The following is a 72,089-nucleotide window of genomic DNA, read 5'->3' as shown; positions in this document are numbered from 1 at the left end:
ATTCGTGGTGATTCATTGTCTTATGTTATTAAGAAACAAAAGATTAATCGGCAAAAAATCGAAGCAAACTATAGGAGCATTATGGATTGGGAGAAGAAACTGATAGCAGCAATAGCACTGTCACAGGATACAAGGGACATTGAAAATTATTAAGCTATTCATAAATCACGAGTATATGAATTGTTTGCAACCAAACTAGCGGAACAGATGGCAATCTTTCGCTCTCAGATATATGAATTAGGGGAGAATTCAGGTAGGTTACTGGCTAGAAAAATTAGACAAAGAGAGGTGTATATTACCATAAATTCTTTATGTGATGAGACAGGACTGCTACATAAGAAGTCTGAATCAATCCTGGAAATTTTCTGTCGATTTTATACTAATTGATATCAATATGACTCACTAGCCTATTCGACAGATCTCTTCACGAATTTTGCGAGCACATTTCAGCTTTCTTGTCTTTCTGATGCTCAAAAAGTGGTTTTAGAATTTGATATCTCATGGGAGGAAGTAGAAAAAGCATTATCATCATTGGCGCTAGGGAAAGCAATGGGTCCTGATGGTATTCCGTTGGAATTCTATAAAACATTTAGGAATGTCATAAAACAAGATATTTTGATTACTTTTCTTGAGGCACAGAGAGGGAACCCACCAACCACTTGGAGCGAATCCATAATTATGACATTTCCCAAAAAGGATAAAGATCCCCAGAACCCGGCATCATATAGGCCAATCTCCTTTATAAATGCCGACAGCAAAGTATATTCAAAAAACGTAGCCTATAGAATCTCACAAATAATCCCTACAATTGTGTCGCACTGGCAGCATGGTTTTATCCCGAATAGAGATACATCAGACCATATTCGAAGAGTCATCGCATTGATGGATTGGGCAGAAGGTACTAACACACCAATCGGAATCGCCCTATTGGATGCTGAAAAAGCATTCGATAGGGTAGCCTGGCCCTATCTCTGGGACCTACTCTATATGAAGGGATTTGGACCGGGTATAATTGTAGCTTTGAAGGCTCTTTATCAAAATCCGACATCTTGTGTTAAACTGGGTTCGAATAAATCTCCCTTTTTTTCTATTCAGCGCGGAACACGCCAGGGCTGCCCAACTTCTCCACTTCTTTTTGCCATCTATTTTGACACTTTCCTTAATAAACTAAACCAGGATGATGAGATAAATCCAGTAGAGGTTGCAGGAGTCAGCTACAGAGCATTGGCATCTGCAGACGACGTGGTAGTTGTTACTAAGGATATAGGAAAGGCATTTAATTGGATTGAGGAATTGGCAGTAGAATTTGGGTCCTTCTCAGGATATAAACTAAATCTCTCCAAAACACAAATACTTTTTGTAGGTCAAAACCCTCCACCTCAAATCAATTTAGTTACCGAAGCGACATATCTAGGTATTAAGTTAACCACTCCAATCATTAATATCCCTAAATTAAATTATAACCCAGTACTAAAAAAAGCCAATTCGACGTTAGAACGTATTGACCATTTACATTTATCATTATATGGGAGGAACAATATCTTAAAAATTTTAATTCTGCCAAAATGTATATATCTATTTAGAACAGTACCACTTGAATTCCCGTTAGATTTTTTTTAAACAAACAGAAAAAATGATAGGGAGATTTTTATGGGGTTATAAGGGTAATCAAAGAGCTTACAAAAAAATGATACTTCCAAAGACAAGAGGAGGTTGGGCTACACCACATCTCTTGTTTTATTATTTGGCGGCGGTTCTACAATATATATATCCCCTTTAAATATTGGCAATAAAGCCCCGATATCATCTGCACATACTCCGTCGATTTATGAATTTGTATTAGGAACCGAAGCTAGAGGGCACTTTCTAAGAATAATAGAACCTAGTTATTATAAAAAAATAAAATTTAAGATTGTAACAGCAGCATATAAAGCATGGAAAATTCTCAGAAAACATGTTGGAATTCCAAAACTATCGAGGTACACTCCATTAAATTCAGCACAATGTTTTCCACCTATATTTAGGGATGCTACTATGTATAATTGGCGCAATTACGGTATTATTTATTTGGGTGATTTATGGACAGAGAATCGTATATCTTCATTTGATGAACTCCAAACTAAATTTAATCTTACGAGATTTCATTACTTTAAATACCTGCAAATACATAGTCTTTTGAAATCAGCATTATATTGAGATCGACAAGACTTTAAAAAGATCTCACTGATTGAGAGTCTCTTCTCGAAAAGGAAAATTGGTTATTTTTATGATATTCTTATCACAATTCTTCCGGATAATTTACCCATGATGCAACAAAAATGGGAAGTGAAACTGGGGAAAACCGTATTGTTTGAAGAATCAATTGAATTAGCTAATTCTGTTTTAATTGCCAGTAGATCATGTACACAACATTATATGATACTGTTTGATCTGTATTATACCCCAGCTAAGGTTATGAAATGAGGAGCCACAGCTGGTATTTCATGTAATCGGTGTTCCTTGATCGGAGCAGACACTATCCATATGTTTACTTCTTGCCCCAAAATCACAATATTACTTTCAGAAATGCAGAAATGTATGCAGATCATATTAGGATACACATTAAATTTAACTCCGGAACTGTTATTATTTGGACTCTCAACTGATACTATAGGAAAAGAACATCAGTCTTTGAGTTTTATTATGATGTCCGTATTTCGAGCATGTATTAAACAAGATTGGATCAGTACAGATTCTCCTTCTTTTCTATGTGGAGATCTTGGTTGTTGGCCAAATTTAATTTAGAATCTGCAATTTATGCAACAAAAGGATGGAAAAAGAAACAAATGGGAAGAATAATTTGGGCGCCAATATATCAATGGACTCAAGGAGAAATTAATGGACAAATTTAAGACTTTACTCATCTATTGAATGTAATTTTTATTTCTCATAATGTATAATGGTATCAAAATGCTTCCTTTTATTCTTTATTTGCTTTTATTAGTTTTGTAATTTACTTTACAAATTGAATATATTTTATAATGTAAATTCATTATCATGTTGTTTACCTGACTTGTTTGCAATAAAAATAAAAACTTTAAAAAAAAAACAGTGCCAGCCTTAGGTCCCACTCTAGAGCTACTAGGTGGACTCCCACAAATCTGAAAGAGATGAAGAAGTTCTTGGGTTTAACTTTTTTGATGAGCTTGCTAAGGGAGCCATCAATGTCTTCATAATGGTCTATTAGTCCCTCGATGGCATTGGCTATATTTCCGGCAGTCATGAGTAGTGATAGGTATTTGCTTCTGCTTCGGATGCTGCATTTTGTCGATAATGGTTTAGCGTTGTCACGAGATGACCCTGATTGTGACAGTCTTTTTAGGATTCGACCTGTCGTTCATCACTTTTGTAGAATGATTTACTGAGATCTATGCTCCAGGGAACGAAATAGCAGTGGATGAGTCTTTGGTCTTGTTCAAGGGCCACTTGGTTTTTAGGCAATAGGGCACGCAATGGAATTACGCTGTACATGCTGTGTGACAGTAGGACTGGATATGCCTCTAATTTCAGGGTGTACAACAGTAAGTAATCCAGGATTAACCCCCCTGGTTGTCCGTCCACTTTTGGAGTGACTGAGAAAATTGGTGGGAACTTGTTAGAGGACTTTTTAACAAAGGTCACCATTTGTATGTAGATAACTTCCATACTGGTGTGATGTTGTTTAGGGAATTGGCCAAAGTGGACACTGTTGCTTGTGGCACAATCTGCTCTAACGGTAAAGGTTTCCCAAAAGAACTTGTTTGTCAAAAGCTTGTGCGGGGACAGTGCAGTGCATTTCGTTGCGAGGAACTTCTAGCTGTGAAGTTTTCAGACAGGAGAGAGGTCTACATGCAGACTACCACCCATGATGAAAGCACTTCACCTATGACTATTTGGGGTCAGGTTGCTGAAACCTGCACACCTGTGTGCGTTTTAGACTATAATAGGCTCATGGGTGGTGTTGATAGAGTAGATTTATTTATTTATTTTATTTATTTATTTGATTTATATAGTGCACTATAACCCAGAGGTCTCTAAGCGCTTTGTCAGGGTCCGCTAGGCAATACTTAAGGATACATCTGGTAACAGGTTAGAGACCGCACCATGCTTGCTGGAAGAGTACAGTTTTTAATTTCTTTCGGAAGGACATTAGCTTAGTTTCTTTCCGCAGTTCCAGCTGCAGATTGTTCCACATAGCTGGAAGTGTGTGTGAAAAAGCACGCCCACCCACCGTAGCCAGTCTACAGCGTGGCAGGGCTAAGAGGGTAGCTTCTGCAGATCTAAGCACCCTCCCCGGTTTGTAGAGATTCAAACGTGCTTTCAGGTAGGTAGGTGCCTTACCATAAAGGGCTTTGTGAACAATACATAGCCCCTTAAACATTAGCCTCTGCTTGACTGGCAGCCAATGTAGTTCGCGCAAGAGGGGGGATGCATGAGTGCTCCTCGGTTTTTTAAAAATAAGTCTAGCAGCATCATTCATGACAATCTGCATTCTATTTAAAAGTCTTTGTGGTAGTCCTATATACAACGAGTTGCCATAATCCAGCCTGGTTAGGATCATAGCAGAAACCGCACTCCTCAGAGTGGAGAAGGAGAGCAACGAGGACACTTTCCTGAGTTGTCGGAGGAGGCCGACACAGGTGCCCACCACAGCTGTAACTTGCTTTTTCATAGACAGTTTACTGTCCACATGGATGCCCAGGCTCTTAACCACTGCCGCCAGTTCCAGGGGCATGCCCAGCTCCCTAGGCCAGAATTGATCACTCCAAGGGTTGCCAGCGATGATAATTGGCAACACCTCGGTTTTGTCCGGATTGATTTTTAGGGAGTTCCCGGACATCCAGTTTGCTGTACTTCTCAGAATGTTTTGCAACCTAGCAAAGGCATCCTGGCTATCATGCAGTTGGATGATAATTTGGGTGTCGTCTGCGTAGTTATATACCTGACAGTCCATTTGATTAAGCATTAGAATCAAAGGCTGTAGATATATATTGAACAGCAGGGGTGACAGAGCAGACCCTTGCGGAACTCCGCAGGTGATCGAAGTTGCGGTGGAAAGCAGATCACCTAGCTGCACTCTCTGCATCCTCCCTTGAAGAAAGGATGTGAACCATGCATGTGCTGTGCCCTGAATGCCGAAATCCCTCATCCGCGACAATAGTTGTTCATGACACACGGTATCAAATGCCGCGGAGAGGTCCAACAGCACCAGGGCACCCGGAGTTTTCTTGTCTGCTCTGTTCCTAAGTTCATCTACTATCGACAGCATGACAAGCTCCGTGCTATGGTTCGCACGAAACCCTGCTTGATTTGGCTCTAGCAGCATGTTGCTTTCCAGGTGTTCCGACAACGTGGTGAGAACGTGTTGCTCCAGAACTTTCGCCGGGAACGGTAACTGGGAAATTGGTCTGAAATTTTTCAGACATTTCACATCCGCCCCCGTTTTTTTTAGCAGGAGGATCAGCCGAGCTTCCTTAAAGGAGGCAGGCACTAGTCCTATTTGTAAAGAGAGATTGAGGAGGCGCAGCACATCTTCCTCTATGCCAGGGAGTGCAAGTTTAAACACTTCAGGTGGACAAGGATCCGACCTGGAGCCCGATTTGACCCGCCCCATAAGAGAAGACAACCTCTCCTTTGTAATCAAGGGTAAGGTAGATAGTGGAGTTGTCACGGGCATTCTAACTGGTATAACCAGCGGCGGGCAGTCAATCTTAGAAGTCGCCGAAATTTCAGTGACAAGGTCAATAATTTTGTTGGTAAAGAAATCCTGGAATTTTTGGCAATCTTCCTGAATGAAGTCCGGCGTCTGTTCCTTATTTTTCTTGAGCTCCGCAAGGACTCGAAAAACTTCTTTCTGCGGGTTCGTCGCAGTTGTAATCCTCTCCTCATAAAACTCGGACTTTCTAGCTATAATCGCTTGCTTATAGCTGGCGAGAGCCAGTGTATAGCTAGTCCGAGAGTCGGGACTGTAATCCTTGCGCCAGGCTCTTTCCAGTTTACGTAGCCCGCGTTTCTTTTCTCTGAGTAGTTCAGTATACCATGGGGCCCCTCGTCTTCTATCCACTAGGTTGTTCATCCTGCGGATTGGTGCCACTCTGTCCGTAGCCTTCATAAGTTTTTCCATGAGTTCCCTACAGAGGAGCTCTGGGTTATCTGTCCGGTTGTTAGGGGGGGGGTTGGTTCGAAGTAGATGTATCATTCTATCTCCATCGATGTTATTCCATTTTCTAACTGCCTTCCACCCTCCTCTATTAGTTATTACTTGTTTGTCCACTAGTAGCTCACCTCTCACCAGGTAGTGATCGGACCATACACATAGCTGGGCCGTTACCACACCCTGCGCAGGGACTGTCATCCAAACCAGGTCTAGGGTATGTCCCTTGGCATGTGTTGGGTCCTTCACCTGTTGAACCAGATCTAATGAGGTTAGCGCCTCCTCAATCTGTGCCGCCTGACCCTCTTTTGGGACCTTTTCCCAATGATAGTTGAAGTCGCCCAATATAACTACTTCGTCATATCTAGAGCGGATGTCCTGGGCCAGTCTTGTGAACAAGTCGGGAAATTCTGGCAAGGTCCACAGGGGGCGATATACTAACAGAATAATCATGTAGTCTGTCCCTAGTTTCAGCTTGACACCCAACACTTCTGCGGCAGCCAAATTTTCGGTCAGAAGTCTTTCACCCAACAGGCGTGAGCTATACAGGAGGGCCACACCTCCCCCTCTCCTAGCCTCTGTTCTATTGTGGAATAGTGCCGAAAAATCAGATGGCAGAGAAGCTACGAGATCCGGCATTGAAGAATCATCTAGCCAAGTTTCAGTTATTCCTAGTAAATCTAATTCTCCTACTTCCAGAAGGGTAAAAACCTCTAGGTGAAGGCGTTAAAGGGAGCGTGTGTTAAGGAGACTATATCGCAGGCTTTGGAACTTATCCGCATCCTTCCGATCAGGATGGGAACTGGGGGCAATCAGTAATCCCTCCTCCTTGAGAATAGCTGCACATCTCTGACTAATATCAGTATTGTTGGAATTCCAACCCCCTAACTCACCGCTAGTGTAGATAATACGCGGGCCAGGGGTCGTGGCCCCGGGTCCCCTATGGTCACTGCGCGCTTGCATGGGGGCAGGTTTAAATGGCCTCAAGCGTGCGAGGTCGTCAGGCAGCAACTAGCCTGTCAACCAAGATGGCGTCCCGACCCGGCACTTCCTCCCCCAAGATGGCTCCTGAGGAAATAGAAATTTTTAGGTAATCAATGTGTCCCTCACTCGCACCCTATCCATGCACCCATGTTCCATGTATGTTGTGTAATTCCTTTCCCGTGCCTGCCATGAAGACGCATATGCATTTGCGTCCAACGTTAACATGTCATCTACCAAGTCCTCCATGAATGAAACTATAATTCAGCTTCAAAGCCTATGTTTCCAATGCATTTACATGGTGCACTTTTAAATAACGCGAAGCACACGTTTTCCACGTTTTTCTGGCTCAGTCGAGCCAGGCCCTTAATTGAGGCTCCGAGTCTCTTCTGTTTCAGAAAGCTGTAGTTTAGGTATGCATCCCTGACCTCTGCCTTACTTCCTGCCCAGCGAAGCGGTGCCCGGCTCGGCCTGGCCTGCCTGCAAGACAGTATTTTGCCTACAGTTATCTGCTCAGCCTCCGCAAAAACACATTCCAGTCTAGTGAAATAGGTAAACATATTCCCGGCTGCAGAGCAAAGGGCCCGGCCTTCCTGTCTCCTTGCAAGTTATTTACTGTACTCGTTACCATGGTAGGCCCATGGCCCCGCGCATTGCACCAAGACACGTATGCACCCACTAGCATTCAGTATTGAACGGCCTCTGCCCGAGAGACCTTTTACTTCAGACAACACATCCTCCAAACACACGATATCAGATATGCTATAGGTGCAGGTCGTTCTGACATCCCAGACACCAAGACTCTTCTACTAGAGCTAAAGTCAAGCCCCCCAGCTCTCCCCAGTTACACGTCATGTTCAGTTGCGCACGCACACAGGGTAAAGGTTTCTGCTGACCCTGCAGAATTTCTCTATGCATCGGCCCACCTATGACACTTCTGTGACGTTTCCAGTACACACCTCCGTGTACGCCCCTTACACGCCTTCTTTTACGCCCATGTGTCCTTATCTCTCTCTTTTCACTTGTTACGCCTACTGTATTCATTTCAAATATACAGTTTTACTATATATAATGTGTGATGTTAATAAAATGTTGAATATCCCTTCCTGAACCTTAGTGGTGATGGAATCCGATGTCCAGTATCTCGAGATGCTTAATTAAAGCCTGTATGACTCAGATATCACGGACTCTGCCTCTCATTTTATTGAGCTATCCTTATTGTCATTTAATGTATAGAAAAATAGTCCCGGTAATTTTATTTACCACATAATCTGGCGCCCGAATAGGAACCCCTCCCCTTCATCACGCGCCGGCGATGTAACGCAGGCCCCTGACCCCTTCTACAGCCGTGACGGACCCCTTTGTGCACACCTGCGGGTTTTCCTGCTAAGTCCCTCAAGCCCACGGAGGAGACGGAGACTGCGGTCCGGCATCCAGACGAGGCGGTGAGGAATGCGGAGAGTCCCGACCAGAGCCCAAGCCGAGAGAGCAAGGTCCGAGGTATCTGGAGGCCCACCTGTTCCGAAGCGCATGCGTAGCAGTAGTAGCAGCCAGACGCCGTAGTAGTCCAGTCCAGTCCAGTATCAAGTGTCCGAGGCCTTCAGTTTCTGCTTCCCGGTGAGTGACGTTGTTGGGAACGCATCTAGACGGGTTCATTAATTTGTGCCCGGTCAAGACGGGTCTGGGTACACAGACCCGGTCCAGACGTGTTCACTTAGGTGGATACGGTATGACATGTCTCTTTATGGGACCGGTATGTCTGTACTGTTTTAGCAGTGCATCTAGTAATCCAGTATTCTAGTATTGTATCTCGAGATTTCAGAATTTGTGTTTTCTATGTATCTGGTAGTATCTGTCTGAAATGTTTTAATGAGTTTTATGTCATGGTATGAATGATTGTTTGCTATTCATTACTGTGTTTATTGTGTTCACGTTCAAGTAAGTTCAAATATGCCGCTGTTCTCGAAATTACGTCAGATAGGAACTAGGAAAGGAATACTCGAAGAAGCAGTTCCCGTCCCGCCTAGGGACACTCCCGGACATTTTATGTACCATAAACATGGCTTAGATGCCATACTGTACTTAGACTTATGGGTTGATTATACAAAGGATCTGGAAGAGAAATATAGATGGCCCGTCTCAGGGACATGAGATGCTGAATGCATCATGAGAGTAGAATAAGCATTGTGGAAAAAGAAAGCCAGACAATCCCAGAAAGATGCCATAGAATTGTGGCATAAAGAAGCGCATAGAAGAACAGAGAAAGAAATTAGGAAAGTCGAGAAAAGTAGAGAAGAATCTGAAAAAGTTAGAGAAAGAGAGCTACTAGAAGAAGGTGAACGAGTTAGAGCAGAATAGTTAGACAGACAAAGAAATGCCCTTATTACAGGTCTGTATCCTGTTCTCGCCGAGGGCCTACCCAAGGCGACCCCGGAAGTACCCCGTAACTTGCCGCCACCATTGGTCCCGACTAAACTCCGTCATAAACAGACCGCAGCGGATATTTTCCTTTCTTCCTACTTAGATGACACTGTTCCAGAATATGCAAACAGAACTCCTCCTCCAAATATTAATCCTCACGTCCCTGTTCAAGACACGATTCCCCCCACTGTCTCTCCTGCCACTGCTCCTGCCACTGGTCCTGGCAATCCTTTTACTACACCTGTAACCCAGGACCAACCTACATTACCTACACCTACTTTACCAGCTACATTACCACCAGTAACAACACAGCCAGTAATGGTTGACGATCACACTTCAGGAGGAGCAGTAGGAGGTCTCCCTATCACCCCGCCTCAAGTAAAATGAACCACACTCAGAGAAGCAGCATTACAACGCACACCAAAAGTAACTACATACGCAGCCCTTAAACAGCACCTTACTGATTGCAGATATGATCCAGTACCTGGCGAAGACCAGATGATCCTATATTCAATACGTTTACGACGGGTTACAAACTATTTGACTATTTTTCCAGATATGAGAGAACATTTAGATAACATATATCATTTTATCAGAACTGGAGAGAGACCAGAAAGTATTCACGAGGCCATGGCACACAACAAGGTAGAGACGCAAAATATGATCTTACAGTTTTTGAGAAATTGTTTGATAAGGGAACAAGATCAGCCAGGTAAAAACAAAGAAGAGATGAAAGTCCTGATAAAATGGAGTGACAACATAGCTGATGGTAAACATAGTAAACAAGGTTGTATGGAATCCATGTACAGAAAGATTCGTAAAGAATTTCTAGACATACACGCAAGGAAAAAAGCAGCAAGAGAAGCCGAGAAAGCGGATGAAGAGGTCTCAGAAGACGATGATATAGAAACTGCGAGTGCAGATAGAATAGCGTATGTAGGTAGGGCGAACCCCTTTGACAGACCCATACGCCCAGAATGCAAGAAACGTTTTCTTTCTCCCATACCAGAACAATGTTCTCTTGAGCATCTATTCCAAGCCACCGATAAAGAACTGAAACAACGAATAGGTTATAGTGAACTTAGTACCATGCATGAACGGGAACTAGCCCGGTCAGCAGTTCAATGGGCTAGCAATTCTAGTGTATATAAAGATGATTCAGTAGCACAAACGTTTTTGACTCTTTCCCCAGACGAACAGCGATTAGCTGGTATGTACATGATTCAACATCTCATTACATTGTATGAGAATCAGCATTCTGATCCAGGTCCCTTAGATAATATATTGGAAGAGTTACTCCTAAAGAGATGGAGAGGCCTAGGTACCGATTTATTAATGTCATTCTAGAACAGCGACACAAATACAGAACTTTCCTGACTACACATTTTGTTCCCGTTCCACCCCCAGTAAGGAAAACTTTTTACATAGACAGACAGAATCCCTTACGAGAAGTTCATCCTGTCCGGAAGACAGACGGTACACTTGAACGAGTATTTGTTGACACCCCCTTAACCAAAATGGAATTATTGGAAATGAAAAAATAAGTGCCCTGTCACGATAAAGATCCAGCAGGGTTTCATCGTGAATTAAAAGACATGCTCCGTATGGGGGAGTATACGTATCCCGATATTATTAAAATGTTGAAAGTTCTGTTGCCTGCAGGGATTTACGAAAATCTGAAAGAAAAAGAATGGGAGGTGGGAGAGAAAAAGATTGATTGGGCAGAATTAGAAAACGAAGAAAATACGCGAATCCCTGGTACTGGTCTTGGGGAAAAAGCTAAAGGATTACCAGAATTATTAGTACCGGTTTTGCCGAGGTTATTGACAACTAAAAAGTAAGACTGGGATGCTATCTCAGCCTGCGAACAGAAACAAGACGAAGACACTAGTGATTTTTATTCCTGATTTGAGAAATGTTTCATTATTAATAGCGGCCTCAAGACAAGTAGTGAATCATACCCACATCTTTTTGTGACCAAATTAGTAGAGAATTCCTTACCACAAGTTAAAAAATAGAGTACTGAAAGTCGAGAGTACATGGCAAGCAAATAGCCCTTCTCAGATGTTACAAATGTTACAGTACCACCAGAACCGAATTAGAGAAGAACACGAACATGAACAGAGACGTATTAAAGATACGAAAATGAAAGTACTAGTTGCTCAGTCCGTCCCAGCTGACGGTCAGAAGAAGGGTATGGCACCGTCAGGTCATTCCGCAGCTCCTGTTAAAGGGAACTGCAACTACTGTAAACAGCCAGGTCACTATATAAACGAATGTGCCGTTCTAAAATACAATATTGCTACAGGCAGGACGAAAGAAAGACCGCGTCCCCCTAGACAAGAACATGTTCCACAACATAGTCCACAGAACTCGCAACCTCCACAGAATGCACAACAGACGGTGGCTGTACCCCAGCCCCAACCCATCGCTGCCACGCAACATGTCACGCAACAAATGTACCAGTATGCACAGTCAGATTACCCCGATTATCAGCAGTACTCATGAAACAGCCTAGAGAGGGAGGTTGGCTTGCCCCTTATCAAGGTTCCTGTAGATCAAGAGGGTCCCTATGTACATAGTCAGGTATTAGGGAAAGACAGAAAATTTTTGATTGACACAGGGGCGAGCAGAACTACCATCAGTCATGACGAGGTTCCAGGGGCACCCCTCTCAGGCTCACAGAATGTTTCCCTGGGATTTTCAGGAAAGCCTATTGTTAACGAAGTGTCAAAGCCAGTTTCCCTAGAAGTTGGTCCATTGTCTCGTACTACAGACTTGTTACTTATGAAAGCATGTCCTGAAAACTTGCTTGGCATAAAAACGTTGAAAGCACTAGCAGCAGTGATTTGTTTTCTCCGGAAGGAGTGAGATTGTTTTTACGTGATTTTAAAGGACATTATGTGTTAAGAGATTTTGATCCAAGATTGCAGAATGTACCACAGCATTTATGGGCACAAGGTCCGACTGATGTAGGTTGCATGCATATTACACCTTATCGTGTTTCTCTCAAACAAGGAGTTGTACTGCCTCGAATCCGACAATACAAGTTGCCACCTGAGGCTGTAGCAGCCTTACTGAAAATTATTGACGAGCTCATTGCTCAAGGAGTGGTTGTAGAAACTGACTCCAATGTGTGTAATTCTCCAATTATCCCGATTCTTAAACGAACTGACCCTAATGCACCACCGGTCTACAGACTGGTGATCGACCTTCAAGAACTAAATAAAGGCATAATACCCCAGTACCCAGTGGTCCCAGATATTTCTTCCTTATTGACTGCCATTGATTCCGAAGCAGCGTTCTTTACTGTTATCGATCTCAAGAACGCCTTCTTTAGTGTCCCCATTCATCCGGAAAGCCAGTACCTTTTCGGATTCTGTTTAAATGGCCGAAGCTTCAAATTTGCACGTGCACCTCAAGGGTTCACGGAAAGTCCTAGTATCTACAGTCAAGCCCTGAAACGACAACTAGACAGTATTCACATGCCAACTGACACTGCCCTACTCCAATATGTTGACGATCTGTTAATTACAGCACGAACAGAACGTGATTGCGAACGTGCATCACTGACAGTCTTGTATTTTCTGGCCGAAAAAGGGCATAAAGTGTCCCCTTCGAAGCTACAATTCTGTGCCCAGCAAGTGGTATACCTTGGACACTTGCTGTCCAAGAGGGGTAGACAGTTGACACCAGACCGTATCCAGTTAATTGCACATCTTCCACAACCCAAGACACAAAAGGAAGTACGGGCCTTCATTGGCCTCACTTCTTACTGTAGACAATGGATTCCCCAGTATGCATATCTAACCAAGCCACTCATACAGTTGACAACTCAGGAGGCAGCGACTTCGACTGTCCTCCCTTGGACTCAGGAACATACACAAGCTTTTGACGAATTGAAGAAAGCCCTATGTCAAGCACCAGTTTTAGCGACACCATGTTACAGCAAACCTTTTACACTTTTTGTCACTGAACGCGATGGCACAGCATTATCTGTTCTTACACAAGATCAAGCAGGAAGACACAAGCCTTGTGCTTATTTTTCTAGTACATTGGATCCAGTAGCCCAGGCTTTGCCTGCGTGCCTAAAATCAGTTGCAGCAACAGCTCTAGCTATCAGACAAAGCGATTCCATAGTATTAGGACATCCCCTGACAGTACAAGTTCCACACTCCGTGGAAGTTCTCCTGAACCGGACACAGACTCAGCACTTGACCATAGCGAGACTGACAGGTTATGAACTGACACTGTTTCAGCCACACATAGAGATCAGACGTTGCAACACCTTAAACCCTGCCACATTGTTACCCTCAAGTACAACTGACCCTACACCACATGACTGCGTGGAGGTCATTAATACGGTAACAAGACCCATACAAGACTTGACAGACATTGCATTGCCCGACCCAGACCTGACACTTTACGTGGATGGTTCATGTATGAGAACAAGTACAGGAGAGTTAGTGGCCGCATATGCAGTGACCACTGAAACTGAAGTCATAGAAACACATCGTATTGACACACTGTCTGCTCAAGCAGCAGAGCTCATCGCTCTGACCCAAGCCTGCATACGAGCCAAGAACCTGAAAGTAAACATATACACAGATTCACAGTACGCATTCGGAGTCGTACACGACTTCGGTATTCTCTGGCAAGAGAGAGGTTTCCTGACCTCCCACGGTGCCAAGATCCAGCATGGTCCCCTCATTCAAGCTCTATTAGAAGCAATACACTTGCCTACAGCTATAGCCATCATGAAGTGCAAAGCACATACTAAAGTTACTGACACTATTTCCCAGGGTAACGACCTGGCAGATCGAACAGCCAAGCTTATAGCTCAGACTCAAACAGACAATCCGACTGACACGACAAAGACTGAAGCATCTCTACTGACGCATTGCATGACAGTCAGGGATCCCACACAAGATGTACTCGACATACAGACACATGCAACTCCAGATGAAATCAAGAGATGGACTGAACAAGGAGGGATCGAGACAGATCAGGGATGGATGACGAAGGGACAAGCCACTTGGTTTCTCCCCGACTCTATGGTTCAAGTTATCATTAATACAGCACATAGTCCAGCACACTTAGGAGAAAAAGCCATGCTAGATAGCATCCAGAATATTTGGTTCAACAAGCATTTACGTGCAGCAGCAAAACAACCTGCATGATCTGTTGTCAGTTCAATCCAGGCAAAGGTATCCCCGTGGAACAAGGTGGATTTCATCCTCCTGACCATCCTTTCGAAGTCCTCCAGATGGATTATATCCAGATGGACAGATGCCGAGGATTCAAGTATGTCCTCGTAGTTGTATGTGCCCTTTCCAGATGGACAGAAGCGTACCCAGTCCCAGATTACACTGCCGTGACCACTGCCAAACAGTTGGTCCATGAATTCTTCCCGCGATACGGCTTGCCCCGTGTCGTGTACTCTGATAATGGACAGCCATTCTCGTCCGAACTGATGAAACAGGTATCACTCCTGTTAGGGTACCAGTGGAAATTTCACTGCGTACGACACCCCGAAGCAGCTGGTCTCGTTGAGAGACATAATCAAACTCTGAAAACACGGTTAGCGAAGGTCTGTGCAGAAAAAGGAGTAGATTGGATGGTAGCCCTGCCGGTTGCCCTCTTTTACATGCGTATGGTAGCCCATTCGAGAACCGGATTGTCTCCTTATGAGATTGTTTTCGGTCGTCCCCCCAATATGTGGGGTACGCCTATGCCTCGTAAGATTACTGATGTTGATAGTAACATGCTGACAGATTACCTGGCTTCCTTGATGTCTGCACTACTCTCTTGTCGTTCACAGGTCGCGGCTGCCTTCCCGGACAACACCCAAGTGAAACCGCATGAAATCGTTCCGGGTGACCTGGTGTTGGTCCGCAACTTTGACCGCTCAAGCCCTCTGGAGCCCAGGTGGAAGGAACCGAAACTGGTGTTGATGACGACGCGGACCGCTGTGAAGATTGAGGGAAGAAAAGGGTGGCTACATTCCAGCCACATCAAGCGCTTTTGTGGACTGTGTCCAAAGACATTTCCCAAGGACTGCCCCGATTCAGACACTAAACTCCCCTTGTTAGAGAAAACTCCACAACAGGAGTATAAAACAAAGTTGAGGTCTAGTAAGTCAGACAGCGTTTAATTGTTTAAGTCCCCCTCGGGTGAAACGGTTACACAGGTTTCTGACATGTATGAGATAGACCCAAATAGTCAGAGAGATAGGCGAATCGAAAAGAGAGAAAAATATTGCAAAAACCTGCACAGCAGATGCGTCATTACTTTAATTTTTATGTTTGTTCTGAGTATATCAATTGTATGCATAAGTTTAATGCTACATGTTTTCTTTCCTCCTCTTGGTTCCCATGTACATACTTCCTCTAATGACACTATAGAGCACACTTTTAGTGATCTGCCCCCTCACGAACTATCCTATCGTCTTGCACTGCGCAACAACACTTTTATCCGTATGTTACACCGTACTCACCAGACCAGCAATGCCACAAATTGCTGGGTATGTGGCCGACTCCCACCCTATCAGAAATACAAGGGAGCTCTGCCCCTCTTTCCCTATCCGTTTACACATAATGGTTCGTGCGGAGCATGGTTTGCTTTAATGTCCTCCCTAGACAGTAAGTCCACGGTTTCCCAAGGGAATTGGATATGGGGGAACCTGAATGCAGTTATGAACAAAGTATGTTTCCCAGACAAAGAAGGTCTTCCCCAAAGGATAGGGACCGATCTAGAAAATGAAGTGTATGGCTTAGGTAATTTTACCCTTAACCTCATGATTCTGAACGTTCAGTCCGAGACTAATTCAGACTTGCTGTTTATAACAGTTTTACCAGTAAAGGGTGAATTATGCGTTAGAAAGAATGGTTCAGTACATCTAGGACACAGTGATTGTAATACTGTGGTCGAATTCAGTGATAAAGGAAAGTCTACTTTCAAAGCTTCCCGCCATTCCTATTTTATATGTGGTCAGACAGCTTATGTACGTCTGCCATTAGATTGGGATGGAACATGTTATATCGCATTCCTATTGCCACCGGTTTTTCTAGCCCCATCCGATTATCATCGAAATTCACATCTTGTGCATGTAAGACATAAGAGAGACCTTCCTCCTGTTATCGATTATTCTGAGTCAGCATGGGACCAGTATAAGGATTATATTAAAGGATACTTCTGGTTCATAGGTCCCGTCCAGAACAGTAAGATAATACGAAGACTAACCAGAACCCTTGAAGCAGTAGTGAATGAAACTACTTTTGCTTTAGGTAACCTGACCGAAGAGCAGTCTGCTATGAGACTTGTTGTTCTTCAAAACCGCCTTGTCCTTGACGTCATCCTGGCCGATAGGGGCGGAGCTTGTCGAGTGATCGGATCCAGTTGTTGTATTTTCATTCCTAATAATGCACCGTCAGTATATAAAGCAATAACAAGGCTTCATAACATAGCTCACCAGATGCACCAGAATCCAAACACCTGGACATGGTCCGGTTGGCTCTGGAGTGTGATATCCGCCTGGGGATGGAAAGTACTGTCATTCCTAGGAATAATACTGCTTATAGTATTCAGTTGTTGTCTCTGTCTGCAATGTGGGCCAGCGATTTGCGGCTTGTGCGCCACAGCTTGTATTCCCCGTCCAAGTTCCCGTTCCCGTTCCAGAATGAAAAAAGACGAGCAAATGATGTTATACGAACAGATAGATGGTCTCATGAAAATAGACATATCCTAAAGGGCAGAGTAGGGGCCAAGGAGGGAATGAGGAAATAGAAATTTTTAGGTAATCAATGTGTCCCCCACTCGCACCCTATCCATGCACCCATGTTCCATGTATGTCGTGTAATTCCTTTCCCGTGCCTGCCATGAAGACGCATATGCATTTGCGTCCAACGTTAACATGTCATCTACCAAGTCCTCCATGAATAAAACTATAATTCAGCTTCAAAGCCTATGTTTCCAATGCATTTACATGGTGCACTTTTAAATAACGCGAAGCACACGTTTTCCACGTTTTTCTGGCTCAGTCGAGCCAGGCCCTTAATTGAGGCTCCGAGTCTCTTCTGTTTCAGAAAGCTGTAGTTTAGGTATGCATCCCTGACCTCTGCCTTACTTCCTGCCCAGCGAAGCGGTGCCCGGCTCGGCCTGGCCTGCCTGCCAAGACAGTATTTTGCCTACAGTTATCTGCTCAGCCTCCGCAAAAACACATTCCAGTCTAGTGAAATAGGTAAACATATTCCCGGCTGCAGAGCAAAGGGCCCGGCCTTCCTGTCTCCTTGCAAGTAATTTACTGTACTCGTTACCATGGTAGGCCCATGGCCCTGCGCATTGCACCAAGACACGTATGCACCCACTAGCATTCAGTATTGAACGGCCTCTGCCCGAGAGACCTTTTACTTCAGACAACACATCCTCCAAACACACGATATCAGATATGCTATAGGTGCAGGTCGTTCTGACATCCCAGACATCAAGACTCTTCTGCTAGAGCTAAAGTCAAGCCCCCCAGCTCTCCCCAGTTACACGTCATGTTCAGTTGCGCACGCACACAGGGTAAAGGTTTCTGCTGACCCTGCAGAATTTCTCTATGCATCCACCCACCTATGACACTTCTGTGACGTTTCCAGTACACACCTCCGTGTACGCCCCTTACACGCCTTCTTTTACGCCCATGTGTCCTTATCTCTCTCTTTTCACTTGTTACGCCTACTGTATTCATTTCAATTATGCAGTTTTACTATATATAATGTGTGATGTTAATAAAATGTTGAATATCCCTTCCTGAACCTTAGTGGTGATGGAATCCGATGTCCAGTATCTCGAGATGCTTAATTAAAGCCCGTATGACTCAGATATCACGGACTCTGCCTCTCATTTCATTGAGCTATCCTTATTGTCATTTAATGCATAGAAAAATAGTCCCGGTAATTTTATTTACCACACTCCCACTCCAAAGGTAGCAACTAAAGACCCGCTCAACAGCGGTGTAAATTACAATTAGAGTGCAGGTATGTCCTAGCGCAGACCCAGCTAAGTGCAGGACCCACTGAACAAATTAAAATAAAATTTGCGTTAAAAGCGCTGTACTCGCGCCAGTCAGCAGCATAAAAAGGAAACACCAGCAGCCTTACAATCACGGCGCTTAACTAACAGGATCAGAGGTTGGAACCTTACACTGCTCTTCGTAAGGCTACTTTTGGAATAAGAAGTTGGCTATCCATCTTTTCCACTTGGCAACCTTTACTGCTTTCGTTGTATTCAAGGATTGTCGTCCTGAATCAAAGATGACTTTTGCCAAGTTTCAGGAGTCTGTTATAGGCAGCCTTGTTGTAGTGGAACAGGCAAGTGTTCCTAGAGTTGGAGTGGTGGAGGATGTGGCTAGATTGAAAGATGGCCACTTTCCTAATCACATCCCTCCCACACCCTCCAAAGACTTTCCCAGTTGGAGATGTAGAATCTGTTGACGAAGAGGTATGCGGAAGGAGACTCTTACATACTGCCCTGAGTGTCCTTCTCATTCTGTGCTGTGTGTGCCTGCTTGTTTTAGAATGTACCGCACACAAAATAATTTTTGGGAGCATCCATGAGTGGTAAAGTGAACTGCCTGGTCTCTATTGTTTTAAATATTTTGTTCAGTTTCAGGTTGGCATTTGTGCAATGTAATTAGTTTTAGATTTTGTGCTAGTAGATTTGTATCTATTTGCAATATGTTTGTGTTTTCTTTTTTGTATACAAATATCCTAAATGTAATGGCAGTGTGTGTAGGCTGACTCTTGGCTGGTGGTGTGCTTGGACTGGTGCTTGGCTGGTGGTGTGCATAGACTGGTGCTTGGCTGGTGGTGTGCGTGGACTGGAATTTGGCTGGTGGTGTGCCTGGACTGGCGCTTGACTGGTGGTGTGCGTGGGCTGGCGCTTGGCTGGTGGTGTGCATGGAAATATGTGGAAAACACATTTTCCCCCTATTTATGTCTGGAATCCTCGTGCCAGCACAAATGTCCTACCCCATCGGGAGACCTGGGGAAATGCTGGGTGGGAGGAAGTTTGTGGATCCATGCAGATTCCAGAACTTTCCCAGACAGAAATTTGAGAGAAAGGTGATTTTTTCCGCTACATTTGAGGTTTGCAGGGGATTATGGGTAGGAGAATGTTGGGGGACCAATGCAAGCCATACCTCGGTGGACTTCCCTGGGTGTCTAGTTTTCAGAAATGTGTGGGTTTGGTAGCTTTCCCTAGCTGGCCGCCGAGCCCGGGGTCAAAAACCAATGGGACCCCACTTGCAAAACGAGGTTGGTTTGTGATGGGTAATTTTGGTGTAGCCTCATTAGGTTTTGGGCCCTTCCCTGCTATGGGTACTTGCCTCACCCACGCAAATGAGGTACCATTTGTCTCGGAAGAAGTTGGGAAACATGGAGTGGGTGGACTTTTGTGGATCCACGCAGATTCTAGAACTTTCAACCACAGAAATGTGAGGAAAATGTGTTTTTTTGACACAATTTGAGGTTTGCAAGGGATTCTGGGCACCCGAACCTGGCGAGAGTCAGTCAAGTCACCCCATCCTGGTTTCCCCTGCATGTCAAGTTTTCAAAAATGTATAAGTTTGCTAGGTTTCCCTAGTTTCCCGCAGAGCTAGGGTTCAAAATCTACAGCTAGGCACTTTGCAAAAAAAGGGTCAATTTTCACTGTCAAAATGTGGTGTGTCCATGTTGTGTTTTGTGCCATTTCCTGCCACTGGGCACTAGGCCTACCCACACAAGTGGGGTACCATTTTTCTCTGAAGACTTTAGAGAACACGGAGTAAGTGGAATTGTGTGGATCCATACAGATTCCAGAACTTTCCCCAACAGAAATGTGAGGAAAATTAGTTTTTTTGACAATGTTTTAGGTTTGCGAGGAATTCTGGGTACCAGAACCTTGTGAAATCCAGTCAAGACACCCCGTCCTGGATTCCCCTGGGTGTCTAGTTTTAAAAAATGTAAAGGTTTTCTAGATTTCCCTAGGTGCCGGCAGAGCTAGGGTTCAAAATTGACAGCTAGGCAATTTGCAAAAAAAGGGTCTGTTTTCACGGTGAATATGTGGTATATGTATCCATGTTGCCTTTTGGGCCGTTTCCTGTTGCGGGCACTAGGCCTATTAACACAAGTGAGGGGCCATCTTTCTCAGACAGCTTTGAGGAATGTGGGGTGGGTGGAATTTTGTGAATCCACTCAGATTCCAGAACTTTCGACCACAGAAATATGAGGAAAAAGTGTTTTTTTAGGTCTCGCCTCTCAATGCGCATGCCCATTGAGCGAGACTATAGGGACTTAAACAAGGTTTACCTAGACTGGCGATTTGATGGTGTGCCCGTGCGCTTTTAGGTCAATGCGCAAACGCATTGACCTAAAATGCGCGTGCACATCATCAAATCTCCATCTGTTCCCCAGCAGCATTCCTCCCACTCCTTTGAAGTGCTTCACTTCGAAGGGCCCCTGCTTTATCGCGCTCTCCCAGCTCCGCCCCCCACTTGCTTCAGACTAACAGAGAGTGGTGGCATGCAGCTACACTTCCTGCTTCTCCCAGAGCGATCTTTTCCAGTAATCTCCCCTAGTTCAGCCATGTTACTAGCGCCTAGGTGCCTATTTGCGAATGTTTGCGCTGATGTAATTTGGATCCAAGGTCTTCATGAAATGTACATAAGTATACATTTCACATGCTTAAGACTAACAGAGAGCGAGTGGTGGCATGCAGCTGCACTTCCTGCTTCTCCCAGCACGATCTTTTCCAGTAATCTATTTAAGCAGCACATACATGTTTAAACAAAGTCTTGGGCTCAGATTAACACAAACGAAATGCTATAAATAGTCTCAAGACCCTCTCCGTGGTCTTCCTGAGCTCGGAACTTTAAGGTACTGAGCCCAAACGCGTAGCTGCAAGCCGAGCGGTTGCACGTATTTTGAGAACTTCAGCAAAAAATATTCCCTCTGCGAGCCTGGAAATCCTGCTGGGCAGTGACCCAGTGTGAAATGCAAGTCTGGGCAGTTACTAACTTTGACTATCAAAGACACAGCGGAGAACATTCTGAACATGTGTAGTTTCTCACGTGTAGGCCCATTTTCACTGCGAGTTCCTGTTTACATGGACCCATGGTTTTAATCACCAGCCGCACCATGGGGCAGAATAAGGTTATGCAAAGGAGGTATTTGACCAATGCTGTACATTCAAGCTAAAAACATTGATTAATAGGATAGGTAAATTGAGATAAAGAAGAAATGGGAATGATTGAGGATAAAAATCAATACAACTCCCAGAAATTGATTCCTTACAGCAAAGCAAAACAATAACACTAATCTTGAAGCAGCTGTGTTAAAAATTCACAACTTACGCAAGGAGGGAGATGCAATGAAAGAAAGAATGGAAACTTTGGAGAATTTCTCACGCAGAAACAACCTGCGTCTTCTCAAAATACCGGAGGGGAAAGAAGGTGGGGACATCAAGAGTTTCGTTGTAAATCTTTTGAAGGAAGCTTTGGGTCTCGAGGAGTCAGTTGAGGTGTTGAAGAAAGACATCCAAAGGATCCATCGTGACCCGTTCCGTCTTAACGCAGGCAGGTCTAAACCTCGGAAAATCCTTGTCAACTTCTTGACTTATACCTTAAAGGAGAAAATTCTTAACACTGCGCTTAAACTCAAAACCACAAAATGTTTTGATTTTCCTTTCGAGATCCGCTCTGATCTATCCAAGGCTACACTTGATAGGCAGTGGGAGTTGGGACAGAAGATGGATAGTTTTAGAACGGCTGGTGCAACAGTCCAGATGAGATTCCCGGCCTACTTACGCATCATGTATAATAACAAGATGTATAATGTCAGAACGCCATTTGAGGCGGACGAGCTCCTGGAGTCCATTCAGAACCACTCGCAGGGCAAATGTTGAATGACTAGGACTCCCCCCCCTTTCCCCAGGGTACTTGTTCTTACTCAATAGGCTGAGTAACGTAATAACTAAGTAGGAGCCTTTGAGCTTTTAGGGAGAGGGAGGGGGGAAGAATGAAGAATAGAGGAAAAAAAACAAAAACAATTTTCATATGTAAATAAAAAGAGGAGGAGGAAAAAAAAAATATATATATATATAGGGGAATGAAAGGAAAGGAAAAAAAGGAAAAAAAATAAAATATATATATATAAATAAATAAATAAATTTGCACTATTTCATAAACAACCTTTTTCTATAGATAAACAAATGAATAAATGAATAAATCCACACTATCTGGAGAATGCGAGTAACAAATCAACAGGGGGAAGGCGGGATGGTGATGGTGATGGTGAATGTGCACGATAGTACAATGTTTTTTCACAGATATTATTAAGGAGTGCAACTCCGTGTTGAGAGTAGAGCTCAGATCAGAGCAAACCGGCCCATCAACTGGCCGGAGTAAGTATGGAGGGGTTCTCCAAAGGGGTGGGGGGGGGGGACAAAAGCATAAAAATTCAAAATAATCCTCAGAAGCCTGGCCCTTTAAAACAGATTTTTCTTTTTCATAGTCCAACCGCCTTAGATACAATAACTAAAGGAAACAAAGCAATAAATACTAAACCGGGTGGAATGAAAGGGAGCATTGGGAAAGAGAAATGACATTGATATCTTTTTTATCTTGGAACGTGAATGGTCTGCGCATGCAGGGGAGGAGAGAACGCATTTTTCAATATTTGCGTGACTCCCCGGCGCAGATCATCATTATCCAAGAATCACATCTCTTAAAAAACGAGGCAGACGCAATTTTAAAAAAGCAAAAATGGATTGACGTCTTCTTAAGTACTGACCATAATGCAAATATAAGAGGAATTCTTTTAATCTGCAAAAAACCAGCTAACGTGCGGATTCTTGAATTCAGAGAGGACAAATCTGGAAGATGGCTCATAGTTAACCTTTCTATACATGGGCAGAAATACAACTTAGTCGGGTATTATGGTCCTAACTCCGACGACCCATCCTTTCTGGAAACAATAAGGAACGATTTAATAACCACTTCTGACCCCATAATTTGGACAGGTGATTTTAACGTTATTTTGAATCCAAAACTTGATAAAACCACTAATAGCAGCAGGAACAGTTGTCAACCACCTTCAAAATCCAGACAGTCTCTAAAAGGGATTATGGAGGACCTGGGTCTGGCAGATTTATGGAGAGAAAGAGCCGGCACTAAACCAGGGGTATCTTATCGGAATCTAAAATATAAACATACTTCACGAATAGATTTTGCCCTGTTTAGCTACTGTCTCCAAAACTCTATAGCCAGTATAAAGTATATACCCTCTCACTTATCCGACCATTCAGCTCTCTCTTTCACCTTAATACTTCAAACTCACAAAAAACATCCCTCCTGGTCATTTGATCGAACTATTCTATTGGTCCCGGAGGAAGTGACATATCTCAACTCCGAAACTGGGATGTTTTTAGATAGCAATTTGCACTCAACCTCCCTTGCCTTAGTATGAGAAACTCTTAAGGCATACTTGAGAGGCTGCATCACCAACAGAGCTTCCTTTAGGAAAAAAAACTATCTATCCAAAATCAAAAACCTAGAACAGGAGCTAGAGATAATCGAACAAAGGCTTAGGGGCACAACTGGCTCACTACAAGATCAAAAAAATATGTCAGACCTCAAAAGTCAGATAGAAGATATCCTACAAGAAAGGGTCTCAAAGAAATGGGAGGCGAGCAAATTGTCTAATTTTGAATTCGGAGAAACCGCAGGTAAGATTCTAGCCTTGAGGGTCAAAGCAGACCAAGCAAAAAACCACATAAGAGGGATAATGGCAGAGGGGGAAAATCAGCTCAGGTCATCAGATGTAGGAATCAGTACTGCCTTTACGCAGTTTTTTGCTGAAATATATAGGGATGATATTATAGACGACCAACAGGCAAGGAAGTCATGGCTGGATAAGATATCTCTTCCACAGTTATCGCAAGCGCAAAGTGAGGCATTGGAATTGGACATCTCAGAGGCAGAGGTTAAAAAGGCCGTATCCGCACTAAAACATGGAAAGGCTACAGGTCCTGACGGACTCCCCGGAGAACTGTATAGAGCCTTGGCCGATACAAATGTCCCTACGCTGACGGCCCTTTTTAAGAGTATTCTGAAAGACGGTAACGACCCACCTCAATCATGGAGCGAGGCAACTATAGTCTTGATCTTAAAACCTGGAAAAGACCCAACACTATGTGGGTCTTACCGCCCTATATCATTGTTAAATAATGACTACAAAATATATGCCTCTATTTTAGCAGCTAGATTGGGATCAGTAATGGGGGAAATAATCCATCAAGATCAAAAGGGATTCATTAAAGGGCGTCAGCTTTCTGACCTAACATATGATCTAGTGGGGGCAATCGATATCGCCTCAGCTTTTTCTATCCCACTGGCAACCCTCACCCTAGACGCAGCTAAAGCTTTCGACAGGGTAAACTGGCCCTATTTAAACGACGTGTTAAGGAGGGTCAACTTAGGGGTGAAACTCTGTCGAACAATAAAACTTATATATAAATCGCCAACAGCACGGCTTCTAATAAATGGCAAGCTGTCTGAATCGTTCAAGATCTCTAGAGGCACAAGACAGGGCTGCCCGCTTTCCCCCCTCCTCTTTAACCTATACATAGAACCGTTTGCGGAAGTTCTCAGACGAGAAGACTCTATTCCATCTTTTAGGTTCGGGGAGTGGGAAAAGCGAGTAGCCTTGTATGCAGATGACATCTTGGTCTTTACCTCAGACCCGGAGATCGCTCTACCAGTAGTCATCGAGAGAGCCGAAGATTTCGGCCGTATCTCGGGCTATGAGATAAACGCCTCCAAAACAGACATCATGGCATGGAACATACCTGACCTACGGCTAAATACATCAAACTCAATGAGATATTTGGGAATTCGGATATTGCAAGATATCGCTCAAATTGCCCAAGTCAATCTTGAGAGAATTTTTAAGGAAATTAAAAAATCTTTAAAACCTTGGTCTAATCTCCCACTAACTATCCTAGGTAGAGTAAGTTTGCTAAAGATGTCAATTCTTCCCAAGTTCACCTTTTTATTTAACACGATCCCCCTTGCATTTGATAAAACAGCGCTAGAGAAATGCCAGAGAGAGCTTAACTCCTTCGTTTGGGGATACAAGTCAGCAAGAATATCGTGGAAAAAGCTGAGGAGGAGGAGGGAAAAGGGGGGCCTATCCCTACCCGATCTACAATACTATGCGTGGGCATTCCAACTAACCCATTCGAGAATGCTCTTAAAAGTGCCATCCAATACATCAATAGGCCTCATGTTCATGGCAATGCTGATTGGTGCTGGCTTACCAACTAACGGCTACATGTTTAAGTTTGGAGAACAGAAATACTTCAAGAAAGTTAAATTAAAAACTCTTATGTCCCAAGCGAAGCTACGGTCACATATAAGGAGGAACCTGGGCTTGTCATACTACTCCAACCTTGCGCCCATCTGGGATTCCCCAGGGCTCCCTTCCTGCTGGGATGATCGGCTTACTATTCCGTTGAGAGTAGGAGGGTTACTAACTTGGGGCGATGTGTTGACAGGTGATTCTCTGAGGCCCTGGGAGGTTTTGCAGGAGCAGCGGGGGATAGAGCTCTCGAGGTTTAAGTATTTACAATTAGATAGTTGGGCTAAGGCAACAAATAGATCTGGGCCACCATTAGGGAAGCATAGTACCACCGAAGAAAAATTGGTAGCGCAACCTGCAGGGGGTAAAGAGGTCTCGAAATGGTACTGGTGCCTGCTAGAAGAGATAGATGGAGATTTCACCCTCCCGGAACAACTATGGGGCTCAGATCTGGGGGCCCAGAGTATCGAAACCTGGCAGAATTCCTGTACCCTATTATATAAATGTGTCAAACCTGCATGGCTAAGACGCAATCACTTCTTTACAATTCACCGTGCATATTTTACACCGCTAAAACTTTCTAAATTTATCCCAGGGAAGAAATGCAATAAATGTGGCCTTACCGCAGCCTCAGACGTCCACATGTTCAAAGAATGCCCCTACATATTACAATTTTGGAATGAAGTTAAAGTAACTCTGGACTCCATCCTTAATACTTCGATCTCCATCACACTTTCTTTGATTATATTTGGATGGGACAACAATATAAAGGGCCACGCTAGGACATTTCTGTTCTTCGCCATACTGCTCGCAAGAAGAGAGATATGCAAGGTCTGGATTGAAAACTCAGCACCAACCCATGCAAGCTGGCTGTCGTCTCTCTACGCAACCTCTAAAACTGACTTGAGGAGATCAGGTGGTGAGCGTAGTCGTATCTTTTGGGACGCTCTGGTTCGTTGGAGACAATAACCGGGGTTTTTTTTTTGTTTTTTTTTCCCCGGTCCTATGATTATGCCTTGAATCTCCAAGAACTAGCCCCCCCCCCCCCCAGTCGGCTCAGAATGGCTAGTTCAACTGAATAAAACTTCAAGTTTGGAGTCTTTTTCCACGATACTCTTCGGGCCATCTATTGCCTAATTCCACCTAACACAACATAGGATGCAGAGGAAACTCTGCACCTGGATAGAGTGGTCGGCAGTTGGAGGCTAAATAAGAGGTGGCCAGGCAAATGAGGATAGAAAAAAAAAAAAAAGAAAAAAAAAATAAACATTAACATTGATAGCCATATGAGTGATCAATCAGAAATGTATTGGAATTAAAATGCATTGCTATAAGTCGTGACTGTAGTGTGTAGGTTTGTCTTTGGACAACACATGGGGCTCATGAAGTAACTTAATGGGTAGTGGACACGGTCTGCCGCAGCATTAGTGTGGAATGAGCCCCTCAATGGTCCATCACCACCCTCTTGAGCTGACTGACTTTTTTAGGTATGTTTTTTTACATCACAAAATGCTGGAGGAGAGCCCCTCTGATGGCCCAGTTCATTACTAGTAACCTTCATTTGTAATATCAATGCATCTAAGTCACGTAAATACAAAACATGTTGCATTACAAATGCTATAGGTGTCACATTTGCAAAAGTTATAAATATTGGCATTGTACATGACAAAGCTATTGATTTAGCTATTTTCAAAAACAACACATAAATAAAAAAAAGTCATTTACAAGACCAATAGCTCCAACTTTTCTAATGCGAGACCTATTGCATTTCCAATGCTTGTTTTATACTTTGTTAGGTTTGCAAGGGTTTCTTGGTACCGGAACCTGGTGTGAGCTAGTCAAGTCACCCCATCCTGGATTCCCCTAGGTATTTAGTTTTCACAAATCTATAGGTTTGCTAGGTTTCCCTAGATGCCGGCAGAGCTAGGGTTCAAAAACTACAGCTAGGCACTTTGCAAAAAAAGGGTCTGTTTTCACTGTGAAAGTGTGGTCTGTTCACATTGCGTTTTGGGCCGTTTCCTGTTGCGGGCACTAGGCCTACCCACACAAGTGAGGTACCATTTTTCTTGGAAGACTTTGGGGAATGCAGGGTGGGTGGAATCATGTGTATCCATGCAGATTCCAAAACTTTTCACAACAGAAATATTGGTAAAATGTGTTTTTTTGGACAATGTTTTAGTTCTGCACGAGATTCTGGGTACCAGGACCTGGAGAGAGCCAGTCTATTCACCCCATCCTGGATTCCCCTATGTATCTAGTTTTCAAAAATGTATAGGTTTGGTAGGTTTCACTATGTGCCTGCAGAGCTAGGGTTAAAAAACTACAGCTAGGCACTTTGCAAAAAAAAGTCCGTTTTCACAGTGAAAATGTGGTGTGTCCATGTTGCGTTTTGGCACGTTTCCTGTCTCAGGCACTAGCCCTACTTACACAAGTGAGATACAATTTTTCTTAGAAGACTTTGGGGAGTGTGGGATGGGTGGAATTCTGTGGACCTACACAGATTCCAGAACTTTCCACCACAAAAATGTGAGGAAAATGTGTTTTTTTAAATAATTGTTTAGGTTTGCAAGGGATTCTGGGTACCCAAACCTGGTGAGAGCCAGTCAAGTCACCCCATCCTGGATTCCCCTGGGTGTCTAGTTTTAAAAAATGTATAGGTTTGCTAGGTTTCCCTAGGTGCCGGCAAAGCTTGGGTTCAAAAACTACAGCTAGGCACTTTGCAATAACAGGGTCCATTTTCACTGTGAAAATGTGGTGTGTCCGCATTGCGTTTTGGGCCGCTTTCTTTCGTCGGCACTAGGACTACCCACACAAGTGAGGTACAATTTTTATCGGGAGACATAGGGTAACACACAATTGTAGAGCAACTGTTATTACCTATTAACTTTCGATGCATTTCTGCCTTCCAAATGAAAGAGAATGTGTAAAAAAAGAAGTAATTTTGAAAAATGACCTATAATTCTCATGCTAGAATGGGTACTCCCAATTTCGGAAAGGTGCAAATAACTGCAGTTTCTGAACACTATGGGGCTCATTAGGATGGCGGGCGGACTTCTTCCGCCCGCCACCCTAATGAAGAACGGGACCGCCTGCCATAAATGTGGGGGTCCCATAGGGGGAATTAGGATGTGCCCCCCACAGTGGCGGGCACATCCTGTATTTTCAGTATTGTGACAGGCGGTGCTCTCTGCACCACCCGCCACAATACTGAAAATGACATGCAGCATTTGCATATCCAAAGTGGCAGGCACCGCGCGGTACCTGCCGCTTTGTTTATGTAAATGTGGGGGGGTACCACAGGTACCCCACGTGTACACCCCCCATTCTCCTTCACTCTGGGGGCCCGCAGGGGGCCCTCAGAATCAAGACCGCCTGCCTTTCCGTGGCGGCATTGCCACCACGGAAAGGAATGTCAATTTGCCCATTGTAACATGGCAGGCGGTGTCTAACAGACACCGCCACCATATTAAACAAGGCGACCGGGGTGGAAAACAGGCAGGCAGTGTTTTACACCGCCGCGGTCCCCCCCGCCATCCTAATATGGCGGGGGGGAATTGGGCAGTGGATGTCGGGCGGATTGCCTCCGCCAGGCCGGCGGTGGCTACCGCTAGCCTGGCGGAGGCAATCCGCCCGACATCCTAATGACCCCCTATATTTTGTTCCAATTTCAGAAATACATAGGTGTCTTTCATACCAATTTTTCCATGTATATATTTTCCCAAATGAATTGCTTTATACCCAGTACTTAATAAAAAACCATTGGAAAACGCTGCTCAGTTATTGGCTCTGGGTTCGTCGGGGTCTTGGTGAACCTACTAGTCCTTTATATCCCCACAACCAGAAAAGCTCAGCGGATGTAACTGTATATTGTTTGTAAACATTTGTCATAATTAGAAGAAGATACAGGTGAAAACGTTGACAGTAATGGCTGTTTTTTTCAACTAATTTTCAATTTTTCCTTTATTCAACTGTTAGTTTTTATAAAGAAACCTTGAAGGATCTACACAATGGCCCCTTGCTGAATTCAGAATTGTGTCTACTTTTCAGAAATGTATAGCTTTCCAGGATCCATTATTGCTTCCATACCCATTTCTAGCATTAACTGGAAGGAGTTTGAAAGCACAAAAAAATAGCAAAAATCGGCTATGTCAAGAAAAATGCCAAAACTGTGTAAAAAATGTTGCTTTTCTGACAAACGTCTGCTTGTTCCTGAAAGCTGGGATAATGGTGATTCCAGTACCTCAACCCCTTTGTTGATACCATTTACAGGGAAAAAAACAGACACTTTCAACTGTAGCCCTTTTTTCCCATTTAAAAAAAAAAGAAAAATATCTGTATTTTGGCGAATTTCTGGGTCCCCACCAGTGGAATCCACCAACCCTGGGTACCTTTAGAATCCCCATGATTTTGGAAGAAAAGGACGCTAACTTGGCATGGATAACTCATCTGGTCAAAATGTTACAGGGGCCTAAGCGCGAACTACCCCAAATAGCCAAAAAATGGTTTAACACAGATGGGGAAAAGGGGTGGCAGTGAAGGTTTTCCGACATCTTTGAAGGAACCCACATATTGCTTTTTGCAAATACAGTATATTTATATAAACACAGACATTTGTATTGCAGTTTCTGAAAGATCTTATTTGAAAGCTGTATTCATCAATACAATTGCAAAATTCATTATTTTTGCCACTGCATATTTGCACACCACAGCTCACCAGTAAGCCATATTTTATTCTTTGTAGGTACTTTGTGCATGCTATTTCTAAGGTATGTACCTGTATGTATTTACTATGGCAGATGGGCCAGAATTATGATCTGTAGTGTGTGCATTATAGGCAAATTTCAGGGGTTTTCAGCTTAGTGTTCACTGACCTATGGAAAGTTATTAGGAGTGTGTGTTTTCAGTTGACTGTCATGTTTTTCCTTATGATCTACTGCATTTATCTGCCATGTTCATTCTGCTCTTTGCCTGGCCTCTTGTCAGGTTCTCTTCCACCCCTATAACTTGTTATCTACTAAATTTCATGCATATCATTCAAACAGTGACAACGTTATTATTTATTGAAATTATTATTGTCATCATGTATCTTTATCCTTAAGACCATATCGGATATGCTCAAAACTTGACATAACCAACAAAAATGTGAGCCCGATATGACTAGGAAGGCAAACCCGTTTTTGACCCTTCCCAAAGTGACATACAAATAACACAGGAGACTGTACATCCTGTGGTGTCAGGGAGGGGGGCATCCTTCAAAGGGCTCCCCTATTAACTTAAAGCCTAAACAAATGTGTGCCTTGTTAATTCTCGTGTGCCCCATCAAGAGGTTCTGGGGGGGGGGGGTATCTTCTTACATTATGTTACTGCCTCTCTTTTAAAAGTGCATTAGTTTTGAAATTTGATACCAACGCTATAACCAGATGAAAAAAAGTATTGGTCCCTAATTTGGCCCCGCAACTCCTGCATTGGGTGCAATGTCAGGTCTAGACGAAAGTGTGGTGTAAGGGTTGCCAGCCTGAAACAACCTATGGGGCTAAACAGGAGACTCTTCTGAAAGTAGAGATGCCCGGAAGAATCTGGTCTACAAAAACATAATTGTTCTCCGATTTGTGGAAGTTATTTGGTTCACGAGTGCAAGCATGTTTGCATGCAAAATTCGACTTTGAGCTTTAATCATAGAACCTACCAATAGGGACTCGGATTGTCATGATGAAATCTGGTTGCCTCCAGATGTTTACCATTGGACGCGGGAGTCATTAAGCTCTCCTTACACATCCTGTTTTAGTTTTTAATCTGCCAAAGGTTCACCAATAATAACTGGGGCATCACTCAAATGCAATTTTAAACTCTTTCCCTGTCCAGACGTGGAGCATCTTAATTACAGCAAAGTGTCCACTACCATGGAAGGGTTGAGCTCTCCCGCATTGAATATAGTCCCAGGTGAGGACTTGATGAGGAAGCATGCCACATCGACATATGTGGTTGAGATTCTGTGAAAAAACGGGAGCCTTTTCCTTTAATAGCGAATATTAGGTAATGTAGGAGACACCTTTCTTTCAAGATGCCATGTCTATCCAATGGGGAATTGAGCTTATAATTCGCTTAAATGTCTTCACTCCCTCATCTTGATTGCGGCATTTCATTTGCGTACCTATTAACTCTAATTTAGATCAGACTCTGAAGAATAATGAAGTGGAACATGCAGTACTTGTAAAAATGAATTGCTCAATCTTTTCAATCCTAGACATGATGAGCTCTATGCAATGCTACAAACAGATGTGCAGTTTTAGAAACTGTCCCTATGTAAATCTCTTGCATGTAGTGGATACTATTTCTCTATCGAAAATTCTTATTCTCTTAGGTCTCGTATGAGCTATTTAAAATGACTAAATAAATCAAATAAATATGCAAAGTGGCATGACAGACGTTAGTGTGAAAGCTGTGTTCTGTAACAGTAACAATGAAAGCACATAGTCCAACACATAACCTCTAATAATCTCTGAGCTCCAGAAATTTACCAGAGGGGCACTTTTCCAGATGGGCACTGGGTCAAATGTTTGTATTTGTCAATCAAGTTCAAGCATTGGAGAGAAAACACGATCTTAAATTAAAGCAGTAATTCATGCCTGTTTCCGATTACTTAGGCCTTTCCATCCTTAGCTGGCCGGTCTGCTGGCTTAGTGGACTAATGTGTCCACTGTAGGAGCCTGTGTTTGACCTCATGGTCATTGGTTCAAATCCAGTTGGGTCCCCTCATCCTTTAATCTTTCTGAGGTCAATTAAATGAGTGCCATTGAGTTGGGTAACAAAAAACATCCATTATTCAGCATCGCAGATGCCCACAGGTGAACGTGCACTTTACAAATACATGTTATGTTATTCAAGGGGCATATGTTACATGAGGTTAAAGGGGTACAGCGATCCACTGGTCTCATCAGTAAAGAATCATTGATGTTTCTCTATTGCTCACTTGATCATATTAGTTATTCAATTTATGTTTGACTTTCATTTTTTTCTTTCAAAGGAGATAAAAGAATATTGTATTACCAATTCTGATGCATTCCTGCAGTGGAGGATAATATCATCTTAAATGTCTGAAGTTCATATGTGAGATATAATTGTTGTTGCGATATTGCTCTTTGTTCTCTGGGCCTTAGGGGTGCATTTCACAAAGGAAATCGAATTTCTGCACCACAAAAGAAAAGTTGAGCATTGGAATAGACTTAAGACTTTTTGCTACTCACAAGCATTCCCAGTAATTTAGCAGATTTCCATGTGTAAGCACTGGGAAGGACATGTGACATTTTCTCGTGTTACTGTCTCACCAGTATGCAATCGTGTGTTCTGTAAAATTGTGCCCTCTGTGGAAATGTTATGTTTTGTTATAGTATTTGTAGAGCGCATGGCTTCCCCAGCAAAGGGGTGTCAAAGACAGAATTAACATTGGGTGAAAAGCCAGGTCTTCACCCGTCTTCTGAAAGTAAGGTGATCAGGGTTGCTGCGGATGTGGGTGGGGAGGGCGTTCCAGATTATGGGAGCCAACAACCTGAAATATCGACCACCCGCTCTGGCCCTCTGTATCCGAGGAACTCTAGCCAGGAGCAAATCTGCTGAGTGCAACGTGCATGTGGGAGCATAGTAGGAACATAATTCACTCAGAATTCAGGGGCCAGTACCCAGTAGGATTTTGTGGATATTGCACAGCGTTTTGAAGCGCACTCTCTGTTCAAGGGAAAGCCAGTGTAGGCGACAGAGGAGTTTGGTGATATGGCAGTGTTTGGGGAGGGCAAAGATCGCATGAGCTGCAGCATTCTGAATGAGCTGCAGCCTTTTTGTAGCGGATTTGTTGGCTCCCAGAAGAAGCACATTACAATAATCTAGTCTGGCAAGGACAGAGGATTGGAGGATCAGCTGCCGAGTCTTAAAGTCAAAGAGACCACGTATTGGCTTAAGGCCACGCAACAGTCCAAAACATTTCCCTGCCACTAATTTGGCATGGGTCTCAAAGGTGAGATCACTGTCCATCATTATACCAGGGTTTTTCACCACAGGTTTGGGTAAGGGGGGAGCTCCAAGAGCAGGAGGCCACCACTCATTGCCCCATATATGGGAATCGCTACCTACTAGAAGGATCTCAGATTTGGACACATTTTGCTGCAACTAATTAGCGGCCATCCACTCCAAGATAGCTGTCAGGTCCTGTCTAAAATTCACCATATCCTGGCTAGTGTTGTTAGAAAAGGCAAACACCAGCTGGGTGTCATCTGCGTATGACACCAGGGAGATGCCCCGGGATTTGGAAAGCAAGGTCAGCGGTCTCATATATACATTGAATAAAGTAGGGCTTAATGACGACCCCTGGGGCACCACTCAGTGGATGAGTGCGGGGACTGGAAGGGAGGGGCAGAAAATTGGAAAGTCCAACCCTCTAGAAAAGATGAAAACCACAAAAGGGCTTTGTTCTTGACACCGATCTCCTCCCGACATAGAAGCAGGATTTCATGGGAGACCGTGTCGAAGGCCGCACTCAAATCTAGCAAAATGAATGCTGTGGTTCTGCAGGCATCCCAGGAAGACTGTAGCTGTTCTGTAATGACAGCAGAGCAGACTCGGTGCTATGCCAAGGCCGGAATCCATTTTGAGATATGTCAAGTACTGAATTAACTTCCAGGTAGTTAGTTAATGTAGAATTGACATATGATTCCGAGATTTTGGACAGAAATGGAAGCAGCAAGATAGGGCGGACGTTTTCTGGCATGGAGACATCTAGTGTAGGATTTTCAATAGGGGATCTACCTTGGCGTGTTTCCAGAGCTTAGGGACCACAGCCGAGGATAGAGACAGATTGATTAGCTCCAAATGCACGTGCATTTTCTCTTACGGTTTTTAACTCCTCAGGAAAAACATTTGCCCCCATGGAGAAACTCCTTCATAGAAACAGCCACGAATCATGGGTGGCTTCTGCTTCTCCTGTATCTCTGGAAAGGGATTTACCCTAGCCCTTTACTAAGGAAAATCTCTGACTATTTTCAGGGTAACAAAGGGTCAGAAATGAGTTTATAAATACAGTAAGGAAAGGCCTTTTTGCAGGCTTGCCCCCACTTTTGCCCAACGTTTTGCTAGATTTAGTGCTGGTTTACTGACTCTGAACACTGGGAGGCTGACGTCCAGCTTCCACTGTATCTCCTCTGACCCCTAAAGTGAAGGTGCAATTGGCTAATACCTGATTGATATATTTAACTTACCTATATGTCTCTTGTATATGGTACTGTTAGACCTGTCATCCTTAGGGTGGTCTTTCCCCAGATTTTTTGCCTTTGCCTCTCCTTTTTGTTGATTCATTTTCTTGGCCTTAAGACTCTAAACACTTTACCACTGCTAACCAGTGCTAAAGTGCACATGCTAATCCCCTAAACATGAGGACATTGGTGTATACCTGATTGGCATATGTGTTGTACTAGTAAATGCCTTGTAAAGTGGTACAATCTACACCCAGGGCCTGTACTTCAAAAGCTACCACTGGGCTGCAGCACTGATTGTGCCACCCACAGAAGTAGCATTACAAACCTATTCTTAGGCCTGCCACTGCAGTGCCTGTGTGTGCAGTTTACTGCCACCTCGACTTGGCATTAAAAACTACTTGCCAAGCCTTAAACTCCCTTTTATGACAAATAAGTCACCCCTAAGGTAGGCCCTAACTAACCCTAATTGCAGGGTGCTATGTAAGTAAAAGGTAGGACATGTACTTTATGATTCCAAGTTGTGGAAGTGACAAACTGTTTATTTCATTTTTCACTACACTGTGCCCTGCCCCTCTCATACACCAGAATTTGGAATTCCCAAGTTCACTTTTAAGCTGTAATACCTGATTAGAGAGGAGTAGCTTTTTCATGTTTGACATGTTTGGAATGGTAACGATAAATAGTCCTTACTGGTGAAGTTGAATTTAACATTACTGCTTTAGAAATGCCACTTTTAGAAAACAGCGTGTCTCCAATAGGCATCTGGCTTGGGGGAGAGTTACACTTTATACATTCCATCTAAACAATTACAACCACAGGAAGGTGAGGCTCATCTGCATTTTCATCACTCATCTGCATTCATCCGCATTCTGATGAGCCTTCCTGGGCAGTGAGGAATGGGAGGGGCTGATACTTACACTTCATTGGGTAGTGTCCTATCCAATCAATCAATCAATCAATCAATCAATCAATCAATCAATCAATCATCGTATTTATATAGCGCACTACTTACCCAGAGGGTCTCAAGGCGCTGGGGGGGGGGGGGTGATCTGCTACTGCTCGAACAACCAGGTCTTGAGTTGCTTTGAGGAAATATAAATTTTATGGTCCAGTTGTGTTCCCTAGCGTGTACCCCACCGACTCCATGTACCAGCTTAAAGTGCATGTAACTTCCCTCCTGTGCCTGCTATGAAGACGCAAATACATTTGCGTCCAACGTTAACATGTCCTCTTTCAGACCCACCCTGAATGGGTTGAATAGTCCGTTCCTAAGTATGCTATGCCAACGTCTTTTTGTGGTATACTTTACACGTTTTTCAGCTCTGGCAAAGTAGGCCCTGAATTCTGCCATCGAGCTTTTTTCTCCTGGCTTCTGACTCTGAAAGCATCAGCCCAGGCTGTCTCTGTACCCGTGACCTCTGACTTACTTTCTGTGCGGCTCCCGGCGCTTAGCACAGCCTGCTGCCTGCTGCCTGCCAAGACTGACTTCAACCTTCGAATTATCTGTTCCGCTCCTCGAAAATACATTCCTGCCTACTAGTTTAAGTAAACATTCCCCCAGCTGCAGAGCGAAGGGCCCGGCCTCGCTGTCTCCGTGCAAGTAATTCATAGCCCCTGTTACCATGGAAGGCCCATGCCCCTCGCATTCTCATGTAGACACTTAGGCGCTTATACACGCACTCACAGTCAGTATAGAATAAGCTTCTGCCCCAGAGACCTTTCCGTTTAGATAATATGGTTCCCAAACATCAGATATCAGATATGATAGAATTACGAGTTGATCTGACATGCCAGACTCCTGTCTCTTCCCGCCCGTGTAAATGTCAAGTCCCCCTGCACCCTCCAGTTTCACGTCAATCACACGTCATGCAGCTGCGCGCGCATCCAAACCTCAGATTTCTGCTGACATTACAAGATTTCTGCTTTGTGCCACCCACTTGTGACACCTACCTATGACGTTTCTAGCACACACCTCTATGCTCACGCCCAGTTCACGCCTTCTAATTACGTATCACTACCACGTGGATGCTGTTATCTTGTCTTTTCTCAGCTGTTACGCCTTCTGTATTGGTTTCTACTGTACGATTTAAGTATATAAGTTATGTACTGTCAATAAAATATTGCTCTATCCCTTCCTGAACCCCTGTGGTTGCAGGAACATGATATCCAGGTCTTGACCATTCCTTTTTAAGGAATAAAACCCCTAAGAACTCTAACACCACGGACTCTGCCTTTTTCTTTCCGATTGAGTTATTATTGATTAAGTACTTACCTGCATAGAAATTAAGACGGTAAATCAAATATTTACCACATTATTCTGGCGCCCGAATAGGGACCCCTCCCCCACACCACGCGCCGGTTGGTGCGTTGCAAGCTCTGTCCCCTGCCATCAGTTAGACGGAAACTACGCGTACTGGCAGGATTTCCTGTATCTCCCTCTGGCCCACGGAGGTGACGAAGACTGCGATTAGCACCCAGACGAGGCGGTGAGGAGTGCGGAGGATCCCGACCAGAGCCTAGCCGAAAGAAGCAAGGTCCGAGGTGTCAAGAGGCCCACCAGTTTCCGAGGTATCCACGTGTCGAGTCGAGTCGAGTCCGGTCCAGTCCAGTCGAGTTTTCCGAGGCCTTCTGTTTCCGTGCTTCCCGGTGAGTACCATTGCTGGGACGTATCAAGACGGGTTTGGGTACACAAATTCGGTCTGCACTGTTTTTAGACAGTGTATCTGTACTGTTTAGCAGTACATCAGTTTTTCAAGTTTCTGCATTGTCTCTGACAGTGTATCTGTGCTGTTTATCAGTACATCAGTATAGGGGGTAGTCATATATGTCTCAAAAGTCTTTCATGTGATTAATGTCGTGGTATGCGTGTGACTGTTTTTAATGTGCATTATTGTGTTCTTGTGTAACTAGCTGTATTAAGTAGTAAGGATTGAGCACTCAGTATTAAAGTAAACAAGATGCCGTTTTTCAATAAGTTAAAGCAGATAGGAACTAGGAAAGGGATACTAGAGGAAGAGATTCCTATCCCCCCTAGGGACACTCCTGGAAATTTTATGTACCACAAGCATGGCTTAGATGCCATATTGTATCTAGATTTATGGGCCGATTATACTAAGCATCTAGACGAGAGACATAGATGGCCTGTTACCGGAACATGGGATGCCGAGTGCATCATGAAGGTAGAAGAAGCACTATGGAAAACGAAAGCCAGACAATCTCAGAAAGACGCCATAGAGTTTTGGCGTAAGGAATCACATAAGCGTGCTGAAAAAGCACTCCGTAGAGAAGACAGACTTAAAGAATCAGATAAAGCCCAAGAAAACGAATTAGTTACTGAAGGTATCCGAGTAAAATCAGAACAAGTAGACCGCGCACGAAACAATCTTGTCAATGGCATGTATTTAGTGGCCGAGGGTTCGCCTGAAGCCACTTCAGAAATACCGAAAAATCTGCCGCCACCATTGGTTCCAACTAAAGTAAATCACAGGACTACTAAAGACATATTTCTGAATTCCTATCTAGAGGATGTAGCACCCACTTACACCAATCCACGTGCCCACGTCCCGCCTGCTGACGGTGACGGGGGTGGCAATCCGTCTCCAGACCATATCCCGCCATTACCGCAACCAGGTTTCCCCGTTCGACAGCCCATCGCTCCTCCACCTCCACCACTTCCCGCACCTAAAGTTGATATACCGAAACCGCTTCTACCTGATCCTACTAAAAGACAAGTTCAAGTACACGTACAGACTCCACAGAGAGATAATGTTCAAGCTTCCGCCTCAGGAGGTGCGACAGGGGGTCTTCGGACCCCACCAGCAACACACAGATTACACCTTAGGGATATGCAGAATCCTTTTACATTCCAATCACCCCGTCTCGACATACTCAAAGAACCGCTTTCAGTTTGCAGATATGATCCAGTACCCGGTAAAGACGATAGAATGATGATAGCATCACTACGCTTACGACATGCTACAGACTACCTACTGTTTTTCTCAGGAATGAAAGAGCACCTAGATAGAATATATCATTTTGTCCAGACTGGGGAAGACCCTGACAGTATTAAGGAGGCCATGGCACATCAGAAAGTTGACACTCAAGCATATATACTACGTTTTTTCATAAATTGCTTAATAAGAGAACGAGACAGGCCTGAGACAGAACAAGAGGAATTAGAGGGACTCAATAAATGGGGTCAAAATATATCCGAAGGAAAACATGATAAAGGAAGTTGCATAGCCAGTATGTACAAGAGAATAAGAAAGGCAGTGATAGAAATACACGAAAAAGAGAAAGAAAAAGCTTCCTCCGAGGAGGAGGAAGAACCTGAAGAACCAGAAAAGACTACAGATACGATAGCGTATGTAGGTAAGGGAACTTACCTTAGGAAAGGCATTCGTCCAGAAAGCAAGAGAGTTTTTCTCTCTGGCATAACAAAACCGAATTCTCCTGAACATCAGTTCCAGGAGACTGATAAAAGACTTCGAGAACGAATGGGGTACCACGTACTCAATTCTATGGATGAACAAGAACTAGCCCGGTCAGCAGTATTATGGGCTGACAATCCGAACATATACAATGATGACACAGTAGCGCAGACATTTCTGAACCTTTCCCCAGACGAACAGAAATTAGCAGGTGTATACATGATTCAGCACCTCCTCACGTTATACAGAAATCAACATTCCGATCCAGGTCCCTTACACGATACATTAGAAGCACTACTCATGGATAGATGGAGAGGTCTAAGTACCAAGTTAATACAAATAATTCTAGAACAACGACATAGATATAACACTTTCGTAAGCTCCGAATATGTTCACGCTCCGCCCCCAGAAAGAAAAATGTATCATATGGAGCGTCTGCATGGTCTTGAAAGTCAGAACGCTTTACGAGAAGTACATCCAGTTATGGGCGCCGATCAGACCTTGAAACGCGTGTATGTACACACGCCTCTGACTAAGTTAGAACTGTTAGAAATGAAGAAACTAGTACCCTGTCATGATAAAGACCCTGCAGGTTTTCACAGAGAACTTAAAGACATGTTACTGATGGGGGATTACACATATGAAGATATCATGAAAATGTTAAAGGTATTGCTGCCCACAGGCATCTACGAGAAACTCAAGGAAAAAGAATGGGAAGTGGGAGACAAAAAGATTGTATGGGCAGAAATAGAAGACGAGGAGGAAAAACGTACCCCAGGGCTAGGCCTTGGGGAGAAAACTAAAGCATTACCAGGTTTGATAGTACAGGTTCTGCCAAGATTACTGACAACTAGAAAGGAAGATTGGGACGCAATTTCGGCCTGTAAACAGAAACCAGATGAAGATACTAGTGACTTCTATTCAAGATTCGAGAAATGTTTCATTATTAATAGTGGTCTTAAACCAAGTAGCGAGTCGTACCCGCACCTTTTTGTATCGAAGTTAGTCGAGAATTCCCTGTTAGCAGTTAAAAACCGTGTATACAAGGTTGAGAGTACATGGCAAGCAAATACGCCATCACAGATGTTACAGATGTTACAATACCATCAGAACAGAATTAGAGAAGAACAAGATCATGAACAGAAACGCATGAAAGACACGAAAATGAAAATGTTAGTGGCCCAATCAGTTCCAGCCGACGGTCAGAGAAAGGGTACGACCCAGACAGGTCACGCCGCAGCTCCCGTTAAAGGGACATGCAACTATTGCAAGCAGCCAGGTCACTACGTACATGAATGCCCAGTTCTGAAACATAACATAGCAACAGGTAAAACTAAGGAAAGACCGCATCCGCCAAGACAAGACCAGGCCCAGCAACAGACTTCACAGAATGTACAGCCCATGCAGAATACACATCCTATGCATGCTTCATCACATGCAGCACAGACAGTAGCGGTATCACAGCCACAGCCCATTGCCGCGACTCAGCAAGTTTCACAACAGATGTACCAGTATGCCCAATCTGCTTATCCCGATTATCCACGATACACATGAAACAGCCTAGAGAGGGAGGTTGGCTTGCCTCTTATTGAAATTCCTGTAGATCAAGAGGGTCCTTATGTACACAGTCAAGTATTGGGAAAAGACAGAAAGTTTTTAATTGACACAGGGGCAAGTCGCACTACAATCAGCCATAATGAAGTTCCAGGAGCACCCCTCTCAGGCTCACAGAATGTTTCCCTTGGTTTTTAAGGACAGCCTATTGTAAATGAGGTATCAGAACCAGTCCCCCTGGCTGTGGGTCCATTATCACGTGTTACAGACTTGTTACTTACGAAATCATGTCCAGAAAATCTGTTAGGTATCAAAACATTGAAGGCTCTAGGAGCAGTGATATGTTGTTCCCCGGAGGGAGTTAGACTCTTTCTGCAGGATTTCAAGGGTCACTATGTATTACGAGAGTTTGATGTCAGATTAAGAAATGTACCAGATCACTTGTGGGCACAAGGCCCAACCGATGTAGGCTGTATGCATATCACACCTTACCGTGTTACACTGAAACCAGGTGTTGTTTTACCAAGAATCAGACAATACAAGTTACCACCCGATGCTGTAGTGGCTTTACTGGAAATCATTGAAGAGCTCATTGCCCAAGGAGTGGTCGTAGAGACCGACTCCAATATCTGCAATTCCCCTATCATTCCGATTCTTAAACGTACTGATCCCAATGCACCGCCAGTATATCGGCTGGTGATTGATTTACGAGAATTGAATAAATGCATCATACCACAGTACCCTGTGGTCCCCGACATCTCTTCCCTATTGACTGCTATTGATTCTGAAGCAACGTTCTTTACTGTAATTGATCTCAAGAACGCCTTCTTTAGTGTACCTATTGACCCAGAGAGCCAATATCTCTTCGGATTCAGTTTAAATGGACGAAGTTTCAAATTTTCACGCGCACCTCAAGGATTCACAGAAAGCCCCAGCATCTATAGTCAAGCACTGAAAAGGCAACTAGATTGTATTCAAATGCCAGTTAACACCGCTTTACTGCAATACGTCGATGATCTGCTGATCACCGCACGAAGTGAGCCCGAATGTGAACAAGCATCACTGACAGTTTTACATTTTCTGGCCGACAAGGGACACAAGGTGTCTCCTTCGAAGCTTCAATTCTGTGTTCAGCAAGTTGTGTACTTGGGTCACTTGCTGTCCAAAGTGGGGAGACAGCTCACTCCCGATCGCATTCAGTTAATTGTAAATATGCCACAACCCCAGACACAAAAGGAAGTGCGGGCCTTTATAGGCCTCACCTCGTACTGCAGACAATGGATTCCTCAGTATGCATTTCTAGCTAAACCACTCATCCAGTTAACGACACAGGAGGCAGCGACTTCGACTGTCCTCCCTTGGACTCAGGAACACACACAAGCCTTTGAAGAATTAAAGAAAGCTTTATGCCAAGCACCAGTTTTAGCGACACCATGTTACAGCAAACCTTTTACACTTTTTGTTACAGAACGTGATGGTACAGCGTTGTCTGTCCTCACTCAAGATCAAGCAGGTTCACATAAGCCTTGCGCTTATTTTTCAAGTACATTGGATTCAGTAGCCCAGGCACTCCCTGCGTGCTTAAAGTCAGTTGCAGCAACAGCATTAGCAATCAAACAGAGCGACTCAATTGTTTTAGGACATCAATTAACAGTACAAGTTCCACATTCTGTAGAGGTTCTTTTAAACAGAACTCAGACTCAACACTTGACTATAGCACGACTGACAGGTTATGAATTGACGCTATTCCAGCCACACATAGAAATCAGACGCTGCAGCATTCTAAACCCCGCAACATTGTTACCTTCCATTATGACAGATCCAGCCCCGCATGATTGTATAGAGATCATTAATGCAGTAACCAAGCCCCGACGAGACTTAACAGATGTCCCACTGACAAATCCAGACCTGACACTTTATGTGGATGGTTCATGTATGAGAACAAGTACAGGAGAGTTAGTGGCCGCATATGCAGTGACCACTGAAACTGAAGTTAAAGAAACACATCGCATTGATACACTGTCTGCTCAAGCGGCAGAGCTCATCGCTCTGACCCGAGCCTGTATACTAGCCAAGAACAGAAATGTTAATATATACACTGATTCCCGTTATGCGTTCGGAGTTGTACACGACTTCGGAATGTTATGGCAAGAACGAGGTTTCTTGACCTCTCATGGTGCCAAGATTCAACACGGTCCCCTCATTCAAGCACTGTTAGAAGCAATACATCTGCCTTCAGGCATATCCGTCATGAAGTGTAAAGCACATACTAAAGTTACAGATTCTGTTTCCCAGGGTAACGACCTGGCAGACCAGACAGCAAAACATACAGCATTGACTCATACTCAGATAACTGACGTGACAAAGACAATAGTACCGACACATTGTATGACAATCAGGGATCCCACACTAGATGTAATCGATGTTCAGACACATGCTACTACAGATGAAATAAAGAAATGGACCGAACTAGGAGGGATCCAGACAGATCAAGGTTGGATGACGAAGGGAAAATCTACATGGTTTCTCCCCGACTCTATGGTTCAAGTCATAATCAATACAGTACATAGTCCTGCACATCTAGGAGAGAAAGCGATGTTAGACAGTTTACAGAATCTCTGGTATAACAAACACTTACGAGCAGCAGCAAAACAGAAAGTGCGTACTTGCATGATCTGTTGTCAGTTCAATCCAGAAAAAAGTGTCCCCGTAGAGCAAGGTGGATTTCATCCTCCTGATCACCCTTTTGAAGTCCTCCAGATGGATTATATCCAGATGGACCGTTGTCGAGGATTCAAATATGTCCTCGTAATTGTTTGTGCACTTTCCCGTTGGACCGAAGCATATCCAGTCCCAGATTACACTGCTCCGACCACTGCAAGACAGCTGGTTCGAGAATTCTTCCCACGGTACGGCTTGCCTCGTGTCGTGTATTCAGATAACGGACAGCCATTCTCATCCGAATTAATGAAACAAGTTTCCCTGCTGCTAGGATATCAGTCGAGATTCCATTGTGTCCGACATCCCGAAGCCGCTGGCCTTGTAGAGAGGCATAACCAGACATTAAAGACCCGTCTTGCTAAAGTTTGTAAAGAGAAAGGGATCGACTGGATAGTCGCCCTGCCAGTTGCACTGTTCTACATGAGAATGGTTGCCCATTCGAGATCAGGACTATCCCCGTATGAAGTGGTCTTTGGCAGACCACCGAATATGTGGGGGACGCCCTTACCTAAGAAAATTACCGATGTTGATTGTAATATGCTGACAGATTACCTTGCCTCCTTGATGTCTGCACTCCAATCATGTTGTTCACAGGTTGCCGCAGCCTTCCCTGACAACACTGATGTAAAGCCGCATGATGTCCGTCCAGGAGATCTGGTCCTAATTAGGAACTTCGACAGGAAAAGTCCGCTGGAGCCCCGCTGGAAAGAGCCGAAGACCGTCCTTCTTACAACGAGGACCGCCATCAAGGTGGAAGGCAGAAAGGGGTGGATACATACCAGCCATATCAAGAAGTGCAACGAACTGTTACCCGATACCGACACATCCACCCCTTCCAAAGACTGTATCGAATCTAGTGACTTTAAAGTTCTGAAACAAGAGAAAACTCCCCAAGAAGAATACCGCATGAAACTCCGATCTAGCAAGTCAGACAGTTTAATTGTTTAAGTCCTCCCCTAGGTGAATCGGTTAAATAGTTTCTGACATGTATCCCCTAGATCGAGATAGAGAGAGAGAGAGACAACTCAAGAAACATACATATTGCAAATCACTCCGCAGTCACTGTATAGTGACATTATTGATTATGTTTTTCCTAAGTCTTCTGATTATTGTTGCAAGTATACTGCTTCCTATATATTACCCTATTTTCAAACGTGAACAATCTGCTTACAATGTCACTGCTGAACATTCTTTTAGTGAATTACCTCCACACGAACTTTCTTACAGACTTGCGCTGCGCAACAACACATTCATTAGTATGTTACATCACTCCCACCAAACTAACAATGCTACAAACTGCTGGATATGTGGCCAACTCCCTCCCTACCAGAAATACAAGGGAGTTCTGCCCCTCTTTCCGTACCCGTTCACTCACAATGGCTCCTGTGGTGCATGGTTTAGAATAATTAATTCAGTAGATCCTGATGTTGCTGTTTTCAAAGGAAGCTGGGTTTGGGGAAACTTGAACTTAGTTCTGCTTAACGTCTGTTACCCTGACAAGAAGGGACTTCCCATTAGAATAGGAACTGATCTAGAAAATGAAGTATATGGATTAGGTAATTACACAATTAACCTTATGATTCTTACTGTTGAATCCGAAGCTGCACCAGTTCTCCCTGCTATGTCAGTATTACCAGTCACTGGTGAATTATGTGTCAGTAAGAAGGGTTCAGTACACTTAGGTCATAGTAAATGTACTACTGTGGTTGAATTCAGTGATCAAGGCAAGTCTTCTTTTAGAGCTACCCGTCATTCCTACTTTGTTTGTGGTCATACCGCATACATACGCTTACCTCCAGATTGGGATGGTACCTGTTACATCGCATTCCTTCTGCCACCCGTTTTTCTAGCCCCTCCTGATTATCACAGAAATACACATCTAGTAAAGAATAGACTCCGAAGAGATCTCCCGATTGTCGACTACACTGAAACGGCATGGGAGCAGTACACAGATTTCAATAAAGGATTCTTTTTCTTCACAGGCCCCGTCCAAAATAGTAAACTAATACGCAGATTAACTAGAACACTTGAAGCAGTAGTAAATGAAACTGCCTCCGCCTTAGGTAACTTAACAGAGGAGCAGTCCGCCATGCGGGTTGTTGTTCTTCAGAATCGTCTTGTTATTGACGTCATCTTGGCAGATAGAGGCGGAGCTTGTAAGGTCATCGGGTCAAGTTGCTGTGTTTTCATCCCAGAAAACGCGCCAACGGTATACCAAGCTATTACACGTCTTCATAAAATTGCAAATCTGTTACATCAGAATCCAGGCACCTGGACTTGGTCCGGTTGGTTCTGGACAACGTTAACTGCTTGGGGATGGAAGATCCTATCCTTCCTAGGCATCGGCCTAGTCCTAGTATTCAGTTGCTGCCTGTGCCTACAGTGTGGGCCAGCGATTTGTGGACTGTGTGCCACATCATGCATTGAACATTCCAGTTTTCTCTCAAAACGTGAGAGGAAGAAAGAAGAGCAAATGATGTTACAAGAACAAACTGATCGATTCATGAGGATCGATATATCATGAAGGGTCCGTAGGGAACAAGGAGGGAATGAGGAAATATAAATTTTATGGTCCAGTTGTGTTCCCTAGCGTGTACCCCACCGACTCCATGTACCAGCTTAAAGTGCATGTAACTTCCCTCCTGTGCCTGCTATGAAGACGCAAATACATTTGCGTCCAACGTTAACATGTCCTCTTTCAGACCCACCCTGAATGGGTTGAATAGTCCGTTCCTAAGTATCCTATGCCAACGTCTTTTTGTGGTATACTTTACACGTTTTTCAGCTCTGGCAAAGTAGGCCCTGAATTCTGCCATCGAGCTTTTTTCTCCTGGCTTCTGACTCTGAAAGCATCAGCCCAGGCTGTCTCTGTACCCGTGACCTCTGACTTACTTTCTGTGCGGCTCCCGGCGCTTAGCACAGCCTGCTGCCTGCTGCCTGCCAAGACTGACTTCAACCTTCGAATTATCTGTTCCGCTCCTCGAAAATACATTCCTGCCTACTAGTTTAAGTAAACATTCCCCCAGCTGCAGAGCGAAGGGCCCGGCCTCGCTGTCTCCGTGCAAGTAATTCATAGCCCCTGTTACCATGGAAGGCCCATGCCCCTCGCATTCTCATGTAGACACTTAGGCGCTTATACACGCACTCACAGTCAGTATAGAATAAGCTTCTGCCCCAGAGACCTTTCCGTTTAGATAATATGGTTCCCAAACATCAGATATCAGATATGATAGAAGTACGAGTTGATCTGACATGCCAGACTCCTGTCTCTTCCCGCCCGTGTAAATGTCAAGTCCCCCTGCACCCTCCAGTTTCACGTCAATCACACGTCATGCAGCTGCGTGCGCATCCAAGCCTCAGATTTCTGCTGACATTACAAGATTTCTGCTTTGTGCCACCCACTTGTGACACCTACCTATGACGTTTCTAGCACACACCTCTATGTTCACGCCCAGTTCACGCCTTCTAATTACGTATCACTACCACGTGAATGCTGTTATCTTGTCTTTTCTCAGCTGTTACGCCTTCTGTATTGGTTTCTACTGTACGATTTAAGTATATAAGTTATGTACTGTCAATAAAATATTGCTCTATCCCTTCCTGAACCCCTGTGGTTGCAGGAACATGATATACAGGTCTTGACCATTCCTTTTTAAGGAATAAAACCCCTAAGAACTCTAACACCACGGACTCTGCCTTTTTCTTTCCGATTGAGTTATTATTGATTAAGTACTTACCTGCATAGAAATTAAGACGGTAAATCAAATATTTACCACAGCTTCCTGAAGGCGAGGTGGTCCTGGGTCAGGCGGAGGTGGGTGGGGAGTTCCATGTCTTGGCGGCGAGGTAGGAGAAGGACCGTCCCCCTGTGGTGGCTCTACGGATGCGGGGGACGGCGGCGAGGGCGTGGCTGGTCGAATGAAGCTGGCGTTTGGGAGCGTAGAAGTTGAGGCGGCTGTTGAGGTATCCTGGGCCTTGGCTGTGTAGGGCTTTGTGTGTGTGGGTGAGGAGACGGAAGGTGATTCTCTTGTTGATCGGGAGCCACTGCAGATCTCTCAGGTGTCCGGAGATGTATCCACACACAAAGCACAAATTTACCACACACAGACAGGCTGGCAGACAGGACTGGGTTAAAAGAGATCCTTGTGCACTTCATTGAGCTCTTTTGAAGCCACCACCTACATCAAAGGCTCTTTTGGGAATAAGCACTGGGTCTCTGAAAACCTGAAATCCAACACTTCTGTATCTTGAGCTGAACCACTGTCAGAAGGACTGCTTTGCTGCTTAAAGGACTCATCTGGACTGCTTTGCTAGAAGGACTGTTTTTCTGATTGTTGGCCTGCTGCTCCCTGCCTTCCCTTCCAGTGATAACCAAGGGCTTGCTGGCTTGCCTTCTATTTTCTGAAGTCTCCGGAACGCAAAAGACTTCCGACAATTCTACTAGTGTTGCTGGACTCTGTTTTCTGTGAGTCCTACCCTTGACTGAAGTGTGCCTTTCAAGCTATGGGCCTCAGAAGTGGGTTCTGCACCTGTTTTCATCTCAGTGGACGCTTTACATCAACTGCGTGACAAATGCTGTCACAATGCCCTTAGACACCGACACAGAGGCTCCTCGATGGCAGTGGTTTCACAGCCTGCACGGCTCAATGCTGACAATCTTCTTGGCTTGATGACAACACATTGCATTCACTACAACGGAGCTTGACGACAACATGCGCGGGTCGATGACGACACAGTAGAATCCCAGAGTCAATAATAGCTCCATTTAGAATATCTCGGTCCTGTAGCTGGCCTGCCCTCCATTGTGGTTGGCCTGAACTCTGGATTTGCACCTGTCCTTTTCATGCTAGTGACTTCTAAGCCCTATTTGTGCATTTAGGGCCTCATTTATGAGGATTTCAGGCAAGGTAGCACCCCAAAAAATCTTGCTGTGCTGCCAAGCATACAAAAAGGGGCAGGAATGCACCATGCACCACACTCCATGGTGAAAGGTTGTCTGCATAGTGGGGGTTGGAGGGGTGGATGCCTTCCTGCACAAAAACAATCAAAGGAGAATTTTTTCTCTTATATGTGTGCTACAGAATGCAGAACATATAGATAAAGCAAAAACAAGGAGAAATAAAGGTATTTCTCTTCATTGTGCCCCCCTCTATGACTCCTCTGGGGAGGCATAGGAATCTGATGCATTATCAGGTTTAAGAAACCTTGTAAATCGGGAATGCATCAGATTCCATGGATGTTGTGTGGGAAACCCTACTCTATTGCAACACCCAAATCTTGCCCCTTTCACGCAGAGCAATGCATGAAAGAGGGTCACATTTACAAGGCCATGAAATGCCACACAGGGTTTCTTTACGTGGCCTTTAAAATTTGGGCAGGCACACTGCGCTGCTGGTACATTCAAAAATGTGACACACCGGCGGCGCAACGGGCTGGTAAATAAGCCCCTTAGGGCCAGTTGTAGGTACCCAAATACCGGTCGGTGATGGCCGAAAATACAGAATTTCAGCCATTACCGACCGGTATTTGGATATTGAGATGTAGGGGTCAAAAAATGTTCTGAATCGGTAAATTTACCGAATCAGTATATGTACCGAATCGGTAAATATACTAAATCGGTAAATTTATCGAATCAGTAAATAAGAAATGGAAAAATTGACTTTTGAGATGTAGGTAACCTCTAAAGTACCGAATTTGCATGAAATTCGGTATTTAAGAGTCTGTATTTACCATGCATTGAAAGTAAGTGGTAACCAAGTGCAGGCTATAAAACAGGCCCCAAAAAGCAACACTTTGATCAGAATGACGGCATTCTACGTCATAGCGAGGCGGCTATGTCTACAAGCAGAAGGAGAGTGGGTCTGGAGAAGGGAGGAGCAGGTCTACAGGCAGAGGATCACCTTATTCCAACTAACTGAGGCAGAGATCCTACAAAGGTACAGGCTACACCCCCAAACCATCCTGGACTTGATCAGGGACCTGCACCCACTTTTAGAGCACCCAACCCCAAGTGCGCACGCCATCCCACCCCATGTGCAGGTGCTTTGTAGCATACACCTGCTTGCTTCTGGGAGTTAACAGAGTGTGATTGCTGCAGTAGGTGGGGTGTCCCAGAGCTGCCTGTCCCGTTTCTTTAGGATGTTCCTAGAGGCCATGATGCGGAGAATGCATCATTACATCAGCTTTCCTGAAATGCACGCAGAACTACTCAGGACCAAGACAGACTTCTATCATATAGCAAAGTGTTTCCCAAACTGTGGTCCGCGGACCCCCAGGGGTCCGTGACACATTCCCAGGGGGTCCGTAGGCAACAGCTTTAAAAGCACAGAAACATTTCTTGTATAATTAGCAGCTTTCCAGCAACAATGAAAGTGTCAAGGGAATGCCAGTGATTAATGTACCTCCTGGAGCTGAGGAGAGTTTTGTTCAGTTGCAGCTTTAATTGAACTAATGTAGCACAGAGGGTTAATGTGCCTACTGCAAAGAACGTGTGTCATGCATCTTAAAAAGCCGTATTTTTTGTGCATAGGTTCGTGGTTACTGCTTTTGTCTCAGAGATTATTTTGTTACTGTATACTTCATAAGTGACAATCGTAATCTAGCAGAGGGACCTATAAACTGTCATCAAAGAGCTGCTTGCAAACTGCATGGTACCAGTTAGTAACTTATATTTTTTCCCAGGTATTCATTATCCTGATGCTGCTAAAAAGATTTATTTGGGTGGAAATACATTTTTTATGTAAAAGTCAGTGCTAGCCACTGTGTTATGTTCTGAATCCTGAGTTTACGCTTTTCCAGACCGGGCACTCTTTATACATTTTATATACACACTGATTTACATGTATGATTCAATGTCTCTATATGTGTGTGATGTAAAGTGCTCTGACATCCTACAATGGTATGAGAGATGCTATAAAACAAATTAAATACATGTGAGAGGGGCTATTACTTCAATATAAAATACTAAGCGCCAGTTGTAGGATCTGTTTTTATATGCGCGAACCAGCTTATGCATGCAAAAACCTATTGAGCCATGTACATAGCCTATTTCGCGAGTCGCAATTTGTTTGCGACTCGCTAAATAGGTTTTGCAACTTGCTATTTGGAAGGGGCATTCCCTTCCAAATAGCGAGTCTCAAAACCATGTACAAATGTTTTGCGGTCGCAAACCAGTCGCAATTACCACCTACTTCAAGTAGATGGTAATGCATTCGCAAATGGGAAGCCTTTGCAAATGCATGCAAAATTATTTTTTAAGGGCAGGCAGTGGTGCAGGGGACCTCTGCCCGCCCTTAGAAAATGAAACGAAAACGTTTAATTTTCTTTTTTTTTTAAATGCATGGTAAAGGGGCTGCATTTTTTTTAAACTGCTTTATTTAAAAGCAGTCCGAGACATGGTGGCTTGCTGAGCCCAGCCGGCCACCATCCCTGGGAGAGCAGGCATTCCCAATGGGCTTGAAAATTGCGAGAGGCTCATTAATATTAATGAACGTCGCAATTTGCGACCACATTGGGAATCCCAAACCGTGTTAAACACACTGTTGTACACTTCATTTAGCGACTCGCAATTTGCTACTCGCAATGTGTCGCCAATTGCAGGGGGCTAAATTAAATGGTCGTACATCTGGACCCAAAATCCTTAGTACTTTGAGTATTTGTTTTGTGTGCACACGTGTGTATTTTTTTCGAATTACTGTTTTAATTTTGAAATTTTACTCATACAAATTGCTTTGGGGTCCCCAGCTTCCAGTGGTGACTCAATGGGGGTCCTCCGGAGTCAAAAGTTTGGGAACCACTGATATAGCATATTTCCCCAACATCATCGGCTGTATTGATGGCACCCACATCCCAATTTGCCCACCTGCTGCCACAGAGTACATTTACAGGAACAGGAAGTCAACACACACAATAAATGTACAGGTAATCTGTGATGCAAATTACATTATCACGGACATAGTGGCCAAGTTTCCAGGAAGTACCCACGACTCCTACATCTTTCAGAACAGTGGGATCTACACACGCCTGACAGCTGGGGAATTTGGCGAAGGATACCTGCTAGGTAAAACACTGTGACACACCCTGATAGATATTGCAGATGTATGTGTATGTGTGCATGTGAGTAATGTCTTTTCTATTTTCAAATAGGGGACAGTGCATATGCCGTCCGCTCCTTCATACTGCCTCAACCCTTCAACCCCTAGCCAGAGGAGATACAACAGGGCACACAAATCAACCAGGAACATTGTGGAGTGCACCTTGGCCTCTTGAAAAGCAGATTCCGCTGCCTCCACAAAAGTGGAGGGGCACGACAGTATACACCTATAACCTGATGTAAGATGATTGCCACTTGTGCAATGTTGCACAACCTTGCGACTAAGAAGGGCGCCGAGGTGGAATTGAGTGACTATGAGAACCACGATGATGAGCATGCACTGCCTGAACCCAACAAAGCAGGAGTTGCTACACCAACAGATGGCAGACACAGACGGGCAGAGATCACACGCAACTACTTTTAAGTAAGTAAAGAGACCCAGACAGGTGGAGTATGCACCAAACGTAGTTTAATATTTGGCACTACACAGGTATCCAAAAGCACAAATGTGCAACACAAATGTCATCCATGTAATAATGGTAGTCCTTAGTCAATTCCCCATTAACTGAAAAAGTCATTTCCATCCTCGCCTACCAGTGCCAGATGTAAGTGGCTGGCTTTCTTCACTGTGCGTTTGGGCTGTTGGCTCACCATAGCGCCTGCTGCTCCTCCGTGTTTCCACAACAAGGGGGCTTGTCATGCTGCTCCTACCGGTGCTTTCCTCACTTTCTGGGAAGTCCAGGGCAGCAGTTTGTGCTCTCTGTGCATTCATCAGCTCTACAGCACCGGTCAAACTAGCGATGCCCCTAGACACCTCATTGCTGTTGTGGGTCAGTCCCTCTTGCATGTTAATGCAATGTCTACATAGCAGGGAAGTGGCTGTGGCCAGGCGGTAAGCATGGGCGGAAAATCCGTTTCGCTCGCGGATTTTGCGGATTTTCGGGAAATTCGCAATCCGCGAGATTCGCGAATCTCCCGCAAAATCCGCAAATCCGCGAGCAGCGGATTTTGCTCGCACTGCTCGCACTGTTCGCGTGAGTTCGCGTGAGTTCGCGCCCCGCGAATAAGTGCAAAATTGCAGAAATACGATTTTAGCAAACTGAAAGTAACTACTTACCAGGTTCAAAAGTTCAGGCTCATCATTAGTAGCCATTTCCTGTAGTGCTTGCTGAGGGGCCCCTCCAGAGTTCAGTTGCCAGTTGCAACTATTATGTGACCCTGCTCTGAACCTCAGAATAGTTACACATATGCCACAAAGGTCCTGAATTACAGCTAAGGGAGACAAGCAGGAGCCAGGCTGGCAGTTCAAATCCATTAATCAGCCCCTAATTCATTATTGTCAGTTGGGGCAGGGCAGGTGTTGTAACTAATTTTGCAACAATGAAAGCACTTAGCAAGTGCAAAAGTTCACTAATCAGGAAGCACTAAGGAAGCAGGTGCCAGCTAAAAAAATATTCTGTGACACATTAATCAGCCCCAAATTAATTCAGGTCACTTGAGGCAGGGAAGGTGTGCTTGCGTTGCCACAATAATGTACACTGACTGGACAACCAGAGGGTGCTGTGATGAAACAGAGGGTGGCATGGGTGGGCCAGAGGGTGGCATGAGTAGTCAGAGAGTGGCAGTGGTGACAGAGAGTGGCAGTGATGAAGAAGAGTGTCCCAAACAGGCTGGACACGTAGAAACAACAAGTTCGCAAAACTTGCGACCCGACAGGTAAGTTCGCAATTTGCGACATTGTACAAAACCCTCGCGAACTGGCAGAAACCCGCGCAAACACACAAAAAAAAAAAATCCGCAAATTCGCGAGAATTCGCGGATTTTGCGGATTGCGAGTTCACAAATCCGCAAAATTCGCGAACGCGAGATTCGCAAAATTCGCCCATGCTTACCAGGCGGTTTATTGCTTTACTTTGCTGCTGCGCACGCTGCCTCTCCTTGTGCCTTGCTTACATGTCCTGGTCCAGTTTGCTGCACAGGAGCTGCACTGATTGTCTCATGTCCCGCATCCCTGCCCCCATCTCCTTGTTCACATCGACCAGTTCTCTAATGCCCTTCCCTATATCTTCCACATTTGTGTTCAGGTTCCTCATCTGGCGTTGCACAGACTGGATGGCCTTCCCCTGCATCCTTTGGATTTTCACCATGCTACCCTCAAGCCCACGAAAGACACTGGGACCCTCCACATGAGCTGGTACAATGCTTTCTCTGTGCCTGCGGCGTCTGCTACCTGTACAGACAATCTCTGCACTGGACTGCTGTGTGGCAGGGCTACCTTCCCCAGGCAAGGTTGGTGTGGCATCCCGCTCCATGTCACCCGCTGGTGACTCCATTTGGACAAGTGGGGCAACTACATGACTCCTGCTCTTTTGTGATGTAGGAGTTGTCAGAGGCAGTGATGCAGGCAGTTCAGGTAAGGACAGTAGCAGAGGGGAACCTGAACATTCTGGGGACGCCTGCAGATGTGGAGACATTTCTGGGTCTTGGGATGGTGGCTGTGTAGTTGGTGCACCTGTGTCCTCTGTGACATTCTCTGCACTTGGCCCTGGCTCCTGGCGGTCATTCCTCTCTGGTGCCGTGCCTTCTGTCTCTCTAGTACGCCTGCCTGATGTTTCACCTGTGGACATATGAAAGTACATTAGCTTGGTGCAACTGCCTCACAGCCACTACAATTAAATAATTTTCACTTGTACAATCTACATGTTGCCTGCGCTTCACTATGTCTGAAATGATTAGCCTAACTTGGTCCTTCATTTACTGACTACATGTCCAATAATGCATTGCTCCTGTATAGTGCTACCTCTACTGGGCCGTGTTTGACTTTGCCACATAGGGTAAAGGGAAGGCTGATGGGGTGGGGGTGATTGCTCTGCATGCATCTTACCTTTTCTGGTTGCAGCTCTGGCTGAGCTGTCTGCATCTCCCAGTCCACAGATGCTCTCTGGTTCAGTGGTGGACCCCACCAGCTCCTCCAGGTAAATTAGCGGGGGTGCACGGTACTTCCCTCCTCCAGTTTTGTTTGCCTGTTTGTGAAGCTCAGCAATTTTTTTCATTGTCAGGCTCCTGAGGTCATACCACCTCTTTTTCAGGTCGTCTATGTCCCTTGTAGTCACTCTTACACCATTCACCTTTGCTTGAATGTCCAGCTAAATCTTCCTTTTGGCTGATTCAGCCACAGTCAGGGACAGCTTGCCAAACAATTTCTGGTTTTCCTTCACCACCTCCTCCACAAGGACCTGCAGCTCCATGTTGCTAAATTTAATTTTCCTCTTCCTCTCTGGCTGTTCCTTTTCCATGCTCGTTGACATTTTCACAGTTTAAAAGTGCAATTTTGTTGTGGCTTAGGGACTCAGCTCAGCTCCAACTGCCTCTCCAGAACCTTCTAATTACTTGCAGCTGCCTGTGTAGCCACTTCCTGGTAGGGCGGGGGAGGGTGGTAGCACCTGATTGGCTGCCTGATTCAGTTTCAATTTTTTTGGTTTCCGATTCGGTATTTACCGAATCAGTATTCACCGAATCAGTATTTACTGAATCGTATTTCCCATTCATTCCTATGGGCCAAAAGGCCTATAGGAATGAATGGGAAATACCGATTCGGTAAATACCAATTCGGTAAATACCGAATGGCAGATTCCGAATTTTATCGATTCGGTAAAAAATACTGAATTTTTTCCTACATTGCATTTACCGATTCTAAAATACCGAATCGGTAAAATTTGGTATTTTAGAGTTGGTAAATTCAATTTACCTACATCTAGCCCTTAGTCTTTATGAAATCATATCTCGACTTCTACTGATTGGATTTGTGTCATTTTGGTCTCATTTTACACAGACAGATATTATCTACTTTTCTAAACCTGTGTGGAGTCTTTTTATGGTTTATTGATTGTGTTACTGTATATGTGTGTTACACAAATACTTTACGCACTTCATCTTTAGATAAGCCTGACTGCTCTTTGCCAATCTACCAGAGGATGACCATAGATTATATTTTAATATGTATCTAGGTTACCCTGACTAGAGTGGTGGTTCCTGCCTTGCCTGGGGGGCATACCTCAGCCAACCAGGAATCTAGTTTCTAACAGGTACTCTATGTAGCCAGGGCTTGTACTTTAAATGTCACTAGTGGGCTACACTTATTTTGCTACCACTGAAGTGACAAAGCAAAATATGTCTTCAGGCCTGTCCCTGAAGACTGAGTGTGCATATTTTCAACTGCCAATACGACCTGTCAAAATAACCCTTTTGACAGGCTTAGACCAGTGTTACATTTATAAATGAAAGAGTGATGGTGATCCAAACTCTGCTCAGAATCTCTCGGCGCACCAAATACCAAGGGGGGTAGTCTTAAAACCACCTCATGCCTCTTTCACTAACTAACAGAAACTCTCTGCCACTAAATCTCACTCTTCACCCGTGACAGTTCTGGCATCTTTATCCACCTTCATCTTTCCAAACTGTATGTGTTCCTGCTCTACAACTGGGTAGATAGCAATTGCAAACAAATAAGTGGCGGGCCCCAAAATAAGTGTGTATGCCCCCCACCGGAAACCACTGGCTCAAATTAAGCACTGGCTTAGACCTTCCTTTTTAAAACTTGTTGATTATTCCTAAGGTAGGTTCCACTTGCCCCAGGACAGTGTTTAAGGCTTTTAAAAAGTTGAACATTTGTATTTAGGTGTTATATGTCCTGGAAGTAAACACATCTCCAAAGTCAGTTTTCACTGCAACAAGACTGGTTCTCCTATAGAAACGCAATAGACTATATCATAACAATTTATAATGTATAACTTTGGTTTGAGAATAGCTACAACCATGATCAAGGACTCAAAATATTAGGAATGTAAAAATCCCATATGATAGTAAAGCTAGATTTTAAATTGCTATTTTGGAAATGCCACTTCTAGAAAGTTTAACAATACACTTGGGTTCTAGTGGGATAGGTCAGACCCAGGAAGTACTGATCCCTTCCAGAATTATGATTCACTTCTAGAAGGTTGACTAAAAAGAGGGGTTGAGCCTGTTTAACATAAGCAAGGCTAGGCCACTACAAAATGTCAAATGTGCAGATGCCAGTCCTGCCCTTACTTCCACAAAATATGTATTTACATTTGTCATCACGCAATTGAAATACTGCGAAAACTTTCGTGTGTTTGCAAGTAGTCATAAACAGTGGCACAACCAACAAGCGTTATTTTGATAGTTGTAGCTCACATTACATATGACATAACATGACAGTATCACATTAAATAAGCACAAGACAAGAATAATCATTGGAATTACAAATCAAAATCGCTTTTAAAAAACAATATGACCCAGTTCTGAAATTCAACACCTAGAGGAGGCTTGTGTCACTTCAAAATTAATGAAAGCCCCTGCCTATTGGCCCATGACAAGAGGAGCATCACTACCTCTGAATTATTTATTTTTGGTGTTGATTTGCTCACAAGATTTATATTTATGAATTGAAGTAGGATTTTTATTGTGTTGCATTTTTCAAATTTTTTACTCTTTTGGTACTGGTAAATGCTTTACACATTTCTCCTAAGTTAAGCCTGACTGTTAGTCTCAACTCAGATCCGTGACTGGGTTTGGGTTTCTGAAAAGTGTCAGCGCTCCGTCCATCATCTCCTTGTATTGGCAGGTCATGCCCAGTCATGATTCCCTTGCTCACTTTGCCACTGGATTCAAGCTAGCAAGGCTGATGAGGGTTGTTACCCCGAGAACGGTCCCAGGATGCTTGTTTCCAGTCCAGAAAGACCTGGCTTGGCAGTTGTGGCTGGTCTGTTCCCATGAGGAACAAGGTCAAGACTAATTTGAATATGGCTGGGACTGAACTGGGGTGTCGAAGTAAGCTAAAGAATGATGATGGAATCAACCCAGATATCAGTGACTGGGGGTGATTGTCTGAAAGGTTTCAGAACTCTGTCCATTATCACCTTTTGTTTGCTTTACTCGCCCTAAGTTGCCAGGGTATGGCCAGACGTGTGTCCCTTGCTCGCTTTGTCGCTGGATTAAAGATAGCCTGGCTGATGAGAGATGTTACCTCAAAACCTGTCCCAGAATGCTTGTTTCTGGTCCAGGGAATACCTGGCTTGGCAGTTTGGACTGAACTGTTCCCATGAGGAACAGGGTCAAGACTGATTTGCACATGGCTGGGTTTTAACTGGAGTAGTGAAGTGAGTTAAAGAATGATGATGGACTATATCCAGATCTGTGACTGGGGGTGCATGTATGAAATGGTGCATCACTAGGTCCATCATCACCTTGTGTTTTCTCTGCTTGCTTTAAGTAGGTAAAGTATGCCCAGACGTAAGTCCCTTAGTCACTGGATTCAAGCTAGCCTGGCTGATGAGGGGTATTACCACGGAACCGGTCCCTGGATGCTTGTTTCCGGTACAGGGAAGACCTGGCTTGGCAGTTTGGGCTGGACTGTTCCCATGAGTAACAGCGTCAAGACTGATTTGCATATGGCTGGGTCTTAACTGGGGTGGAGAAGTGAGCTAAAGAATGATGATGGATTCAACCCAGATCTGTGAACGGGAGATGATTGTCTGAAAGGTTTCAGCACTCGGTCCATCATCACCTTGTGTTTGCTTTATTAAAAGGTGCATTCCCCACTAGGGCCAAATCTGATGCTCCCTTTGACATGGTCATGCAGCTGAGCAAGAAGGTGGATGATTTGTGGGTTAGCACCCTTGGTTAGTAAAATATTCCACAACTTTGTCCTAACTATGTTGTTGAATGCTGCGCTGAGTTCCATAAAGGCCAGTTAAAGACAGCCTTCTTTAACAAGGACATACTTAGTCAAATTAAGTGGAGGTTCAGGCACTGATCAGCAGTGCCCAATTCAGGCCTGAAACCATATTGAACTGAAGTTAAGATGTTTTTCTCAAGAGCCCAACATTCTAATATAACCAACATTACCCCTCCCAAGATCAAGCAATAAGAATTGCTCCTGTCTCCCTTCTTAAAAATTGGAACAATGATCACACAGGACCAGGAATTGGGGGGGGGCATGCAAGGACACACTTGTGATTATTCTTATCATTAAGGGGGTCAAGAATGTCAGATTGCCCTTGAATAAATCAACGGGGACACCATCTGGCACTGGTACCCAGCGGCAGCCGGCGTAGGTAAGCAAAGTAGTGCAGGGGTGGGGTGGGAGGGGTTGAAGTTGAATGGGGTAAATGGTGGTCATATTTCATATAATTCCTGCACAAACATATGTAGCCATAGCAGCATTAGAAGAGCTCGCAGATTTGTCAGGTGTAGCTATGGTTGGTGTTGATCCAGCATGAAAAATAGCATGTAAGAAGCCCCTGTGAAAAGGCTAACCTCTGAGTTGCGGGGTAGTCAATATGTAATGTAATGTAATGTAATGTAATGTATAGGCATTTATATAGCGGATATAAATATATACTTACCCGGAGGGTCCCAAGGCGCTTCGACCGCTGCGAAACCCTTCCTGGCTTCCCTGAGAGATGGTCCCTTAATGGGTATCTCCAGGGTGAGACCAGGCATCCCCGGCGGTCTGGTGGGGCCATTAGTGAAGATGAGGCAAGCTAATGCCCAGAGTTGCCGAGTGTGATCGCTGATCAGAGTGGGCACCGAGGCGAGAGAATTATCGAGTCCGCTGACCCTGGTCCAGAAACCTGCCGCGCCGGGAATCGAACCCTGGTCCCTGGCCGTCCTCTGCTCTCGGGTCTGCCGCCTCTAACCAGTGAGCCACACTACTTCACAATAAACCTCCTTGAGAGCGTCAAAACTTGTAAACATTGGTATGAAATAACTCCTGCTACTTTCTGGGCCAAAACTATGTCTAGAGGGAAAGTCTGCGGGATTAGGTTGATAAAAGAAACCCAAAGAGACCAGCAAGATTTCTTGTGCAAGATCTTGGCAATTCGCAAGTCAATTTAAAATGAACTCCTCCAATTTAAAATTGCGAATGTTTATGACAATACAATAATCAATGTGATTTTTTGCATTATTCCCCACCCACTTCACCCTAGATAAACCAAATATGTCTTTGAATAAAACTTAATGGGTGATGCACCCAAGAATGGAGCAAAGCCTATAAGTCACTTTGTTCTTTATTATTATTTATTATTTGCTGTTTTATAACGCGCTCCATTACTCCAGAGTATCCTGGCGCGAAAAAGGAAAACAAGCAAGTGGCCATCTAAAGGAAAAATAACACTAATAGGCTATTCTAAAAAGATGAGTTTTTAGTGCTTTCTTAAATGAAACAAAATTTTCAGTCGATCTCAGGGAGAGGGGAAGGGCGTTCCAAGTCCTAGCTGCGACAACAGCAAGCGAGTAGCCTCCTAGTCGTACTCGCTGGAAGCGGGGCACACTCAAGAGGTTGCAGCCGGCTGAACGTAGCGGCCGTGTGGGGACATAGCGGCTGAATCTTTTTCTTAGATAGGATGGTCCCATGTCATGGACTGCCTTAAATGCTAAAGTGAGAATTTTAAAAGTTATCCTTTGAGCAATCGGCAGCCAATGAAGTTCCTTTAGGTGTGCTCGCACGCTTTCTCTGCTAGGAATGTTATACAGCAGCCGTGCTGTCGCATTTTGGATAATCTGCAGTCGGGCAACTAAGAAAGCTGGAGTGCCGCTAAAAAGAGAGTTGGCATAGTCGAGCCTAGATAAAATTAAAGCTCTAGCAACCGACTCTCTAGCTGATGATGGCAGATACGGGAAGAACTTTCTTATGGCTTTTAGAGAGCCGAAGCACACAGCAGTAAGTTTTTTTATGTGTGCCTCGAATCTCAGATCCTCTCCAAACCAGACTCCCAAATTCTTGGCAGCGATAGTAACTGAGCCAGGCTGGGGAAAATCAGACAGCCACAAGAGGTCTCTGAAGTTGGATGGAAATTGGCCATACAGCAAAATTTCTGTCTTGTCTTCGTTGCACTTCAGCTGTGCAGCTGCTAACCAGTTAAACACAGCGGAAAGGCACGAACGGACAACCTCTGTGTTAGTTGCTGCATCCTTCCAGGTAAATAAAAGCTGCGTATCATCTGCGTACGCTATGATTTTTGCTCCCATTTGTTCGGTAAGCACAATGAGGGGGGTAAGATAAACATTAAAAAGCAGGGGACTCAATGTGGAGGCTTGAGGAACCCCGGTAGTGAGGGGCCTGACCGAGGATGAAAAAGGTGGGATCCAGACCTGCTGAGACCTGTCCGATAAAAAGGATTCTACCCATTTCAATGCTGAGCCCACCACACCAATCTCCGCTAGGCGGGTAAGAAGGAGTGAATGAGGGACAGTATCGAACGCGGCAGAGAGGTCTAATAAAATCAGAGCCGCTCTGCCGCCACTGTCCAGACACTCCCTAATGGCCTCAGTAATCTCCACCAGCGCCGACTCAGTGCTATAAGCTGCAGAGAAGTCAAAGTCAAAGTCAAAGTCAAAACCACTTTATTCGATTTAGTTAAAAATCATAAAAGCATCCTACATTCATATAGAGGTGACAGTATAACAACTTGAGAAAATACAAATTCATTTAGTCAGTACTATTTACAGAATCACACTATTAAAAAGTTAAAAAGCATCAGTAAAAATCATATGATTCATACTTAAAAAAAAAAAAATACAGCTAAAAGTAGGAGTACATATTACGCTTTTAAAAAATTACAAATACACAAAACATTATCCAATTTAGCCTTCCATGCAAAAACCCATGTATTAAATTTTAAGTCTTTTCCTCCTGATCCTAACTGCAGCAACAAGGTAATTGGCCACGCTAAACATAGCCAAAGCAGAATCCAAAAGTTGAAGATACAGGAGGGCTGGTTTTGCCTGTTGGAAGGTTTTATCCTTCAATAATGGAACCAGGTATTTCTGCCTGGGCACAGTAAAGAAATGACAAAACAACATAAAGTGCATATTATCTTGTACTGAAAAGTTATCACAGTTACAAACAGGGGCGTCCTCCTCCCTATACCAGCATTGACTATCACAGAGCACCATATAGATCTGATTAAACCGGAGTTTAACCAGAAGCCACCTGTGAAAGGGGATGTTGACAATGGTAAGGTATGGTTGTATAGAGAGGGAAGTGATGGTCAGATAATGAGCTCTGACCGTGGTTTTGGTCAGTTGACGTTCCTCCCTCTCCATATTTTTAATTTTAATAAAGTTGAGCTTAACCCAATCCAAATCAGAGTTCCTTAGGCCTTGAGGGGCCGAAAAAATATCGGGACGTCCAAGGACCAAAGAACACTTCTGAATATAAGAAAGCCAAACTATTTTATTGAAATTGTCCAATTTTAGAGAGTCCACCAAAATTTTATGGTTCAGGCCTAGATTGGTGTTGGTCCAGGTCCTTATCCATAACAAAATTGGGGCCATAAGGAGAGTACAAAGAATAGACGTAGGGAGGGTCAGCTAGGGCTATATTTAACGACCAGAACCACTCATGCCCCAAGAGAAGCTACAACAAACAAAAGAGGGGCCTGGTCAGAAACCTGTTAGTGTGCCGCAACTGAGCTAGTTACCAGAAACCATTAGGAGCACTAGAAGTGATAGCCCAGGAATGTTAGAAAAATTCCCATCAGCCCACCCATGTGGCGGAATGTCGTCATGTGGGAGATGTCACCAATCCAATTCTCAAACAGTGCACCTAGTCATGGTGCAGAGTTGGATGGATTAACCATGGTGTAAATACAGACCAATGGGCTTCACTGGTGATGCTAATGGGGTGCAGTGCAAAAAATGAAAGTGATAAACGTGAAGATAAAATTGACTCCGAGGGCCAAAATTAGTTTAATCAGTATGGCGCTTGGGTCAAGATTAAAATTCTGCCAAGATAGTTCGAAATTATAACTATGTGTGGGCAGAGTAAGTGAAGGTCGACATGTTTCAGCTGTACTGACTATTGGTCTAAGCTTTCTTCAGGACCATTAAGGAAACTGCGACTGCAAAATAGAAATTAAAAAATCAGTGATGCACGCTGATGTACAATGGATAAGTCCTACCAGTTCCTCTGAGCCCAGATGGATGCTGCAGGAAGTCCAAAACTGTATGTATCTCCTGAAGAGACATAAGCGTGAATCAAAAACCATATAGTGCACAACAGGTCTCGGGAAAACAAGCACAATATACTAAGCACACAGACAAGGCGGTGGAGACTGTCTCTCCCCGCTCAATATATTACCAATAGTGTCAAAAAAATCACCTAAATTAGAATGAGCTTAGTGACTTACCCAGCATTGTGTGGGAGTACGCCTCACCTCACCCGGAACCCACTCGGGAAAAAGGGGAGGCCCCGCTCTAGTTAGGAAAGAAGATGGACAGAAAAAGTATCTTTGAAAAATAGCAAAGAGACTCACACCACTAGTAGTTGCCATCTACTTAGTTGTTCCTAACAAAAACCTAGCCTTAGTTAAAAAAGAGACTCAACCAAATATGAAAAAATAGACTATGCATAGAATCAATCAGCCACAGTTGGAGGGACAGATTACTAATGGGAGGATGTCCTGTAACCATTGATAAACTAGAGTGGACTGTGTCTAGCAAACAAGATTACTATCAAAGTTTAACAGTCAGCAAGGAATGGGCAGAAGAGGAAGGCTGGAAATACCACTCTCCAAGGCAACTATAGCGCACGCTAGAAGCAAGTGAAAAGGGCTCTCCCTATAAAATGGTGAGGAGAAGTTCTGACAACCTACCTATCCGTCGGTACCTCGCTGCAGACGTCCGAGTGGGAACGGAGGTACCGACGCTGAGCATGTGCGTGTGTTTATATATCCGTTAATTGGCCACAGCTGATGTTAATTGTGAAGCGATCGCTATGGAAATCGGGTGCCAGCGCTGTATTGCGCGTGCGTTTGGCATCCCGCATAAGACGGAGTGCGCATGCGCGGGCCCTGAGCCGAGTGTAGTCACCGGCGTCTGTGTTAGGGTGTACTGCGCATGCGCAGAAGCGCAGACACATCACCGGCAATCGCGCTACGATTTATATGACGCCGTAGCGTAAACAATGCTAAGCGGATGGCCTAATCTGAAGCAATAACCCAATTTAAAGGCACCAAGATGTAATTAAGTCAAATATAACCCCTATTATCAGTGTGGGAAAAAATGTGTGTATATGCCCTAATGTCTGTAAACATGATACACAGACTGAATCAAAAGAGGGCAACTAGACAATATAAAAGGCAAGAGACACGTATGTCATTTGATGTGTTTCCTAATACCAAAGTACGAGCAAATGCGTGTATATGCCATAATAACTATATGTATGTGATACATAGATTGAATCATGATGGGGGCTAGGCATATCATACTGATGGTAACACATATTGTCAATGTGTACTTAGAATTAGTAGTATGTGTGTACCAAGCGGTATTGATCCAACTTGACAGTGTTCACTAAAAATAGGTTATATGTATATGTCAAGTAGTGTGTCAGGCTAAAAAGGGCTGAATGTGGATTGGGCACATGGATACTAAACTGCATGGGGTAGCTTAAAAGACAGATGTACAGGACTCTGGGATAATAGATTCACAGAGATGTCCACGGTATGTCATCGTTCAGACCTTGAGAGTTTTTTCAGTCTGAACCATTTTCTGAACAGGGTTGGACATTGTGCTGAATGTACTCACACCAACTCAACCACCAATGGAGCGCTTGACATTTCTGAGTACATTCAGCACAATGTCCAACCCTGTTCAGAAAATGGTTCGTAAACACTGGACGATTTTGAATAGCACCGGGGCCAATCTTCCATTACCATTGTTCTCATTTAAAAGGGCACCTAGCCTTCGAGACACTCTTGTCCATACAAGACCAAGGACTACCAAGACTGACAGCTTAACTACCTTATGGAACCTTCCTCCAGTCTCTGGGCACTACCCCTGTGGGTCGTGCAGTGTCTGTCCTCAGACTGAAAAAACTACCACAGTGGATATAGGGACAGGAAGGACATGGTTGCTTAAGAAGCATACGAATTGTAATACCGACAACGCTATCTATATGATAACATGTCCCTGTTCCCTCAAGTATGTTGGCTACACCACCCGCAAGATTAAGTTAAGAATTGGGGAGCACAAAAGCACCATTAGGTGCCGTAAGCAGGCCACTAAACTAACAAACCACTTCCTGGAGCAAGGACACACTGCTGACGAGATGAAATGGGTCATTTTAGAAAGGCCATTCATTCCGTCACATATCAGTGATGTAGCTAAGTTTCTTTTCAGGAAGGAGCAGAAATGGATTTTTCTTTTGAAAAGTCATATGCAAGGTCTGAACGATGACATACCGTGGACATCTCTGTGAATCTATTATCCCAGAGTCCTGTACATCTGTCTTTTAAGCTACCCCATGCAGTTTAGTATCCATGTGCCCAATCCACATTCAGCCCTTTTTAGCCTGACACACTACTTGACATATACATATAACCTATTTTTAGTGAACACTGTCAAGTTGGATCAATACCGCTTGGTACACACATACTACTAATTCTAAGTACACATTGACAATATGTGTTACCATCAGTATGATATGCCTAGCCCCCATCATGATTCAATCTATGTATCACATACATATAGTTATTATGGCATATACACGCATTTGCTCGTACTTTGGTATTAGGAAACACATCAAATGACATACGTGTCTCTTGCCTTTTATATTGTCTAGTTGCCCTCTTTTGATTCAGTCTGTGTATCATGTTTACAGACATTAGGGCATATACACACATTTTTTCCCACACTGATAATAGGGGTTATATTTGACTTAATTACATCTTGGTGCCTTTAAATTGGGTTATTGCTTCAGATTAGGCCATCCGCTTAGCATTGTTTACGCTACGGCGTCATATAAATCGTAGCGCGATTGCCGGTGATGTGTCTGCGCTTCTGCGCATGCGCAGTACACCCTAACACAGACGCCGGTGACTACACTCGGCTCAGGGCCCGCGCATGCGCACTCCGTCTTATGCGCTGTGCGCATGCGCGTTCAAAATCGCACTATCGGGATGCCAAACGCACGCGCAATACAGCGCTGGCACCCGATTTCCATAGCGATCGCTTCACAATTAACATCAGCTGTGGCCAATTAACGGATATATAAACACACGCACATGCTCAGCGTCGGTACCTCCGTTCCCACTCGGACGTCTGCAGCGAGGTACCGACGGATAGGTAGGTTGTCAGAACTTCTCCTCACCATTTTATAGGGAGAGCCCTTTTCACTTGCTTCTAGCGTGCGCTATAGTTGCCTTGGAGAGTGGTATTTCCAGCCTTCCTCTTCTGCCCATTCCTTGCTGACTGTTAAACTTTGATAGTAATCTTGTTTGCTAGACACAGTCCACTCTAGTTTATCAATGGTTACAGGACATCCTCCCATTAGTAATCTGTCCCTCCAACTGTGGCTGATTGATTCTATGCATAGTCTATTTTTTCATATTTGGTTGAGTCTCTTTTTTAACTAAGGCTAGGTTTTTGTTAGGAACAACTAAGTAGATGGCAACTACTAGTGGTGTGAGTCTCTTTGCTATTTTTCAAAGATACTTTTTCTGTCCATCTTCTTTCCTAACTAGAGCGGGGCCTCCCCTTTTTCCCGAGTGGGTTCCGGGTGAGGTGAGGCGTACTCCCACACAATGCTGGGTAAGTCACTAAGCTCATTCTAATTTAGGTGATTTTTTTGACACTATTGGTAATATATTGAGCGGGGAGAGACAGTCTCCACCGCCTTGTCTGTGTGCTTAGTATATTGTGCTTGTTTTCCCGAGACCTGTTGTGCACTATATGGTTTTTGATTCACGCTTATGTCTCTTCAGGAGATACATACAGTTTTGGACTTCCTGCAGCATCCATCTGGGCTCAGAGGAACTGGTAGGACTTATCCATTGTACATCAGCGTGCATCACTGATTTTTTAATTTCTATTTTGCAGTCGCAGTTTCCTTAATGGTCCTGAAGAAAGCTTAGACCAATAGTCAGTACAGCTGAAACATGTCGACCTTCACTTACTCTGCCCACACATAGTTATAATTTCGAACTATCTTGGCAGAATTTTAATCTTGACCCAAGCGCCATACTGATTAAACTAATTTTGGCCCTCGGAGTCAATTTTATCTTCACGTTTATCACTTTCATTTTTTGCACTGCACCCCATTAGCATCACCAGTGAAGCCCATTGGTCTGTATTTACACCATGGTTAATCCATCCAACTCTGCACCATGACTAGGTGCACTGTTTGAGAATTGGATTGGTGACATCTCCCACATGACGACATTCCGCCACATGGGTGGGCTGATGGGAATTTTTCTAACATTCCTGGGCTATCACTTCTAGTGCTCCTAATGGTTTCTGGTAACTAGCTCAGTTGCGGCACACTAACAGGTTTCTGACCAGGCCCCTCTTTTGTTTGTTGTAGCCATAAGGAGAGTGTCAGAAATGTACCCTAGACCAAGTTCCTGGTGGACTGAAAACGTGGCTGTGGATTGAGGTAACCCTAATATGGATCGAAGAAACTTATTTTCTTCCCTCTGGATCGACTCACCGTTCACATACCCCCACAAACCTGAACCATACCTGGCTATTGCCACAGATTTCGCCCTATAGATGTTTAATAAGGCACCAGTTGGTTTCCCGCCCAGTCTCCTGGAAAAACTTAAAATGGCGTTAGCCGAACTCCTAACTGCTTTAGTTTTAGCTGTGATTTGGGGAACCCAGCTTCCTCTGGAGTCAAAAATCACACCCAAATAAGTAAAAGTTTTGACATTAGTGATCGCGTCACCATTGCAATAGAACTGTTTAGAGTTATTTTTAACAGTCCCAAAAGTCATGACGTGCGATTTAGAGTTATTTATCACTAAGTCCAGTGAAGACATAAAAACATTAAAACCATTTAAAAGTCTTTGTAAACCAATGGGCGTACGTGCTATCAAGGCTGCGTCATCCGCGTACAGGAGAACGGGGATTCTAGTTTCCCCTGCACGCGGAATGTCCAAGGTGGCATTTAAAAGAGTTTTCTCAAGTGAATTTATATAGAGGGTGAACAGCATGGGAGCAAGAATGCAGCCCTGCCGCACCCCCCTGCTCGATTTGAACCAGGCTGTACAATTCCCCTCTTGGTCCATCCTAATAGAGGCTTTTAAATCCTTATGTAGTTCCGCCAAAAAATATACAAGGGGTGGATCCAAACCCAATTTTAATAACATGGTCCACAGCCGAGCTCTATTAACTAAATCAAAAGCTGTGGACAGGTCCATAAACGCAACAAAAATTGAACCCTTCTTAGCAATAGTGTATTTCGAGATTATCAGATGAAGATTGAGGCATTGGTCCTCTGTCCCTCTGCCTGCACGAAACCCATACTGGGTGTCTGCTAGAATGTCATTCTCTGGGGACCAGGTATTAATTCTAGCTAACAGGACCTTGCCCAATATCTTCATCGAAGAATCCAATAAAGAAATTGGACGAAAACACTTAGGGTCACTTCTTTGGCCCTTTTTAAAAATGGGTACTATAATTGAACATGCCCAGGTTTTTGGCAAGCCCCCCTCATGTACACAATTAAAAACATTAGCCAGGATCTCCGCCCACAGCTCAGGTTTGCATTTGTAGAGGTCCAGAGGTACCCCATCCGGGCCCGGAGCTTTGTTGGCAGCAGAGCCCAGAATTGCCAACTCTACTTCTGATTTACTAAAAGTTAGCTTGGTAGGGTAGGATAAGGAGTATGGTATTGCAAAGGCCTCAACTGTTTCATTTGAGCCATATATATGGGAGAAGTGGTTTATCCAGACTGCTTCCGGGATATTTATATCAAGATCCGAGTTATTGGTGTTAGCAAACAAGGGATTATTAATTATGGCCCAGAATTTAGAGCTTTGATTGAGAGTTGTGGAATCCATTAAAGAATCCCAGGCTTCATCTTTAATGGCTTTTTTCCGTAATTTAACCGCCATTGCATATTCTCTTCTCAGCTGGGCCACCAGAGACCTATTTCTGGGCAATTGTTTAAGTGCCCTCAGCAGTGCCGAGTGAGCCTTTGAACAAGTGTGGTCAAACCACCTAAACACTGGGGCAGGGCTCTTCCTAGGTTTTGCTGTAAGCTCTTTATCTATTCTTGTACAAATAGCTACGAAGGCACCAACAACATCCCCCCCCTACTCTCTCCATCCCGACATTTCTCAATTTCAACTGCCATATGTTGTTCAATCTGGCCATGAAAGTCCTCCGGACATACCTTGCACCATTTCAGGCGCCTTCCCTGGTCACTACTCCCTACGTCCCTTGCAGAACTAGTCATTTGATCCCCTTTACATAAACCAGAGAGAGTGTCCAAAACCAACAGCACCGGATTATGGTCACTGTACCCACTTACAAAAGCATTGTAAAACAAAACATAACGTAAGAGCCCCGGGGACATAAAGAAATAATCAATGATTGATTCGCTGCCCCTCGCGTTATACGTGGGCACTCGAATTGTGTGGTCTTCAAACCCTGGCTCATATAAGTCATTGGATGATAACAGAGTTTCCATTGCCACGCCCTTGGGGCTATGTTCAAAGTGAGGCAATGATGTGTGGTCTGGGCCGGTATCATCTACAATGTGGCAGTGAAACTTACATAAGTGTACATTAAAATCACCCATCATAATTAGCTGAACAAAAGTGGTTTGATTTGACATATAGTTCGTTAAAAAGGCCGATAGGCCATCTAAAACAGCATTGGGGGCCCCCCCTTGGGTTGAGTTATAACAATTTATGAACAAAATCTTGTTCTTGTCTAGCAAACAAATTTCCACCAACTGGAAGAAAGGAGATGAACTGGGTATTTCTCTGACCTTCCCTGCCAATTTAATTGAAACAAGAAATAACAGGCCCCCTCTGTCCCTTCCCGCCATGGAGCTCTGGGCATCAACAAAAAAAGAGATGTAACCATCAAGCCAAAATCCCTTATCTTGTGACCAAGTTTCTTGCAAGGCAACTATGTCATGATCCTTCAGTTGTTGTATCCAGATAGGGTCATCCTGCTTTGCCCGTAGGCCCGCAATATTCCAAGATAATAACCTGATGTGCCCTTCGCCCACTAAATGTGGGGCGTCTGTAACAGTTTTGGCCATGGCCTCAGGTGTGTTGGCCTCTGCAGAACCTAAACATGGGGCAGTCGGGTTTTCATGTGCGGGCACTAGTCATTCAGTATCTATTCTATCAATGAGGGCCGCAAACCTATTTGACAACAGTAAATCGTTTGTGGGAAAGCTCCTTTCAGCATTAAGTAAACCGATCCCCTTAGTTGGCTTAGTGACCCAATCATTAGTTACCACAGATGAAATAAGTTTGTCCTCCGCCCAAGATTTTTCATTAGGGTATGTCGTGTTATTCTCCACACCTCTCAAACTATGAACTCGAGGATAAAAAAAGCCAAGAGGCATAGCCCGGACACCTTTGCTTACAGGGTCCAAAGGGGAATCATCCCAAAAGAGTCGGCAAGCGACGTTTCTGGATTTGAAATTAACAATGACACAGTCTCCCAATGCCTTTTTCTTACTTGTGCCCACCCAGTTAACCCTTCTGCTTGTCAGTATATTGTCAGCAATATTGCTTTCTCCTGTGCAATTAGCATTACACCATTTTTTTACATGCATAAGAAGGGTATCATGTTGTTCCACCTCCCCCTCTTTGAGTTTTGGCACGTTAATTAGAATTGCGACAAAGGGTGTTGCCTCTGGCGGTAAATTTACTGGGGGTACCCTTTTTACCACAACCTCCTGCTGGCTTCTTGGATTTGCGGGGGTAATTACTTGGGGGGCAGCCTCCGTTGAGGGAATATATATTCCATTATCCACTTTCCCTTTTTTGTGTACAGGGTTATCAATGGTAACTATAGGGGGGCTAGCCAGCCTGATTGTGGGTTGACCCCCACCCTTAGGGGCAGACACCTGCACAACTGCAGGGAGAGATGATGTGGATATACAAGGGGGTGAAGCCCGAGAAATGAGAGCATCGTTAATACGATCACATTTTGCCATAAGGTTCTTAACACACTCCTTCAAAGTCTCGGTAATGTCAGAGGCAATCTGTATCAAGGCAGATTCCAGTCTTTCTGTGAACAGTTTTTCTAGTAGGGCCGAGATACATTCCTCAGTTACATAAGTTGGCTGTAGAAGACCAGACTGACTAACTGCCAACCTTTCAGCACCCCCCGTGCTCAAGGGAAGTGTTGGTATCACAGTTTCAGACAAAGCCGGGAACGGGAGAACTGTGGCAGATTGAGGCAAAATAGGTCTACATGACTCAATAATGACCTGTGGCTCCAGCGGAATACAGTTTAATATAGAGGCAGATACATTAGATGAATTGGCAGCCCCAGGGCTGGAGGCAAGCCCCAGCTCACGCTCTGACTCAGCGATCTGCGTGGACAATTCTCCCACCTTAGATGTTAAGTACGTGATTATGCTGGTAGTGTATTTAGGCACCTTCGCATTTCCTTCGCCTGCCGCCGCTGTAGCCATTTTACGCTTACCCATGATGAAAGTGACGTGGCCCGTCCCGTCCCTGGTCGTCCTTGGACGGCCTTAGACGGCCCGCCCTCTGCCCGGGCTCCGCCCGGCGCCGCCCGCGCGCGTCCGCGACGCGGAGGTAGCTGTCGCCTTTAGTAGCGCCTCCTGGCGCTTGTGCAGGAAGTGGGCGGAGGATGCTGCAGGGCTCGCTGGGAGTTGTGGTCCGCTCCGCTCCGCGGCCGTGCGATGGCGCTGCACAGCGGCGGGGGCGACCACAACGTCAGGGACCCAGCGGCGCTGTGTGGAAAAGGCGGTGTGAGCAACGTCGTCTGCTGCGTCTCAGCGACCCCTCCTGGAGCCGGTAAGCTTTCGGTCAGACCCCCGCTCCTCTCCGGGAGCTGCCGCCTTTAGTAGCGCCTCCTGGCGCTTGTGCAGGAAGTGGGCGGAGGATGCTGCAGGGCTCGCTGGGAGTTGTGGTCCGCTCCGCTCCGCGGCCGTGGGATGGCGCTGCACAGCGGCGGGGGCGACCACAACGTCAGGGACCCAGCGGCGCTGTGTGGAAAAGGCGGTGTGAGCAACGTCGTCTGCTGCGTCTCAGCGACCCCTCCTGGAGCCGGTAAGCTTTCGGTCAG

Source organism: Lissotriton vulgaris, chromosome 8 (genome assembly GCF_964263255.1).
Source record: "Lissotriton vulgaris chromosome 8, aLisVul1.2, whole genome shotgun sequence".
Classification (NCBI taxonomy): Eukaryota; Metazoa; Chordata; class Amphibia; order Caudata; family Salamandridae; genus Lissotriton; species Lissotriton vulgaris.
This window is presented reverse-complemented; position numbering follows the sequence as displayed.